We start from the raw sequence: 72,089 nt of genomic DNA on the forward strand, positions 1-72,089 counted from the left end.
GGTTGTCCAGTCACTCACGCACAGACTAATCAAACTCAAAATGAGAGACTAACGAAGCTAATGCCACTTGGCTCGAGAGTGATAGAACACACACCTTCTAAGTTTCACTAGGTATCAGACATCTAGTAGGTTCATAGAACAACTCGGACAAATGCCAATGCTCGGCTACATCCATTTGTCGATGGGATAATAAAGGCACAACTCCCAGTCGAAAGGAAGAAACTCATCAATATTGAGTGCTATGATGGACTCTTAGACTCGAATGAGCACTTGGGTGCATTTGTTACACTGATGAACTTGTACACGAATGACGACATAATCATGTTTCGAGTACTCCTAACAACGTTGAAAAGAGTTGCACTTCAAGCAGACCCCACCACTAAACTGTAGTGGTGCCCGCTAAGATTCAGTAGGATGAACATGATTTCTTAGGGACTTCACGGAAAGGTTCTCATCAGTTTTACTCTAAATCAAAGACTTGAACCCACATGTAGCTATCACCTTAATGATTATGGCCCTAAAATCTGGTCCTTACTTGGATAGCCTATGCAAAAAAAACCACCAACGACCATGGACAAGTTAAGAGCAAAGGTTGCATGATTTATTCAGATGGAAAAGATGACTGAATTTAGAAAGCAAGTGTATGAAGAAGCATTAAGGAAACTAGTTGAGTGAAAACCCAAGACTAAGAGCAGTCGTAGCAAAGGAAAATGAAGGGTTGACAAACCATCCAAATCCAAATTCATCTATTACACTCCTTTGACAGAGAGCAGTGATGTGCCATCATTTTCTCCTATTTCTTAACCTTTTTTGCCCCATTTTAAATACTGATTAGTCTTAATTGTCAAATTTATTAGGCAGTTTTATTATTTGGGCCCATTCAGCTAATTTGATGTTTTTAATCTAATTTCAGGAATTAATGAAGCATTGGGCTTGAATCTAGAATTGGGCTTGGACTTGAAGAGGGCAGACTAATTTATTCTATAAAATTAGATCTTATCTTATCTAGATATTATTTAGATTTGATCTCATCTAGATATTATTTCATCTAGATCTTATCTTATCTTATCTTATCTTATCTAGATTTGATTTGATTTTACTTATGGGCTTGGATTTAAAACATATTTGTAAGCTTTGGGGCTGAAAAAAACTATATAACAGCACCAAGGTTCTAGTTTAGGGAGCCCCCTCTCTCCCTCGCGGGAGACTCTCTCTCTCTCCTCTCTCTCTTCTATTTTTCGTTTTTAGTTTTAGTCTCTCTTCTCTTTCTCTTTTATTTTCGTTTTTTTTCAATTCCAGTTCAGACTTTTAGTTTTATCAATAAAATTTCATTCTTTATTTGATTAATGGAAGGCTAAGTCCGCAGCGTTGTTTTCCCTTGAGGATCAAGCACAGTTCTCTTTGAGGTTCTATTATTACTGTTAAATTCTGTTTAGTTTTTCCTCTTCACTAATTACTTTGAATTTGTTGCTTTTAATTCATGCATGCTTAGTGCTTGATTAATTGTCTCTGCGCTTAATTTACGTTCATGCTTAATGATCGTTTATGAGTAATTGGTGTATGTGATGCTTAATCACATAATGAATGCCTCATGTTGAATTTCGCTTAGTAATTTAATTTAGGGTTGGATTAAGTGGTTAAACTGATAAAGGATAAACTCTCGTAACCTAGGATAAGAGACTTGCTTGTGAATCAAGGGGAAGCAACGTGTTTTAATTCTGATATTTTCTAATTCACATATATTCGCTGTTTAATTTACAAAAGCAAACAACCCCCCCCCCCATCGTTACTGTTATTGTTACTGCAAGTATATTATGAACATTTGGCTTGTCACTGCTCGTTGGGAAACGACCTAGGATCACTTCCTAGTTACTACATTTTAATGTTTATTTGATTCGGGTACGGCCTCGATCAAGCAGGAGTCGGGTGTTAGAAGAAGCATCCAATGTCAAACTGATACAATTTCTAATTCGGAACCAACCTCCACTAAGTGTAGACGATTCTAAATATTGTCGTTATCACTAAGTTGTTGGCTACAGCACTGAAGAATACACCACCCTCAAGAATTCTCCAAAAGGGGCACTTACAAAAGTTCATAAAAGGCAAGGAGCCTTCACGAGACCTAGAAAGAGAGAAGGGACGTAATAGAAGCCAAGACTATAGTAAAACTTGGGAACCGACAAAGAATCAGCTCCAAGACAAGACTACCCCCTTGAAACTCGATTTCAAGGTGTGATCAATATAATAGTCAAAGGATTCGTGGGAGGTGGAAGCTCAAACTCGGCGTGAAAGCATTATGTCTACAACCTTAAGTTTCTACTCGATCACAACAAAAAAGAATATTCTAAAGAGTCTCCCTCCAATAATGTTCATGGACGAAGATTTTGAGGGTAAAGAGAAATCCCATAATGATCCTATAGTGGTCAAAGTGGAAGTCGCCAACTTTTTGGTGTGCAAGGTCCTAATTGACTAGGGAAACTCAACTGATATTCTATACTAGTCTCCCTTCAAGTAGTTGGATATCCCAAAAAGCAAGATATAGCCATTCCCAAAACAACTTATAGGCTTATTAGGAAAGACAATTGACATGAGAGGATACATAGATCCACTTACCACATTCAAAGACGAGAATGAGTCAAAAACCATTAATGTCGGGTACATTCTAATCAATGCTCTTACTTCTTATAACATATTGATTGGTTGACTTGCACTCAATAAGTTGGGAGCAATCATTCAACCCCTCACTTGGCGATGAAGTTCCTGAATACAAGTGGAAAAGTTTTCACCGTAAAATCAAACCAAGAGACAACCCAAGAATGTTACACAGAAAGCCTTAAAATTACCAAGGGAAATAAGGTTGTAAAACCTAAAGTACATCAGCTACCATGGACTTCTTTAGTCAAAAACCAAGAAGAAGCAGAGCTCGATCTTAGAGAAGCATAGCCAATAGTTGAACCTACTGAAGAGGTAAAGCATTTCCAACTTGGGATAATGCAATCTCAACGCACCAAGCTAGGTTGTTAGATGAGCAAAGAAGTGGAAGAATCTATAGCCCAAGTCTTGATGAAGAATGTCAACCTCTTTGCTTGGTCGGTATCTAAAATGCCTAGTATCAACCTCGAGTTTCATTGTCAATGACGAGCTATCTGTCCTAAGACTAGACCGATCTCCCAACAAAAAAGAAAACCACACCTCAAGAAAGGAAAGGCAATCAAAGAGGAAGCAAAGAAACTCTGGAAAATATGATTCAATAGAGAAGTACAATACACCATGTGGTTAGGTAATGTAATGTCCCAGATTGCTAACATCTTGATGAATCACACTCTATGACACTTCACATGATGCCACTTCACTTAGCTTCATTGTTGGTCAACCCTCCACTGATTAGAACCCTCCGTAGGTAGCTCTTTTTGAGACCTCAACAATCTGCTCTAGTTGTTTCTTAGATCAATGACTGTCCTCACAAACCAACATGGAACTTTACATCATGTTTTGTCCTCACTCACACCTTTTCTAGAAAACTTCCTAAAAGGTTACCCATCCCATAATTGTTCCAAGTCAAGCACGCTTACTATGGAGTTCTTAAGTGATGAGCTACCAAAAAGTATATGCATCTTGTTGGTATAGGTAGTACCAATTAATTACTTTAATTCATTCTTAACTATACATTTTCATACCTACATAGCCTCTAGATCCCTCTCATTCTGGTGTGATTGATTTTGTGTAACCAACACCAATGGAGTTGTAATTTGAAACAACTTGGACTGTGTGAAATTTATATAGTGTGAGCTTGCACTGTGTTGATTTGCATTGTATGACACTACTCTATGTAAGTTTAGCACTATGTGAGATTAGCTTGAATTACACATTTCTCTAAGATAATTAGGACAAGGATCAAGATTAATTAGCTAGAGGATTGCAACTTTTGGTTAAAATGAAATTTCCATTTTTGGCCTAACTCTACTTTAGCCTTTTTAAGCAAAAGATTCAAAAGTTATTTTAGCCACAAATGGCCTTTCTTGCATAGCCAACCCAACCCTTAAGTCACCACATCAAATTGTGTCAACTCATTTTTAAACTTCCTAAAGCCTAATGATCCATAACTGGAAGAAAAGTTCTTAAATATCTAGTATATGACAAAACAAAGGAAAGGGAAATCAATATTTAGTATATTTAGTCTTTTCCTTTGTTCTAGCCATGGAGTTTAAAGGGGGGGGGGGAGAAAATGTTGAGTTCTTGAAGTGGAGTTCTTGCCTTAACCTTGATATTCTTGACCTCCAAGTGCTTGTTTCTTGCCTTATCTACAAGATACATGCTCAAAGTTTAAGGTATGGAGGATTCTATCCATTCTTGCTTGTTCATGGAGTATTCTTCATTTATATGTGTTGTAGGGCCATAAGAAGTTAGCTTTCCATAAATCAACACTTTTAGGCCCTTTTTCCTCTAGATTTTGTGTTAAGGTTGTTATAACTTGTAAATTGATGTTATTTTAGGTGTTTAATGTATGGAAGCATGCTTGATATGATTGGGGTTTATTTGGAAGCCATTGGAAGTGAAAAACTCACTTTTCAAAGTTTTGTAGTGTCATGGCACTTAAGCATGATGACCTGCATGGGAAAATAAGCTACTGGTTTTCAAGCATAAGTGTGGTTGGAACCAGGCTTAAGTGTGACAAAGCTTAAGCGTGGGTTGAACCTGACTTAAGAGTGATCAGCTTAAGCAAAGGTTGAGCCAGGTTTGAGAAAAATACAAAGTTGCATCTAGAATTGGCGCTTAAGTGTGAACTTTTGCAAAATGTGTTATAAATAACTTCAAAATGGATTTCAATTCGAATTCCCTTATTGTATAAGAACTGTGAGATGCATAAACAAGTTTTAATGTTACATTGGGAGAATTTACTTTTACTAAGAATTGATTAGTTAGGAATTGAAACAAATTGAGTATGAATTATTTCACTTTAACTACCATTATTAAATTATTATTGAAATGAGCCTTGAGATCATTATACTTGACCATGACTGAATAAGTCTACCCTAAAGGGAGTTCATTTAATTGCTACTATTGAATTGCTATTAATTGAATTGGACATTGGGAGGAATTGTGATCCTCAGGAAAATTATATGCTAGAAACCATGATTGGGTGTGTGCTTATATATTGATGTGGTGTTATTTGGTGCGATTAAGGATCACGAGATCCTTGAGGGAAGGGGGGACGGACTCAATGCATGAGTGCACTTGTAGAAACTAGAACTCAACTCTATTATTAATAAAGATCCATCGTGATGAACAATGAATAATGACTTAACAAGAGTGTGAATTTAAGAAATAATTGGACTTAGTAAACCTTAGATACCTTTGCACATTGGAGTACATTCTTACGAAGTGGACTTAGAATAAGTCTTAAGACCTTTTCTTAGAGGACATTAATCTGAAAATTCCCCTACATAATCTTGAGACAATGAAGGACTGCAAAAAACTTAATAAAATGTGGGATGGGACATGGATTCAATTCATGGAATGTGTGAAATGCATTGGGGCATGTGCTTGTGGTTTGCGATGTGCTTGAAACAATTTAATGCCTTGGTTGGAGGAAAAGAAGGAGAAGTCATTTTTTCCTTAACGGTGTAAGAATCATGGTAGATATGTTATACTCTTGACATTGCACAACAAGATGGCATACATTGCAAGGGATGCAAGCCAAATCATGGATGTCAGTTGGAGAAGTAAACATGAAAGTAGTCACGTGGGAAGTTCTGCTTGTGTTAAGTGTGAATGATGAGAGGTAGGGTTGGAATAATCACTTTGTGTGGTGATTTTTGATCATTTTTGTTAAGGATTTGAAGGTGAGGCCTCTAGCTCATTTTTTGTTCTCCAACCATCACCAAGTACCTACGATTGAAGAATCCCACATAGGAAAGTAAAGACAAATCCTAGTGTGGAAAGTTGTTGAGGAGTCAATCCTCAGAGATTAGATGAACACACAAAGTAGTAGTTGAGGGATGGATCACTGACTTGTTGTTTCTTGGGGGTGTGGCTCCGAATTTGTGGTCATGCTTCCACAATGCCGACTTGGCAACCCCAACAAATGCAAGTCATAATCATGTTGATGAGAACCTTGTCATTGTTTCATGACAAGGGATGTACTCCTAATAGTCATTCAACTTAAATTGTATAAGACCATTGAGTTCTTGAAGTTCCAATGGCAACAAGCTCGTGATGTGATAAATTAAGAATTAGTTGGAAACGTAAATAGGATTCCGAGTGAGATTATGAGAAGACAACCTCACAGCTTTTCCATTACAAAGAAAACCCAACCTCACAGTGGTTAATATGTATGTTTGAGACCGTAGGGTCATTTTGTGGTTTTAGAGGAGATAGGTAACTCACTCCATACACACTTTGTTTTTCAGAGAAGGTTGAACGACTTGACATCAACGACAAGAATTGCATGGAAAAGCTGCGATGAGCAGTAAAGAGGTTGTTGTACTGATTCAAGAAGAAGAAGGATCCATTGAGGATGCCTAGAGAGTTTGAAGTGGGTATATAAGGGTTAGGTTTTCTTTGAGTCTTAGCCATTTTCTTATGCGTAAAAGGGTATATTAGGTTTTAATTTTATGTTGTTACCATTTTTTTGTATGAGACTTAGATGTATCAAGTACCTAATTTTAGGAATGAAAACATGTATTATAATTGTATAGTGTAGTTGTTTAACAAGGTATTATCAAGAATGTACAAATGAACTTTTATTGTTTTGTATTGGTGTAATAGAAATCAAGTATTTTAAAAATTAAATTTTTTCTTATTGAAAGATATGATATTGATGGATACCTTATTTTACATATAATGGGTATTATCACAATATGACTTATCATTTTTTTTAATAGATCCCAAGTGATGACATTTTAAAGCAAAGGCAAAAAAGTTATTCGTGACTTAGGGAAAGGATAGTTGGACAATGTGTCTTAAGTTAATTCTTTTATTCCATAATTTTGAAAATAAATTAAGAAAAATCATAATAGTAACTATGGGTGTTACATTAATGGCCCACACTCTATGACACTTCACATGGTGACACTTTACTCAACTTCCATGTTGGTCAGAACCCTACACCTTCCTGAGACCTCAATAATCTACCCTAGCTGCTTCCAGGATCAATGATTGTCCCCATAAACCAACATGGTACTTTTTAGCGTGCTTTGTTCTCATCCACACGCTTTCTGGGAAACTTCTCAAAAGGTCACCCATCCCATAACAACTCCAAGTAAAACACGTTTAACTGTAAAGTTCTTAAGAGATAGACTGCCGAAAAGTGGAAGCATCTTGCTGGTCTAGGTAATACCAATTAATTCCTTTAACTTATCATCAACTATACAATGTCATACCTGCACAACCTTTAGATCTCTCTCATTTGAGTGTGATTCGATTGAGGTTTTACATGCCCACCAATTTCTACTTGGTCTGTTCTCGAACCACACCGTACTAGGAGAGAGGTCTGCTCTGATACTATTTCTAACATTTTGATTGTCAACGTCTTGGTGACTCACACACTATGACACTTTACACGACGAAACTTCACTCAACATCCTTGTTGGTCTGAATCCTCCACCGCTTAGAACCCTTTGTAGGTAGTGCTTTTCGAGACCTCGAAAATCTGCTTTGGCTGCTTATAAGATCAATAGTTGTCCCCACAAACCAAAACGACACTTTTTAGCGTGCTTTGTCCTTACTCACACGCTTTCTTGGAAACTTCTAGAATGATCCAATCCTACCCCGCAAGGGCATCGGATAGAAGACTCCAAGAAGATTGGGCCAGAGATGCAAGAGAAGGCCTTAGGGTTCTCATGAGCCTTAGGGTGGATTTCGGACCCATGGGCTAAGTATGAGCCCGCTTATCTTTGTACATATTAGATTAAGGTTTCATTATTTTTGGGCCTTGTATTTAGGGCTCCATAATGTAGGTAAGGTACCCTAGAAATATAGGATTTTTCAGCCCTTGTATTTTAGGGCACCTAGACTAGTTTTTGTATTAGGGGTAGTTTTGTAATTTCACATGCACTAAGTGAATATTTGATGTGTGTGGTTGGACATAAATTTAATTGAATTGGTAGAAGCCCAATCCAATTAAATTTTAGAGGGGGAGGTGAGCAATTGCTTACTACACCCCATTGCCACATCATATAGTCACACTTTGTGCATGTCCTTCATGCTTTACATGTCTCATGACACCTAAGCATACTTAGTGGAGAATCTTGGAATTGATCTTGGATTAGTGGGCTGAACCATAACTAAAATTCACTAATCATAATTAGTAAAATTTTGGCTCCACAAATTCAATTTCAAATTCAAGTGAAATTTGAATTGAAATTCAAATTTCCCTCCAATTTTGTGTGACACTTAGGCTATAAATAGAGGTCATGTGTGTGAATTTTTTAAAAACTTTGATCATTTGAATATTAAACTTCAGATTTCAAAGCTCATTTAGAGCACAAAATTTCGTGCTCTTCTCTCCCTCTCCCATCATTCATCTCCTTCTTCCTCCAAGCTCTTATCCATGGCCCCCTATGGTGGTGAGCTTCTTCTAGACTCATCTTCTCCTTGAAGTAGCGTCTCCTCTCTCTCTTTCTATCTCCATTCCGCTGCCATTCATCTTCCAAGAAGCAAAGGAATCCATTGATGAAGAAGATCCTAGGCCTACAAGCTCCAATGGAGCTTACATCATAGAAGGTCACCCATCCCATAACTTCTCTAATTCAAGCACACTTAACTATGGAGTTCTTAACTGATAGGCTACCGAACATTAGATGCATCTTGTTGGTATCAACTGTAGCAATTAACTCCTTTAAGTCATCCTTAACTATACAATCTCATACCTACATAGCCTTTGGATCCCTCTCACAAGAACCAGATCGAATCACACCTAAATGATCTTGAAAGAAGTCCAAAGACTTATGGACCGGTTGATAACGTTTGTCAAATCGATCAAAAACAAATAAAACTAGGGAAATCTATAGTATAAGATTAACCTAGTCAACTCAGAGATACAATTCATTTTGGTTCCTACTTCAATTCACTTATAAATAGCAGGGGAATTTTAACAAATAGTTTGTAGGCGAATGTAAAGGAATGCGAAAACACAAAAACAAAGATGGAGAAACAAAACAAAGCAAAACAGAATACCAATCAAGTTTAATAGCATCAATCCAATTCACCAAACCAATGCAAATAAAATTATCACAGTGACTACGAATGGTGTTCCGAGTGTGAAAGTTTAGTCAAATGCATTAGAGATAGTTCAATCAAATCAATCTCTAAATTGTTTGAGATAAAAAAAATTAGGTTGGAAAATCATCCAAAAAATTCGTGATTAAATTTTGAAATTAGGAAATGAATCCATAACCTAATCCATTTTCAATCCTAAGCCTAATCATAATCACAAAAATTGAAAATAGGATTGAAGAAAAAGATGAACATTCATAAAGATTAAAAATACTCAACCAAAACTCAAATTCGGCCTTGCTTGGAATGGATCCATGGATTGATTAAGTGTTTGGCCTTCCATGATCATTACCAATGGAAAAACCATGAAATTTGTGCAAGAGAAAGGAAGAATAGAAGTGAAAAGAGGAAGAAGAATGAACGGTTGGGAGAAAAAGAGAGAAAAAAGTTTGATCCTAAAACTTGCAAAACAAATAACTAAATCTATTTTTTTACAAAATGAAGTAACTAATTAAATAACTTCCACTAATATATAGAGTTAATACTCAAAAGGAAGGGATGGGCCTTGATTAGGCCCATCTAATCTACCTAATTAAACTAATTACAGAAAATAGAGCCTAAACCCGTAGCCCAATTATTCAAGTGCAGAGGTTCTGACTTCCAATCTCAATTTGATCCTCAAAATGGCAGAATTGGCTCAAGATTATTTGTGACAAAATTGAAGATCTTTTTCTTAGATTTCCAAGGACTACTAACACGCTCCATTTGGAGTTTTTTAATGTCATATAGACCCTACACAAGGAAGATATGTCAAGTAAGCACAAAAATCCAAAAATAAGCCACAATTATCAATTGAGCTCAATCATTTGCCTAAGACCAAAACTAAGTTAAGGTGGGAAAATAGGAGTCAAAGAGATGTCAATTGAGCTAAGAAGAATAGAAAAATACTAAACTACAAGTGCTCAATCACCGATTAGCAACATTTTTATCGGTTCTTGCCCAGAGTAGTTAAGGGTGAATCCAGGAATGAATCAAAAGGGGCAAGGCCCCTGCTTGCCCCCCCCCCCCCCCCCTTAAATCCATCCCTTAGAGCAATTGGCATGGCCAAACCTTTCTTTAAGTTGCTCAACAAGCAAGAAGGGTCCGAGTGGAATGAGAAATGTGAAGCCAATTTCACAAGGCTCAAAGAGTTCCTCGCTTCACCACCAATCCTCACAAACCTCAACCTAGAAAAGAGTTGATTTTATACTCGGTGATATCAAAACACACCATTAGTTCAGTGATTATTCAATAGGAAGGCAAGACTCAAGCTCTTATTTACTACGTCAATCGATTCCTAAATGGAGCAAAGACTCAGTACCAAATTATTGAGAAATTGTGTTGGATTGAGTGGCCGCAGAATAATTAAGAAGGGGGGGTTGAATTAATTATTCCTAAACCTTTACTAATTAAAAATTACTCTTCTAAGGCTTTTACTAAATTGTTAAGAGAATGAGGAGTAGAAGAGAAACTTAACAGAAAGTAAAAGCAGAAATTAAATGCACAGCGGAAAGTAAAAGAGTAGGGAAGAAGGAAACAAACACACAAGAGTTTTTATACTAGTTTGGCAACACCCGTGCCTACATCCAGTCCCCAAGCGACCTGCGGTCCTTGAGATTTCTTTCAACCTTGTAAAAATCCTTTTACAAGCAAAGATCCACAAGGGATGTACCCTCCCTTGTTCTCTTTGAACCTAGTGGATGTACCCTCCACTAGAACTGATCCACAAGAGATGTACCCTCTCTTGTTCTCACTCAAACCCAAGTAGATGTACCCTCTACTTGTACCACAAAGGATGTACCCTCTCTTGTTCTCTTGTTCTCACTCAAACCTAGTTGGAACGTTGTAAATTCAGTTTGAAAACTTTTTCAAACTTATTTTGCTACTGGTAATCGATTACAACAATATGGTAATCGATTACCAGAGAGTAAAAACTCTTTGGTAAAAGGTTTTGTCAAAAACTCATGTGCTATTCAAAGTTTTGAAAAACTTTTTAATACTTATCTTGATTGAGTCTTCTCTTTATTCTTGAATCTTGAGTCTTGAATCTTGATCTTGATTCTTGAGATATTGAACCTTGAATCTTGATTCTTGACTCTAAACTTTCTTCTTGAGTCTTGAATTCTTCTTGATTTACTTGAGTTGTTCTTTGATTGATCTTTGATTCACTTGAGTTGTTCTTTGATTGATCTTTGAGCTTTTTGTCATCACCTTTGTCATCATCTTTTGTTATCATCATTGTTATCATCAAAACACCTTTGAATCACCTTTGATTCACCATGAAGCTTTGCTTCTACAAATTGGCCCTATCTCTAGTCATTTCTGCTAGACAACTAGCGGTCATACTGTCAAAGTCACCAAATAGTGGTTTGAAATGATAATCCTATTTGAGAAGTCTTGAAGAAACCAGAACTTGTAGGTCAAATGATAGCTTGGTTAGTTGAGCTGTCAAAATTCAAAATCAAGTACAAGCCAAGGGGATCAATAGAAGCACAATGCCTAACCGACTTTGTTATAAAGTTGATAGCCACTACAGAAATGGAGTCATTGTGGTGGACCTTATTGGTTGATAAATCTTTGGCAAGCATACTGAAGTATCGTGCAAACAATATAAAATAGAAAGTCTGAGTATCGTATCCACAGGACTTGCTTGTATCAAGCTATTCATGCAAATTCAAATTCTAGGAAAAGGAGATTTTGTTTTAAATGTAAAAGTGCAAAAAATAAAGTTGGTTCTAAACTTAAAACAAAAAAATTAAAGGTAAGCAAAAACACAAATAGTTGGTAAGCAAGAGGAGCTAAATGCAAAATAAATGGAGTTTTAGGGATTTGGCAACACTAAACTAAAAATCTTAGTAATCACAAAGATTTTCTTTATCCAATGTTTATTCTAATGTTACCTTAACCTACTATAGTGCTCTAACCATGATCTCTTATGTGAGAGAGCCTAAGTTGTTTAACTCAACTCCTAATCCCTTAGCAAGTCAAGCTAAACCACTTGTATCCAAGAACAAGGGTTTATCAAGGCTAACAAGTGTTATTTCATCCCTAGACATAACACCATTGGAATATACTTTCAAATCGTAGTTAAAAACCATTTCCCAATGACATTTTAAACTATGAAACATGTATATATGGATGATCACTAATGATACCAACAAACATCACTCCATTCCTAGATTAGACATTCACTAGATGCTCTTTTCAAAATTCAATTTTCAAGCATTTCCGAATGACAATAAAAATAAAGAAATAAAGCTAGGGTGATCAATCCATAAAAACAAGTAATAAAAATGGAAAGAAGCAATAACATAGGAAATAACATTGAATAATATAAAGATTAATTACATGAGAGTAGCTTAGCACACCAATCCCCAACAATGGATGAACTAGCTTATCATTGTCATGAGAGGCCTCAAAAATACAAAATGGAAGGGAGAAAATGAAGGGAAGTGGAGGTAAATGGGAGCTTCAGTCGCCGCACACAACTTTAGGTTTTTACCACCTTTTTGCTCTCAATGAAAGCCTTCATAGTTGACCTAAGATTTGCAAAGGAAGTCAGAGCCAAACACCTAAAGTGTTAGAGTGACTCCAAACTCGTCACTAGGCAGCTTAACGATGACTTTTAGACTAAGGATCCCCAGATGGCGAGGTACTTCCACATGGCCACCCAAATTAAAGTGTCATTTACCAAGTTGGAGCTAAAGCATGTCATAAGAGAAAACAATGAGAGAGTTGACTTGCTATATAAGCTAGCCAACACAAAGAGGAAAGGTCAACGCCAAACTGTCATCCAGGAAACAATTTTGATAGCAAGTCTTGACAAGATGGTGCCTAACTTCTCTCAATCAAGAATGGATGACTGAAATATGGAATTTCCTAGAGAAAGACGGTCACTCTTAGAAGACACTGCAATGACAAGGAAGCTGAAGAGAAATGCATGTTACTATGTCATTAAGGGAAGAGACCTATACAAAAAAGTCTTTACAACCCCTCCGTTTAAGTGCCTAACTCAGGAGAAGGCCAAGTATGTGTTGAATGAGTTGCATAGAGCAATATGTTGAATAAACTCTGGATTGAGATCAATGGCCACCTGAGTACTTAGGGTCAAATACTACTTGCCAATGATGAGGAAGGACTGCACTAAGTATGTGAAGAATGCCAGAAGTTTGGTAACATATCTCACTTACCACCAGAAGAATTGCATAACATAGTAGCACCATGGCCTTTTGCCACTTGGGGAGCAAACATACATGGACCTTTTCCACAAGCAAAAGGACAAGTAAGTTTCTCCTTGTCAGCATTGATCAATTCACAAAATGGATCGAGGTCGAGCCTATAGCAACAATTTTTGTTACCAATGTCTTGAAATTCATCTGGAAAAACATAGCCTTCTGATTCGAAATCCCAAATACTCTAACCTTTGACAACGAAAAAAAAATTCATTGATAAAGGAGTGGGTGAATTCCTCCAAAACATGGGAATCAAATACTGAGTAACTTTGGTAGAACACCCATAGAGTAACAGATAGACCTAAGCAACCAACAAGGTTATACTCGGAGAACTAAAGAAGTGAGTTGAAAAAGCTAAATGTAATTGGACTGAAGAGTTCCCAGCCATCTTATGGGCTTACCATTTCACTCCATAGTCAATAATAGATGAGGCATCCTTCTAAATCGCATATCGATCAAATGCTATGATATTAGTGGAAGTAGAAGAGCCCTTCCTTTGAAGGACAAATTTTGTGGGAAGGGAGAATAAGAAAATTCTTAGGCAGTCACTCGACCTAGCCGAAGAAACCCTTAACGAGGTCCATATTAGAGCTTAAACATACCAAAGAAAGGTTGAGAAAAGAAACAACAGTCGAGTCAAACCAAGGAACTTTGAAGTAGGCGATTTGATATGGAGAAAATGCAAAGAAGTCTAGAAGGATGCTAAGGAAGGAAAACTTATTGGTAACTCGGAAGATCCTTTCAAAGTCACCGAGTCACTAAAAAATGGAGCCTACCCACTAAAGTACGTATCCGGCAAGGCGATTCTTTGAACTTGGAATGCCATTCACCTCAAATTCTATTACAACTAAACTTGTAAGTGGTGATCTACTCTTTTTTCTACTCTGACATTTTTCCCCAATAGGTTTTCTTGTTAAGAGAGGTTTTAATGAGGCACAACCAAATTCTATATAGTTGAAAGTCTTTGCTTTATTATCATATTGTTGGCTTATTAGATTCGAGTAGATTGATAGGTTTCTCAAACTAAATAATTTAGGACAATCATAAACCAAATACATTATTCGGCTAGCCATAGACCAATTATCGTTTGGCTAAATATAGATCGAAAAGTAACTAAGTTATTTGGCTAAGCATAAGACCAAATAAACTAAGTCATTCAAATAAAAATAGACTAAAAAACTTAGTTATTTGGCTAAGAATAGACAAAAGAAACTAAGTTATTCGAAAAAAGAAGATAAGACTAATTTACTTAGCTAATTTAGGACCAAAGAAACTAAAAGTTATTCAGCTAACGAAGAAATTAACTTTGGCTTGCAAAGCACACTCAAAACAATGAAATTGAACGAGTAAATTCTCTAATCAAAGAAAATTGAAAGCAACAAAATTGAGTAAGACACTTGAAATAAAAAGTGTTGACATTCATTAATGGAAATGGGGGTACCCTATTAGATAGGCCAGGATTGAGCCTTTACAAAAAGAAAATGAAATACCGAGTTAAACTTCAGTCAACTTGGTTAACACTTCATTCACGGTAATTTCAATTTCATTAACCAATTCCCTTGGACGATTAACGTCCTTGTCGATGTTAAAGAGGGAAAAGGTCAGTGTCTTTCAAAATGAACTTAACCTGATAAAGAGCTTTCTCCTCATGAGTCTTATGGATCTCAACTTCTAATAAGTTGAGATCAATCTTCAGAGCTTCCTTAGCCATGGCAGCATTGACTTTGAAGAGAGCGAATTCCTGATTGAGGTGCTCGACCTCATCTTGGAGAGCCTTGGTCGAGTCTTTTGCCTTTTTCAGATCAGATTTTAAGGCCTTCTTTCGAGATTCAACTTCTTGTAACATAGTCTATGTATCTTCAAGAGACTTATGAGATTCCTCAGTTGATTGCATAAGGGTTTCAGTAGTGTTGTTGGGTTCAACTAACTCCATCTCAGCCTTTGTAAGATCTTCTTGAGCTTTCTGGGACTCGTGAAAGGCCTTCTCATACTCGTCCGACCAAAACTCGACAATCCCCCAAGTCCTTGCTTGAAAATGAGCAATGGCATCCTTGGAGGCCTTAGGACCATCCTCCCTTAGCATATCGTGGTCGACCTAGTGATGAGCACACGAGGATTGAAGTTATTTTCTTAAAGAGAAAACTCCTTCTCCTTCATGGAAAGGAATGTCAGATGGCTCTTAACATGAGAAGGAGTAGCAACCGACAATGTAGCCACCATCTTTAGTTTCTTTCATGCAATGTCTTCTTGGTTTGAAGGACTCAACTCCTTCCTTTTACTCAGACCAGAGTTAACGGGTAGAGGAGGAGAATCCAAATAAAAAACCACTTGGGCATTTTTGGCCTCTTGCAACTTTGTCTTGGCCTTCTCGGTTTGAGCCCTCTTGATAGACTAGTAATCATATTTCTTCTTGATACCTGAAAAATAAATAAGTATAAGTAAAAAAAAAACTTGGCAAAACATGAAAGCAAAAAAGATCGAGTAAAAGAGACTCACACTCCCAATCTGCCCTTGGAGTCTCAGAAAAAGGAAGTTCTACAAGTGTCTTACAATGTAGAGCTCGAGGAAACTTGTAAAGGACAATCATATTCTCCTAGTTGGAAGGAGACATGTTTACTGCAGGAAAAGAAATGTGTTTATTTGGTGTAGGGGTCCATTAGAAAGGGAAATGAGTAGCCCCTTGTCAAGTAAAATTTATTGACATCGACTCCTTCCCAGGACAAACTCAAAAAAAAATGACCCTTAAAGTCTTTGTAAGAAGAAATATAAGGGCCAATGACAACTCTCCCGAAAATACTGGTGAGAAGGACCCAACCCTTATTATTCTACTTAACATTATAATGATGAAGGAATTTAAGGGTAGACGATGTCATGAAGAACTCGTTGCATAGAATCCTAAAGGCACACATGGTCGCCTAGGCATTCAAGGGCAACTAGGTAGGGGCGACATTCAACTCTTGTAGAACGTCGACTTCAAATTTATCAAAAGGAATAGTAAGATGAAGAGTAAAGAAAAGAGCTTCATACATATACAAGAAATGAGTCTCGGCAGGAAAGGCACACATGAAACGCTCTCACTGGCAAGACATGATTCAACGAACATCACATTCTCCCGATCAACATGACAGAACTTGACACCTTAAAGAAAATTGGTGATTGAGTCATAAGTGTGGAAGCTAGTGGAGTAAGCTTCGACTTCACCATGGACCAAGAGCAGTCTGGAAGAGTTATGGGAGGATACCCTTTCTTAGTTTTTGATGTTTTTTAAGGGGAAAAGAAGAGGGTTGATTGACACTACAAAGGACCAAGACCTGCACGACTATGGTCTTCGAATCAATGTCGACAACACCCTGAAATGGAATGGGCAGAGGTGACTTGGCCTCTCCCTCCCTAACATTAGGATGAATCGTATTACCATTGGCGATAGTGGCATTGCCAATGGGGACACTAGACACGTTGTCGTTGTCATTGGCGTGAACTTTCGACGAGACATCTCCATTAGAATGATTAGAATCCCTACCAAAATGAGACATAGAAGAGATAGGCAGATGATGTACCTAGATTGATGGAAATGACTAGAGAATAGAAAGGAAGAATGTCAAAAGGGAAAGGCTGACCAAATAAAACAAAGACAACCAAAGAAGAAAAGCTTGCGCTAGGGAGAAGAAAAACATAAAGAAGATGAAGAAATAGGGGAAATATTATCCCCTTTATATAGGCTTTTAAAAGCCTCTCAAAGTCAAAAGATGCATTTGGTTGGACCCTCATATCACTTCTCCCCTTCATGAAACGACGGTTGAGGAGAGGCGTAACCTTTGGTTGTCTTGAGAGTATTTCAAATTTTGTCGTACTCATTGCGAGTTTTCCTTGAAAACGTGTGACATCACTTAATGTGTCTGAGCAAAGGACTGTTGATAAGACACCCCTTCGAGACCTCGACTACTCGAATTCAATATAAGACAACTATTAGTTTCTTTTCATTTAGACTAGGACAAGCATCCAACTAAAAAGGGAAACGAATACTACTCGTCTTGACAACCATTAAACCAAATCGTATAAAAAGGGACTTAACTTATAGATGACCAACATAAAAAATTGGTTACAAATTTTACAAAGCTCCTATAACCAGCTTCAGAGCTTAGGGGACATGTGTACTACTCGAACTTGGAAAGCCTCCATACTCAGTGGTCGACTGAGTAGTCTACTCAGTATCTAGAGAACTTTGCAGGATTAATTAATGTTAGAAGGAAACTCTATCTTTCACTAAAAAGATAAGATATATCCTAAAATCAAAAGTTATTTATCATTATGAGAAAAGATAAGATGAGATCATATTTTTTTTCTTAATTATACTATCAAACAAGGGAGATTGAGATCAGAGATCCAATCTTCACCTGTATAAAATGAGTAACCAAAGTTCAGACAAATGAACTTTAATTCAATCCATTCTTGATACATGCTATTTATTTGTTTGTCTCTAGGTTAAGTGTTAGAATATCTTTGCCCATATATCCAACCATTGTAGAGGAAGGAATTCACGGATGAACAAACGTATTTCTTCAAAAGAAAAAAAAAAATCTTCCTTAAAAAGTAAACGCATCACTTTTTTTTTTAGTAACTTTCTAAGTCGAGTGGACAAGTACAAAAGATGAACCTCAATCGTTGGTGGCGCGTGCATTAAGCACCTGGAAGTGGAACCACAAATACCGTGAATGAAGTATGCAAGCAAGTGACGGAAACACAGTATGCGGTGAATGCCACTCAAGCATAACACAGCATACGAACCAATATTTGGCAAAGTGCAGGGTGTGACACATAAGAAACAACAATGAACAACAAATTAATTTAATAAAATTAAAATAATGATATGGTTAGCCATTTCTGTATTTGAATTATTTAATGATATTGCCCGCTATTTTTTTTCCAGAATCATATAACTAAATTACATTTTTAAATGCTTAATTATAATAATTAAGATCATAGATCATAATAGTTCGGAAAATTAGTAAAAATAACGAGTTTATTTAAACTAGATTATTTAATTAAACCTTTAACATATAACTTCCGTTACTTTCCTTAGAAAAAACTATTACCACTACTTTCTTTAATTACTTTTTCTTTCTAAAATAAAAAATAAAAATAGAGGCAGGAAATGTTTCTTTTTCAACTAGTTAAAAATAATGGAAATCCCAACTAAAATAACACCCTATTCATATTAGATAGGATCTTAGAATTCATTAGAAGCAAACATTTTTTTTAGATCAAGCAAACGAAATTCATATACAAGAAATTTGGTAAAAATAATTAATGTTCAAGTACAATTACTTTTAAAACTAATTATAGGACTATTTTTAAAACACCTATATTGACATTAATTTAATGAAATCAATTTATCTTCTTAATCAAAATATAGGGTAATTGTTGGGGAAAAATAGTAACTTAAAAAGTTAAAAGAATTATAATTTTGTAAAAAAAAAAAACATAATGCTAAAAACACTATTATTTTATAGTGGAGGGAATATTACTTATGATTTTATTGTTTCTAACTTTTTTAACTAACAGATGAGTGTATTAAAAGGAAGTGTGTTATAAAATAGGTATAAATATGTTTTTAATCGGCGTAAGTTAATGTTTTTTTATTATTTTTAGTCTCTATAAGTTAATTTTTTAATTTTAGTCCTTGTAAGTTTTGATTTTTTTTAATTTTGATTCCTGTAAAATATTTTATTTATTTTTAGTCATATAAGTTTATGTTTTTTCAATTTTGATCCTATAAGGTAAACTTATAAGAATTATAAATAAAAAAAATTAAAATCTTAAAGGGACTAAAATTGAAAAAAATACAAATTTATAGAGATTGTAAATGAAAAAAAATTACAAAAACTAAAATTAAAAAAATAAACTTACAGGGATTAAAAATAAACATAAAAATTGTTAACCTACTAAAAGAAAAAATATATTTAAGCCAAAAAGTATCTTATGAGCACTTTTTTCTCAATATTTCATCTCTTTTGTAATTTAGATGTGTATTTATCCACTGTTATCACAATTAGCTAATTTTTCTTAATAATCTTAAACTACCATTCTTTTATTTATTTTTTATGTTTATTTGATTTTATTAATATCTCTATCAATTTATTATTTTATTAAAATATATTTTTAATAGTTAGAAATATTTTTATATTATAATTTAAATCATTCATTGTAAATCTAAAATATAATTTATATATTAAAATATATTTATTTATTATAAATTTTAATTATAATATAATTTATATTGTTTAATAGAAAATATAATTACATAGAATTAACTATTTGTTTTTTACAATAGGAAAACTAAAATACTTATGTAGAAATTATATAGAATAAACGGCCATTTTCAACACGTTTAACGATTTTTTAAATATTAATTTAATCATCAAATACGGTAATAATTTTGATTAGAACTAATAACTTTAAGCTTTAACATGTTTTATTGACAAAAAAAGACGTGTGAATGGTAACGGAATATAATAATAACTTTTATTTAAAAAAATTAGAAGTAAAATCTAAAACAAAAATATGTAAAGAAAAATATCTCTATCACTTACATGTCTTTCCGTCCAAAAAAAAATCAATTACATGTCTTAAACAATTACAACAAAACATGTTGTTCTTACCAAAATCCAAAATCTAAAATCTGAACATGTCAGAGTTGACACGGCGAATGTGGAGTCCCAGACCTTACACGTCGGTTTGGAAGGATGCCTTTGTCAAGAGGATAGGAGGGTGGACCTGCAAAACAAAGGACTCCGACGCTCAAATAAGAATATGAGTTCGGAGAATAAAGCAAGCATATGCTTAAGTAAAACTCATATGGGAGAAAGAGAGAGAGACACATGTTTGTTGCTCGTGTGTTGAGTGTGTGATGGGATGTGTAGTGGGGTTCGATGGAACCTGTATTTATAGTAGTTAGGCATGACTATTGGTCCTTGTTTGTAGGGTTTGTTATAGTCTTTCCAGATAATTTTTGGCTTGTAGATAATAGTTGGGAGCTTACAGATAATGTTAGAGATAAATATTTGCTTATAGATAAAAGGTAGAAGATAATCGTACCTTGTAGATAATGTGTGACCTTATAGATAATTAATCACCTGCCAGTGATAAAGTTATTCAAATTCATTTGAATATTATTAGGTTAGAGATAACATGTTTGTTGGGGAGCCCGACTGCTAAGGGACGAGCGTCCGCGCTCCTATAGCAAGGCTAACATGGAGGGTTGACACGTGTCTCAAAGTGCTATGTAGGATGCCATGGGTATTTTGTGGTTCCTGGACAGTACATAAGCCCCCTAAGCTCTGAGTCAACTTGTGAGCGAAAAAGGTTGCCTAGTGCTAAAGGAGTTTGTCCCATGTCGATGGAGTTTGTCTGATATTTGGGGTAGTAGTCTTGACAAGCAAAGGGTGACAGGTTTGTCGAGCCCCCAAGTTTGGACGAGTGTTGTCTGGTGTTGGGTGTGGTAATCTCAATGAGTGTAAGAGAGTTGTAGGTTGATGTGGCTTGTCAAGTCCCCAGAGCTTGGATAAGTGTTGTCGGGCTGATTCTGTCAAGTTGTTCGTGGTGGACATGTCTTTGGCGCGTTAGGTAAGGTAAGCCGTCGGATTTGACAATTCTACCCTTTTTCTGACCATTAGAGAGTGCATTGAAGGCAGGACGTAACGTCTATCTACTGTTGCAAGTGTAACGACCCGCCTCGTCGCTACGATATCCACACTCTAATATACGCTAATTTCAATTTTTATAAAAAGAACTCCTTTAATTTTGCTTATGAAAATCGAAGTAATTTTGTCACAACATGCACTCATCCAATAACACGCCATTACTTAAGTGAATATACATAATTATATAGAAACAGTAACTCGGTACACGTCATACACAAACGAAAATTAAATTTGTTCATAAGTATAATTAAAATCCAAGTTTTACATTTTTGATTCAATAAAATAAAACTTCAAAACCAACTACGAAGGAGTTGATTACAAAACACAACTCTCTCCCAAAATAATGCCAACGTCATCACGTCGGCTCGGCGGCTCCTCACCAGAATCTTACTCCCTGCACCCTGCCACTGTCATTCTGCTCCCACGAACAAGGTTCGTGATCATCACAGGTATCAACCACACGATAAAAAATTGCAAGGATAAGTTCATTATAAAAAGAACCAATACCAATTCCAAATAACCACAAATAGCAAGGAACATAGGCAAACATGATGAGCATACACGACATCCATTATTCAACACTCATATCCAACAATTATTCATCATCCACATCCAACAATTACTCATCATCCATCCATGGACCCAATCAAGACTGCACAGAATGATGCATGCACCTGACTCAACACTCAGATGCAATGTGGTACGTACCAACAACAACCAAACCTCAGGAGATAGCCTAAGCATGTCCACACGACTCTCACTTAGGGAACTGTGCTGAGTTTGTCGAGACCACCCGATTGTGCACGTAACAGCCCCCCTCCCATAGGTGATCAGCCTGGGAGCCCAAAGGTATTCCCTACCAGGTGACAAGCCCCCTAGTGCAAAGTACACTTGGTCACAGTTACTCTATTTCCTATGTCGTATGAGCTATGATCACGGCCAAAAGTAAGTGCCAAAGACCATGGACCAATTAAAGCGCCTAAGCATCCCTTCAGAAATGCTTAGATTCTCTAACCATGCTAGTTACCCACACCTGGGCCATCCAACAAGGTCAGTGCACTCTACCCCCCATGACATACACTCCATACGACATATGAACGTGGTCAAAAGCTAGTGCCAAAGACCCTGGAAGGTCAGTGCACAGTGCCCCCCATGAACATACACAACATCCAACGTATGAACGTGGCCAAAAGCTAGTGCCAAAGACCCTGGAAGGTCAGTGCACAGTGCCCCCCACGAACATACACAACATGCACATGCCAATGCATTTCCAACATCAATCAACATTCCATTTCCATGTCTCAACATAAATATCATCTTGTCTCAATGACGTTATCAACAACAACAACAACCTCGTTTTATATTCACATATTCATCAATAGTAACAAAAATTCATATTGACATGGTCTTTATTAACAGCGTCATCTCAAATCAATATCATCATAATTATCATCCTCATCACATATCAATTAAAATCCTCAATAGTGACATTAACAACAAATCGCATTTCGCATATATATATATATTTCTTTCATGCCTAAGATTCATACTCACAGGTCTTCAAACAACACAAATCAAACAAACACAACAATATCATTCATCACAATACATATATATATCGCATCCCATTCGTCAAAACATAATTTCTCCTGAAAAAACCAACATGCATATCAATAACAATTTTATCACATCCCATTAGTTAAAAACATAATTTTCTTGAAAGAAAAAAAAATCAGCATTCAACAAGGACAGACAGATATCCTCATAGCTAGGTTCCCTGACCCTAACTATGGTGTTAAAATGGTAAATTTTATAATAAACTCCCCTCACCTATCGTGAGCTACCCCGCGGGTTCCTCGTCGCATCACTTGAAGATTCCTTTTCGTCCATGCTCGTCATTCCATGCAAGCCTCTACCATGCCAAAACGAAGGAGACTTAATATGGATTTCAAAAAACAAAGCTAACACCAATGCTCTGGGTCAAACACCCACGTTACTTCATGAAAGAGCTGAGAGCATTTCGGGTTTTACAAAGGGATATCATTTGGAAATTTTGACCACGCCAATGTGACCGGGGTTCAGTGTAGGTTACGAAAATAACATGCATTTCATGAAAAGATAACGTTTACCAAGTCTCTTTCTCTAGGGTTTTTCAAAGGAAATGTAAAACATGCAATGATGGTTCCAAAGTCAGAAAAGATACAAAGACAAGTTAAAACTAACAAGAAACAAGCGTAGAACCATGGTTACCTTGAAGGAAAATGAAAGGTCAGACTAGGGTTTCGTTCTCTACCGAAACCGCGAGCCAAGTTGGAAGATTCCGCTTCGGTCGAAGGGTTCCTCTCAGTGTGGGGTTGCAACGGAGAACAACGGCGGTTTGTGGTGGCTAACGGTGGCTGTGGGTGATGGAGAAAGTGTTTGGGACGTTAGAAATGACTTTGGGAGAAAGAAAGAAGAAGAAATGGTGTTTTTCCTAAGCTACACGAAAGCAAAGGCTAAAAACGCTCAAGTGAGAAATGATCTCAGACATGGAAACGTCGCGCACACTCCAGACATCTTATCGAAGATCCCAATGGTCAGATCATGGAAAAATGTCTTGTGAAGCTGCAAAACAAATTTCGAGAAGATCCAACGGTTAATGAAGGCTGGGCAGCATTTTTACCGAGGCAGCTCATGTAGCTTCCTCAAGAAGCTTCATTAAGAGGCTTCCTCAAGAAGCTTCCTCGTGGCTTCTTTAAGAAGCTTTCTCAAGAGGCTTCTTTGAGAAGCTAGATACTTATCTACCCACACCCTTTATTAACTAAATTAACCTCCTTGAAAATAATTACGGATAAAAATAACGCAACAAATATAATCAAACATCAAACATAATTACTAATAATATATAAATATATATCAGGGTGTTACAGCAAGCGTGTGCGGCACACACACACTACTCTTGCATACGTGTCACTCACGAAGTGGGCATGTAATAGAGTCACGGTTCGTGCGTGAGAGGGGGAGCGTCACAGTGAGAAATTTTAGGGCACCACTTCAGCTCCTGCCGGTTATCGAAGAGTTTGCCTCCCCTTTAAATGGAGTGGACGCTTGATTTCGAGTCACTATTCATTGTCTTCTTGCTTCCTTGCTTAAGGTACTCCCATCTTTCAGAATGTCTTCCCTTTTGTTTGATTCTGCCATTGGTATGGGTGGCAGTGGCAGTGACTCTAGGAGCTCGATTGAGCAACCCATCATAGATCGGGAGGTCATCTCGATAGGTGGTTCCTCGTCAAAGGATACTCGTCGAGGTGCCTCTGACAGCGAGTCCTCCTCTTCAGAAAGGGTGCGGGCCTCGCTTCGTACTAGTAGGGGTGCTTCTCGCCCTCGCGGAAGGGTGCGACCTTCTACTACTATTAGGGAGCTAGTCCTGGTCACTGTGATCCTCCCCCTTTCTTCTTTTGGGGGTGTGAAGAGAGGTAGCAACATTGGAGATATGAGGATGTCTCCCTGCGTGCGACATAACTAGAGTGTTAGGTCGTTGTCATCCACCTTGGTTGTCGCTGGCTGTAAGTGGTTGAGAGACAATGTTTTGAAGTACAAGTCTTCTCTCACCTCGGCAGCGAGTGTCATTGTGCTCCAACGCCAAGTGAAGCTAGGAAACCTTGAGGACTCCTACAAATTGGTCGTTCAGGCTTGCAGGAGTGATGACTTCCCAATCTTGAGGGCGACACCTGGTCCTCTGCCCTTTTTTTATATATATAGATGTTTTTTTGAGGTCCCGAGTCTCATTTTACCCTGACTGTTTTTCAGTGTACTCTGCTGGAGCACTTGAATGTGTCCCCTTCCCAACTCCACCCAAACATTTAGGCGATGGTGCTAGCCTTTGAAATTCTGTGCCTTTTCTTCAACATCCTGCTTAGTGTGTCGGTCTTCTTATTCTACTTTCAAATGAAACATAATGGCAAGATTGAATGGGTCTTCTTGAATAACGTGTCCAAAAAAATGTTTGAGTTTGATTCAAACATCTTTCGCCGTTTTAAGGAGTGTTTCTTTAAAGTCTTGATTATTGGTGTCGTGGCTGATGGTATGCCACTGATGTTCAACAGGGACAAGGAGCCTTGCTTCTCTTTCTACTAGCAGTCTAATTCCACTAGGTTCAAGTTGTATGATGAGGATTTGCTAACCCTTGTGGAGAGGATCGTCAAAGCGATTTTGGAGCAGCTATCGGCCTCACTGGACGCAAGGATTTGCTACACCCCATTGCCACATCATATAGTCACACTTTGTGCATGTCCTTCATGCTTTACATGCCTTATGATATCTAAGCACACTTAGTGGAGAATCTTGGACTTGATCTTGGATTAGTGGGATGAACCATAACTAAAATTCACTAATCATAATTAGTGAAATTTTGGCTCCAAAATTTGGCTCCACAAATTCAATTTCAAATCCAAGTGAAATTTGAATAGAAATTCAAATTTCCCTCCAATTTTGTGTGACACTTAGGCTATAAATAGAGGTCATGTGTGTGCATTTTTTTCAACTTTGATGATTTGAAAATTAAACTTCAGATTTCAGAGCTCTCTTAGAGCACAAAAATTCATGCTCTTCTCTCCCTTTCCCTTCATTCATCTCCTTCTTCCTCCAAGCTCTTATCCATGACCTCCTATGGTGGTGAGCTTCTTCTAGACTCATCTTCTCCTTGAAGTGGCGTCTCCTCTCTCTCTTCCTTCTCCATTCCGCTGCCATTCATCTTCCAAGAAGCAAAGGAATCCATTGATGAAGAAGATCCTAAGCCTACAAGCTCCAATGGAGCTTACATCACCTATTTGTTGGGGAACCGGTCTATTGAGGACCAAGCGTCCGCACTCCTATAGCAGAGTTGACGTCAAAGGTTGACACGTGTCTCAAAGTGTCATGTTGGATGCCACGTCTATTTTGTCTGTCCTGGACAATACACATGTATTATTATTATAAGCTAAAGGCACAATAATATTTAAAATTGTTGCAAAGATAATTATGAGTTTAGATGTTTTTTTTTTTAATTTTCATAATTTGGTATGTTAAGCTTATTTAAATTTAAATAGCAATATTTAAGAAGAATAGAGGAACAAAATATGATATAATTTTTATGATTAAGGAAGTAAGGAGTATTAGATAAAAAAATATTTAAAGCTTTTAATTTTTTTTTTACATTTTAAACCTTTTTATCTAATTTTTTTAGATTATTATAATTGAGTATTTGGCCACCTTACGACACGAGCTGACGATAGTCCTGCACCACTTGTGTCTGCATTTCAAAAGGCATCCCTTTCTTTTAAGAGGATTCGTGACATGCGAAGTCTTGGTAAGGTTCTTTGCTTTGCATCGAATTAAACCACATGCTCTATTGCTTGTGTGGGTCCATACCAATTCCTTCAAGTTTCATTCTTGCTAACATACTCCCTAGACGGGATACATAACACGTTAGCTACAATATTGCATGCGTCGATACACACAACACTTAGTATCCATTGTTTACGACTAGGACTACTCGGGTATCTAATCTCATTCACTCCCCTAACTATCGTCTCTCAATGTCAGTGTCAATCAACATAGTACTTTATTGTTGGTGTTCTTTTTTATATCTATGCATTTCACTGTCCCACTGGAAATTCCCTTTGCCTTTATCGTACTTCAACTTGGTAGTTTCCACCATCTATCTAGGGTAAGTTCTATTAGCCTATTAGGTAGGGATATATTTAATTGAAAGTCTTCAAATAATTCAATAGTAAGAAATAATTTAATTAGGCCTAATTGCATATTTTACCCCAACTTTTTAATGATTGGAGAATTTTATTATCAAAAAATTAATTTGATGCATTTTACCTCAATTTTAAAGAAATTTGTGAATTTTATCCTCTATCATTTTACTCATAATATAATTACACTTTTTAGTCCCATTTTTTTTTTATTTTTTTGACTAATTTTGCACCCAACTTTTAATTGTTTTTTAGAAAATTTTACTTCTAGTTTTTTTTATAAAAAATTTTGGCAAATTTTACTCTCAACGTTTGTGCTTATTAATAAATAAATGAAAGAAAGTATAATTCACAAGTTTTTTAAAAGTTGGGGGTAAAATACATTAAATTAATTTGTTGGGGGTAAAATTCACAAAAATTAAAAAATTAGGAGAAATATATAATATATACAACTATATTCAATACTTGAAAGGAAAATTTTATCACCGATAATAACATTGTGAGTCTCAAATAGATTTGCCTCCAATGGAAATGTTTGGAAAACTCTTTTAAGAATTTTCAATTAAATCTCTATATTTGATGAAATTCTAACATATGTTTGAAAATGGTGAATGAAGAAAGGAATTAGGAGAGAGAAGGTATCTAATGTAACCGAGCAAACGTGGGAACTCGGCATTGTGGAAGTGAGGATCTCCAAAAAAAAACCTACCCTTTCTTTTGACCACTCTCTATCTCTAAAGCCTCACTCTTGACGAGTTTTTACTCTTTTGCTACCACGCTTTCTCTCACTACACTCTCACTCTCTCTCTCTTTCCAAATCACCCTTGCTTTCTTCCTTTCCCTTTCTATCCCTTCTTCTCAGATACACACACCACTGCGGAAGCACCAAAATAAGAATAAGAAACCCTAATTGCACACTCTTCAGGTGCGTGTCTCACTCTCTTTTTCTTTACCCAACTAAGTCCACTCCCCCCCCTCTCGTACGGGGGTTGGTTTTGTTATGCGCGATGATGACGTGGATCTGCTTGTTCTGTTGCAGGGAAAATTGAGGAAGAAAATTTCGATTTCTTTCCTCTTTTATTTGGTTTTTGTTTTTGTTTCTGTTTCGAGAAAACTTTGATTTTGAGGAATTAAGGGTTGGGATTTATGTCCTTCAATCAATCAAAGTCCGATAAGAGCGACGCTGTGTACCGAAAATCCGGGCGATCCGGCAGCTTCAATCAGCAGCGCGGTCCCTTCGGCGGTGCGTACGGTAAGGGCGGCGGCGGCGGTGCCGGACCTTCTCCGTCGCTCTCCTCTAGCCGGAGGTGAGTTTTAAGGGTTTGCTAATTCATATTTTTTCCGTCTTTTTCTTTCATTTTTGTTGAACTATTGCGTGTTTTTATGAATAGTAGGGGGATATGGGGTTGTGATTTTTATTTGAGCTTTTTTTCTTGTGTGGTATTGGTTTGTGTTGTTTTCAGTGTGGGGTGGTGTGGATTTTGAAACTTGGTTTGTTTCGTGGTGACCTAGGGTTATATGATTTGCGTGTTTTTTTAGCGATTCTTATTGATTCTTATTGTTGCTTGTGTTAGTTTTAACAAGAAGTCTAATAATAATGCACAAGGTGGGCAATCTAGGGTAAACCCTACTCCGGTGAATTCGACCGAGTCTAATAGTACTTATGCAGCCCGGACTGTACCAAACGGTTCCTATGTACAGCCGCAGATTCATGGTAAGCTTGATGAAGATGTATCATATATGTGTTTTTAAAAATTGGTTTTTGAGTGCGTGGTTATGTTGTTGAGTGGAATTATTTGCATTCCATTTTGCAATGGAAGAATGAGCAGATTTTATGTATGTGTTTGACTGTTTTGGTAAAATGTGATAGTCTTTTATGGACACCATTCACCTATTTGTGCTGTACAATATAGGAGGATCGGATGCACCAATTACAAATGCAACTGCCAAGTCATCTGAACTGTTGGCTGCACAGAGGAGCTCCAGAGCTGTTCCAAAAGCTCCTACTTCTCAACCTCCCTCCATGAGTCCTGATCCAGCAGCTCCTACAACCCCTGCTAAGGGTATGTCACTCTTCTAGGTTTTTAATGCTGTCCATAAAGTGCAGAATAAGTTCTATCATTTCTGAATTGTAGTTTGGGGTCATAGTGAAGTGACATGTTATGAAATAACTTTTTATCCATTACAGCTGACCTGTGAGATTGATCTGTATGTTGTTTTATGCCCCAGCAGATGCATCTAAGGCATTCCCTTTCCAGTTTGGATCTATTAGTCCTGGCTTTATGAATGGGATGGCAGTAAGTTTCTTAGCTGCTAATTTCTTACCATCCACCTGAAGTTAATTTTTGTGCATTACATAATGCCTGGAATTATATGGGGGTTAATCATGTTTTGTTATTACATGCAGATTCCTGCTCGCACAAGCTCTGCTCCTCCTAATATAGATGAACAGAGGCGTGATCAAGTATGCAGATTATTCTCTGCTCCTTCCTCCTTGTTATATGTACACCAATATAGATATAGATTTACTGTCACTGCCTAATAGGTTAGAAGGAAAGATGGTGTAATTGGTGATCACTGATTTCAACTCCTCTATTGTCTTGGAAAGTTCATTAGGATTCCTTTTACAAAAAATAGAATCTGACAACGGGTCATCGGGTGCTTTTATGTTTTTGTACTCAGTCTAGAAGTTGTTTTCTTCACTTGTTTACATACTAATTCCAGTATTTGTTTGGTGTCTAATTTCAAACTTGCAGGCTCGACATGATTCTCTTAGACCTGTACCCTCAATGCCAACACCTCCTGTTCCAAAGCAGCATCTGGTGAAGAAGGATACAGGTGTTGCTGACCAATCTAATGCTGGGGAGATTCATACTGGGATTAGGGCAAAAAAGGATACTCAAATGTCACCATTACCCCCAGCAAGCCAGATGCAGAAGCCTTCTGTCATTTCTTTATCTGGAATGTCAATGCCTATGCCATATCACCACCAGTCACAGGCATCTGTACACTTTGGTGGTCCTAATCCACAGATTCAGTCATCGGCACCTCTTCAGATGCCATTACCAATGCCTTTACCGATTGGAAGTGGAGCACAAGTGCAACAACAGGTTTTTGTTCCAAGCCTTCAACCTCATCCTATCCATCCTCAGGGAATCATGCATCAGGGCCAAAGCATGGGTTTCACTCCTCAAATTGGCCCTCAGTTGACCCATCAGTTAGGCAACATGGCTATTGGAATTAGCCCACAATATCCACCACAGCAAGGAGGAAAATTTGCTGCTCGTAAAACTACTCCTGTCAAGATAACTCACCCTGAGACACATGAAGAGCTAAGACTTGATAAAAGGACAGATGCATATTCAGATGGTGGGTCATCTGGTTCAAGGCATCATTCTGGCATGCCTTCTCAATCTCAGCCTGCCCAGCAATTTGCTGCTTCCCATCCTATTAATTACTATCCATCCAGTTCTTACAGTACCAATTCTCTCTTTTATCCAACTACCAGTTCTCTTCCATTAACAAGTAGCCAGATAACTCCTAACTCTCAGCCATCCAGATTTAATTATGCAGTGAACCATGGTCCACAAAATGCAAGTTTTATAAATTCATCATCTCATAGTTCTCTGCCTGTCAATAAAGCTGGCACTTCTATTCCTGGCAATGCTGAATCTCCTAATCCAGAAATTTTCCAGGATGTACATAATACAATCTTGTCTGCTCCTTCAGGAGTAACTTCTGTGTCTATTAAGCCAACTGGTGGATCTGGTGTTGTTGTGGACTCATCATTTTCCAATTCCAGTACTCAAAAGAGTGGATCTTCTAGTTCTTCATTAACATCTAGTGATGCTTTCGAAACAACTGAAATCACTTCACAACAGTCTAAGGTGTCCAGTGATTCATCAGTTTTGAGTTCATTACCAAGTTTATCTGCTGCATCTACCATGAAGCCTACATCAGCTTCCTTGTTACTTCCTGCATCTGCTGTGAGTGAAGATTCCATTTCAGTTCTGCCTAATAATGAAGGCGGAAAGAAGGAATCTCTTAGTAGGTCAAATTCTTTGAAGGATAACCAGAAGAAAATACAGAAGAAAGGCCAATCACAGCATCAGGTACTTAAGTTAATATTTGTTAAACCATGTTTTTCCAAATTTGATTTTGGCTTGCTTCAATTACTGTGAAAATTTTTCTACTATTTTTTCTCACAGGTTGCTGTGCAATCTCCTTCTGTGGTTAATGTGCCTTTCCAAGCTGTTGACGGTGATATCCCTGATGAAGTTTCTGAAACTGTAGGAACTAAAACAAACCATTCTGCGGCAATTACCAGTGAAGATCTCTCCGCTGCTGCTTCAGACACGTTATCAGCTACCATTGAGAGCCTAACTTGTGCTGTTGAAATGAAAACTAATGATTCTACACAAGTTTCTGCTTGTGCTTCAGCTGAAGGACCTGTTACACAAGTGATGGATAATTTGAACAATCATAAGATTGCTGAGCTAGATGAATTGTCACACCAGGATAAACCCTTACAGCCAAATATTTTGGAAATGGGTGGTAAAACAGAAAATTTGTCTCTTCAAGGAAGTAAACAAAGTGTTAGTGATGGTGGAACAGAATTAAAACAACCTAAGAAAGGTACTGTGAAGTTAAGCACTGAGTTTGTAACCTTGAAAACCAAAGAATCTACCAGTTGTAGTGCAGAATGTGACACAACGGCTGATAATAACGGCATGTCTGTCTCTACCAAATTGGATTCCAAAGATGTTTGTTTAAATAGAAATGATAGTGTAGTTAGTAATGAAGCGGTTTCTTCAAATTCTGGCACATCAGATCAGCAGTCTGCTGATCTCCTAGAAGCAACTTCAAAACAGTGCAAGGATGATAGTGCAGAGAATGCTGGCAGTGTTTCAGTGTCTCTTCCAGCATCAGGTACCAAGGACAGACCAATTTCAGAGTCTAGTAAGGTGAAACCTACATCAAAGGGGAAAAAGAAACGAAAAGAGATTCTTCAGAAGGCCGATGCTGCTGGGTCAACATCTGATCTTTATAATGCATATAAGGGACCTGAGGAAAAGAAAGAAACTATTATAAGTTCAGAGAAAACAGAAAGTGGTTCTACTTCTGGAAATTTAGAGCGGTTGCCAACTGATACTGCTCAGCCAGATGCTGTAGCAAATGAGCAATCTAAGCAGAGTAAAGCTGAACTTGATGATTGGGAGGATGCTGCTGACATGTCTACACCTAAACTAGAAGTTTCAGATGAAACTGAACAGGTTAGTGATGGAAGTGCAATTACTGCCAAAAAGTACTCTCGAGATTTCCTTTTGAAATTTGCAGAGCAGTGCACTGATCTTCCTGAAGGGTTTGAAATCACAGCAGACATAGATGAGGCCTTGATGAGTGTTAATGTTAGTTCCCATGTAATTGAACGTGATTCTCATTCTACTGGAAGAATTATTGATAGGTCAGGTGGGATGTCTCGTCGTGGGAGTGGTGTTATTGAGGAAGACAAATGGAGTAAAGTTTCTAATGCATTTCATTCTGGTATGCGTTTGGATGGTGTAGGAGGTAATGCCGGATTTCGACCTGGTCAAGGAGGCAATTTTGGTGTTTTAAGGAATCCACGCACACAGACACCTCTGCAGTATGCTGGAGGGATTCTTTCTGGTCCAATGCAATCCATGGTAAATCAGGGAGGAATGCAAAGAAATAGCCCTGATGGAGAAAGGTGGCAGCGTGCTACTAGCTTCCAGCAGAGGGGTTTAATTCCATCTCCTTCTACTCCTCAAACTCCTTTACAGATGATGCACAAAGCTGAGAAGAAGTATGAGGTGGGTAAAGTGACAGATGAGGAACAGGCAAAGCAGAGGCAATTGAAGGGTATATTAAACAAGTTAACTCCTCAGAATTTTGAGAAACTTTTTGATCAGGTTAGAGCAGTTAATATTGACAATGTTGTCACTCTCAATGGTGTCATCTCACAAATCTTTGAGAAGGCCTTGATGGAGCCTACCTTCTGTGAAATGTATGCCAATTTCTGTTTTCATCTAGCAGCTGCGTTACCTGATCTCAGTCAAGACAATGAAAAGATAACTTTTAAGAGATTATTGTTAAACAAGTGCCAGGAAGAATTTGAGAGGGGTGAAAGAGAGCAAGAAGAAGCTAATAAGGTTGATGAGGGTGAGGTCAAGCTGTCTAATGGGGAAAGAGAAGAGAAACGTACCAAGGCAAGAAGACGTATGTTGGGTAATATCAGATTGATTGGAGAACTATATAAGAAGAAAATGTTGACAGAAAGGATAATGCATGAATGCATCAAGAAGTTATTGGGTCAGTATCAGGATCCGGATGAAGAAGATATTGAAGCTTTGTGCAAGCTGATGAGTACTATTGGGGAGATGATTGACCATCCCAAAGCCAAGGAACATATGGATGCGTATTTTGAAATGATGAGATCATTATCAAACAACATGAATTTATCTTCTAGGGTGAGGTTCATGTTGAAGGATGTCATTGATTTGAGAAAGAATAAATGGCAACAAAGAAGAAAAGTTGAAGGTCCAAAGAAGATTGAGGAGGTGCACAGAGATGCTTCTCAAGAGAGGCTGGCCCAAGCTAGTAGGCTGGGTCGTGGTCCAGGCAACAATCCACCTAGAAGAATCCCTATGGATTTTGGTCCAAGAGGGTCATCTATGTTATCTCCCAATGCTCAGATGGGTGGACTGCGTGGATTGCCTACTCAAGTTCGCGGGTATGGTTCTCAGGATGCTCGCATGGAAGACAGGCAAACTTATGAGGCTAGGACATTGTCAGTTCCCTTGCCTCAGAGACCTTTAGGTGATGAATCCATAACCTTGGGACCACAGGGTGGCCTTGCCAGAGGAATGTCCATTAGAGGTCCACCTGCAGTTTCAAGTTCAACTGGTCTTAATGGTTATAATAATTTGTCGGAGCGCACTTCATACAGCTCTAGGGAGGACCCTGCATCAAGATATACTCCAGATAGATTTGCTGGTTCGACTGCTTATGATCAATCTAGTGTTCAAGATCGTAATATGAATTATGGCAACAGGGACTTAAGAAATGCAAATAGGATTCTTGATAAACCTGTTGTAACTTCACCTGCCAGAGCACAAGGGACAGCAGCCTCCCAGAATATTTCTGCAGAGCGACTGCAGGACATGTCCATGGCAGCAATCAGAGAATACTATAGGTACTGCTTTCTCTTCATGATGTTTTTATCTCCTTTGTTTCAGCTTGTTAGGCCAATTGTGCTTTTTTTTTTTCCAGAAACATGATTTATAGTTTCGTATGTATCAATTTTTTTAACCCCCCTAATTTACTGAATTTCTCCAAATTCTTTGTTGGCAAATTCTTTATTTGTTCTCACTTAAAAACACCCGTTTCACTAGGATATTACTATGAGGTAAAGGATTTTATTCTGTTGGTTCATATTGTGTCTTGTATTGTTCTGTTTCAATAAATGTATTGCTTTCAAAGCATATTACATTACTGATCCTAAAAGGGCTAGAATTGTGATATTTATATATTTGTAAACAATGAAATGATATGCTGGAGTTCAACGTACAGGATGCTGGAGTTCAAAGCATTAGTAAATGTGAAGGAAATATGTATATAGTATGGATGTGATGTGTATACACCCATTTTTAATAGCTATATAAACATAAACATAAATTTACAATTGGATGAGATGGGTATAAATTAACATTTGAAGTAAGTAATGTATTCTAGTTGAGAAAAAGAGGGCCTAACATGTATGAGAGGTAATCTTGTTTGTTGAATTTTATGTCATCTCATTTTCTTTGTTTAGGGTAGGTTTGGTTGAGTGGAAGAGAATGGAAAGGAAATGAATAGAGAAGCAATATTTGAATTAAAGTAGAGAGAAAGAGGTGTGGGACCCACGCTAAATAGTGAAAATTTCTCCTGAATACATCTCCTCTTCTTAGCAACCAAACCACCCCTTAGATCTGTCATAGTTGATTTAGCTGCTTATTTTCTTCCTCAAGCTCAAGTTCCTTAAAGCTGTCTTTCCTGTATACATTAGTTTGTTTTTGTTTGGACTTTTGCTAGGCCTATGGGTGTGTGGGATGTGTTGCTTTTTGAATTTTCTATCATACTGTTTCACTCAATCCTTACTTTTATGATTGTATGTGATTACTTTTTTTATGGTTGCAGACATTCAGTATGTGTTTAACTGGCTTCTGTTTACTGTTTTATGAAAATGTTCTGATCATTTGATTTGTTTCTCACTGTTTGGCCTGATTATTTTTTCTAACTCTATAATTTGATATAAAAAATGGCATGTGAAGATCTTAACATCCCTTCATTACTTTATTTCCACATGGTGCAACGTGAAGACCAAACCATGGGGTTTACTTTTCATTCCTAAAACTAAATAATCTTTTTATGGTTTTGAACCATGGCTTTTATGATTGTACATGATTACTTTTTTTTATGGCTGCAGACTTGCAGTGTGTTTAACACGGGAATCTGTTTCCTGTTTTAGGAAAATTTCTGATTATTATATTTATTTCTCACTGTTTGGCCTGGTTATTTTTCCCAACCCTATGATTTGATAAAAAATGGCATGTTAATATCTTAACATCCCTTCATTACTTTTTTAGTTTTTTATCCACATGGTGCATAGTGATGGCCAAACCATGGAATTTTCTTTTGTTTCTCCCTTCTTTTATTTCTATTCCTTAGAGGATTCAAACTGCATTTGTTGCTATTGCTTCAATCACTTTAAATTGTTATTTTGCTGCAACATCTGGTAAATGTTGAAAATGTTTCATGATATAGTTATTAGAATTTTATTGAAATTGTTATTCAAACCTGGGATTTAATGTTTAAGCTTGTAAGCATGGTTATTAGAATCTTATGATTCATAATTTGAATCCTAGGATTTAGTCATCTATCGATCTGTATCACAAGATGAATTTCAAATGCTGTATATTACAATACATGAATGAATCTGTGCGATTTTGTGTTAGGCTGTATGGTTGAGGGATCCATTTCTTTGTTGTTTGTTTGGGCCGTATGGGTATAATTTTCTTATGAAGGGTTTCATGGGCTATTGTCTGTTGCTGGTTGTTGGATCCCATGGTTAATCCTTATTTTTATCATTCTTTAGGATTTAAATAGCTGTTAACCTTTGGTGAACACATCTTTGTATGTTTGGATTCGGTACTCCTGTTCCAATCATAATATATCTTTTATTTGGCTGATAAAAAAATCTGTGCGATTTTGTCTTATGAATCACACGATTCAGTGATCTGTTGTTTTTTCTTCTTTGTTTTTTACTTAACCCAATTCTCATAGAAAAGCTGTTAAATGAAAAGAAATTGATGGAACATATCTGAACTTATCCTATTTGATTATTCACTACTTTATTTATCACCCACATATGCAATGCTTGCACTCTATTTGGCTATTCCATTGCTTCATTCCATTAGTCTAAAATAAAGGCTACAGATTTAGATATAACTAATAATTTGTTTATATAGAACTTATGGTTAAGTTATTTTATTTATTTCTATTTTAAATTTTTACATTGAACACTACATATCAATTATATGATATATTTGAAGTAATTTTTAATTGTTTTGAGTCTTACAATTCGATACAAATTATGTTTCATGATTAAAAAATTAGCTTGGCAATTCACGATTTGAATCTCTGTTTGATAACCTTGCTTTTTAAGTAGTCACAAAGAAACTTGATTTCTAATTTTTGTAGTGCTACGATGATGATATTTTTTCAAGTTATTTTGTCTTGTTACATATTTTTCTGACAGTTGCTATTCAATCCAGTGCTAGAGATGTGAATGAAGTTGTTCTATGCATCAAAGATCTGAACTACCCAGGCTTTCATCCTTCCATGGTTTCTCTCTGGGTCACAGACTCGTTTGAGAGAAAGGACACCGAGAGAAATCTTTTGGCCCAACTGCTTGTCAAGCTTGTGAAATCTCAGGATGGACCATTGGGTCAAGCCCAGCTCATCAAAGGGTGAGATTTATTTGATAGTATGATGAAAAATTGCAAGAATCTATTATTCCGAAAATTAAAAATATAAATTGTTACTTGTCCCTTTTTTCTTGGCTAGGTTTGAATCTGTTCTCAGCACTTTGGAAGATGCGGTTAATGATGCCCCCAAAGCACCAGAGTTTCTTGGCCGCATTTTTGCCAAAGCTATAACAGAGCATGTAGTCTCTTTGAAAGAGATTGGGCGGTTAATACATGAGGGTGGAGAGGAACCGGGGAGCCTCTTAGAAGCTGGACTTGCAGCTGATGTTCTTGGAAGCACCTTGGAGGTAATAAAAATGGAGAAGGGTGATGCTGTTTTGAGTGAGATCTGCACGAGCTCCAACTTGCGGTTGGAGACCTTCCGGCCGCTGGAACCTCTTACATCAAGGAAGTTAGAGAAATTTATTTTAGGGGGATAGAGAAGATGCTCATAGCGGAAAATATTTATTTATGTCTAGTGCTAATAGGGGATACTCAAATTTGCAGAAATGGTTTTCTCCATGGGGGGTGGGTGGGGGAGATTTTTATGTACGGATTTCTGTCTAAAATATTTTTTCTGCCACTGCAATTATAAAAGGTTCAGTTAAAGCGTCTGAAAATTTTAGGCTGAGTTATATATATCATGTCTGTCATGAGGGGGTTTACTTTTTCAGCAGTTTTGTATTATTCAAACTGTCCATGAAAATATACTGGCAATGTGTATAGGCTCCTCTAGTTTAGTAAAAAAATGTGTTGTAAATGGGACATGTAGGGTGGGTTTGATTTAATGAATGAAATAGGTGTGAAAGTAAACTTAGATGAAAAGAAATGAAATATTTAAATTAAAGGAGATTGTAGAGGTGTGAGATTTACACCAATTTTTGAAACTTTTATTTCACCGTAATCCATCATAATGTTACATACTAAATTGTTTTAAAATATACTAGTTGACGATGAAATTTTTGTAAGTGTTTATTCACTAGTTTTCAGCGAAGGGAGTGTGTATGAGTAGCTCTGTTAACGAAATTGGAAAATGTTTTTTTTTTTACTATTATAATCACCAAATTCAAATATGTATTCCATATGCCTTGATAGATATTTTTTAGTTTTTATGTCCTTAGAATTTTTAAAAATATATTTTCAATTTTTATATTGTGGATTAATTAGTATAATTAATGTTAGCAAGGCGCATGCATTTTTATAAATTGATGAGAAAAATTTCAATTATATTTCTGGATTAAAGATTTACGTGGCATGTTATAAAATTAAATACTACTCATTTGATTTCTATATTTGGATAATTTCTACGTGTTGAAACTATTCATTTTAGTTCTTACAAATGCATTTTTTAATTCGTTTTAGACTTTTAATCACTACAATCCAAAGTTTTAAGGATTAAAATGAATTAAAAAATTATGTATATAAGAACTAAAACAATATATGAATATGAGAACTAAAACCTAAAATTTATGTATATATATGGATTAAATGAGTAATTAAAAAAATATCTAAATTTAAATTAAAGGTCTTATTTATTAATGCATTTAAGGAATCAATAAATTCTCTCCAAGAAAAAAAAGGAATTAACAATTTTATTATTATTCAAATTGCATTGAAAATCACAATGTTTATCTTATTTATCTCTTTTGATTCTTTAACTTATCTCTTAATGCAAATGACACTTGTTAATATTTCCTTAAAATTAACAAATAAATATCTGCATTATTTTGAAATATGTGTGAGATCAATATCAATTTATTATAGAAATGCTTGTGATGCGTAATAAATGTCTGCGTTATTTTAAAAATATATGCATATCTATATTTAAATTTCTGATTATATATATATATATATATATATATATATATATATATATATATATATATATATATATATAAATTTTTGATAACATTTCTATGGAACCATATGATGACAAAGATACTAGAGGATGAATCCAATATGTCTCGCCTTTTACTTTCTTTCTCTCGCATTTCTTTTAGATCAAACTCATCTTCGTCCTCTTCTTCAATGAATTCACCCAAAACCAATAACTTACTCAATGAACAAGACAATCAGACCCACCAGGTCGCCCCAAAACACAATCTCTTCGATGAGGAAGTCCGATTCGAAGACATAAATCAAAATATGGATGACTGGAATATCCTAGAAATCCCTCAGGATATGTTGTACATTCCTGAAACAATTAAAGATAAACATAATTTTGATTATATAATCAAAACTGTAGAAAATAATATTCTTCTAGGACAAGATATAAGGGAAGAATTTCATCTACTTTCACAAAATTCAATTTATGAACATAGCCGTAAATACAAGTATTTACATATCGGTTGTGTCCAAGTAGTCATCAAGCCCTTAATTGATCTGGGCATAGATGCTGCAGTTTTAATGTGCCTTATAGATATTAGGCATAATAAATTTGAAGATTCCTTAATTGGAACAGTAGAAACAAGCTTAGGACAAGGTCTAGTATACTTCAACTGTTATCCAAACAAAACGGTGAGTCTGATGGATAGAAACATTCTTGACTCTCTGTTTTTAAATATCCACTTTCATGGCCTTGACATGAAAGAAGGAAAGAAGGATCAATTCCAACAGCTTTGATCTATAGGATTCAGTACAAAGTAATGAATACTTGTGCATCTAGAGTCCTGTTAAAACCTCAAAGAGGAGAAACAACTTTGTTTATCACTGATATGACAAAGGTTAACGTTTCTCTCCCGAGAAAAATAAAATGGGATGAAGTAACTCTTCCCGAGACATGGGTTATGGATAAGGCCACACTGTCTGTTCCCCGACCTGCTCCAACCATAGAGCAAATTAAGCAGGATAATTCCGACAAGATAGAAATAACCTTCAATAGGAGAAATTCTTTTTCTTCAAGAATAGAAGCCTCTAGGTCTGAATATGAGTTAGCTAGAAGGTCTTTTTTGGTTAGAACTCGTTCAATTCCAGTAGGACTAACCAGATCTGAGTCACACAACCAGTTCCCTACTGTAAACCTCCAAGGATTAAATACTACTTCTAGTATACCTAGAACGACTTACAACCAAGAATAGGAGGACGACCAAAAGTCGATCCAATCCCCAACTTATTCTTCTATGGAACCTTATGATGTTATCTGACAACTTTAGCATTGATAAGGAAACCCTTAGGAAAGACTTTTATTCTCCAGAGAATGAACTTCAAAGGAGATGGTTTTTCCAACATTACAAGGGTACAAACAGAAAACAGATCCAAGATAAGTTCTATGAATTTGTCGAAAGAGTCAAAATTAATATCCTTTTCTTTGATTGGTTTCATGCTTATACCATCAAAAAGGATATAGATTACCCTTGGAAACAAGACATCATAGGTAATCCAACAACAAATGTCATAACAAACTGGCAAATGAAGGACGGTGAGTTAATCCAATCGGAATTACCTCCCGCAACACAATATCAACTACCAAATGTCAAAGATAGTAACAATAAACCTGTTATGGTAGTTCCATTCAAGACAAAAGATGTCAATGAGGAAGTAACCTCCAAAGACATTAAGAGTCTAATGGAACAAGCAAATTATACCAATAAATATTTACAAGTTTTAGGAGAAACCATTAAAACTAAGGTAGTTCCTAAACAAAAATCAGTTGAGGAAGCTTCGCCGAGCATTCCCATTGAAAAACCATTGTTTAAACCTTTCAAAGTTAGTGATAAAGCTAAACGAAAAATTAGGGAACTAAGAAAAACTAAATCCTTAATTGAAGGAGAAGGAGACAATCATAGTGAATTACTAAACAAAATTGGTAGTTTACTTAAGGTCATTCTAGAAACTCCCCAAACTTCGAAAAATACATCCAAAATGGTAACAAGAAGTACCTCCAAATTAATTAATGTTATTAATGAAGATAGTGACCAAAACTCAGAAAATACAACTGAGATAGAATCAGTATCAGAAAAGAATATAAATCCAATTAATTCCAAACACTGGAAAACACCCTCTAAATTATATTATCAACGTCCAACTGCCCCTGACCTTCTATTAGAAGAAAGAGGTGAAATTTTTTTTAAGAGTTTTAGTGCAAACAACATCTATGAATGGAACATAGATGCACAAATGGAGTATAACATCATGAATACACTCCAACATATGACCATGGTAGCTACAACCTACCAAACCTCCCATGAATGTTCAGAGGAAACCATTATAGATATTTTAGTGGAAGGATTTTCCGGACAATTAAAAGGTTGGTGGGATAATTATCTCACGAATGAAGAAAAATAAAAAATTTACAGCGCAGTTAAGACAGATCTCAATGGAAAAGTCATTACTAATGACGAAGATAAGGAGATTCCTGACGCTATTAATACATTAATTTTTACAATAGCTCAACACTTCATTGGAGACCCATCTATGTGGAAAGATAGGTCTGTAGAATTGTTGTCAAACCTTAAGTGTAGAACCTTAGAAGACTTTAGGTGGTATAGAGATACTTTCTTGACTAGGGTTTACACTAGAGAAGATAGTCAACAACCTTTTTGGAAAGAAAAATTTCTAGCCGGTCTTCCCAGATCATTAGGAGACAAGGTTAGAGATAAAATTCGTAGTCAATCTGCCAATGGAGACATTCCATATGAAAGCATAAGCTACGATCAGTTAATTTCTTATGTCCAAAAGGTAGCCTTAAAAATTTGTCAGGATGACAAAATTCAGAGGCAATTAGCCAAAGAAAAGGCTTAAAACAAGAAAGATTTAGGTTCTTTCTGCAAACAATTTGGTCTACCGGCCTGTCCAAAACAAAAGAAAAAACAATCATCTAGGAGAGAAATCCATGAGAATAAATCAATCAATAAAAAGAGATTTCCAAGAAGGAGATACTCACACAAACTCTCAACCAGTAAAGAAATGGAAAATCCTAAACAAAAAATAAAATAAAAAATAACATGTTACAATTGTGGAAAACAAAGCCACATTAGTAAATATTGTAGACTAAAAAAGAAGTTAAGAAACCTTAACTTAGAACCAGCAATTGAAGAGCAAATAAACAATTTGCTTATAGAAACCTCAGAGGAAGAAACAAAAACTTCATCCTCTGTGCTCTCCGATGAAAACCTAAACCTAATCCAACAAGATAACCAACTATCATCAACAGATGATGATGGACAAATCAATACTCTAACGAGAGAACAAGATCTCTTGTTTGAAGCAATCAATTCTATACTTGACCCCCAGGAAAAGAAGGTTTTTCTGGAAAAACTCAAGAAAACATTAGAGATAAAACCTAGACAAAAGGATTTTATTACAAATAATAAATTTGATGTAAGCAACATATTCAAGAGATTAGAATACTCTTCAGCCAAACCAACAACAATCAAGGATCTCCAAACAGAGATAAACAATTTAAAAAGGGAAGTGAAAGAACTTCGTCAACAACAAGAAATTCATCAGATCATTCTTTCTCAACTTGAGGAAGATAGTGATTCTGAAAGTGTCAACAACAGTGAGGAAAACTAACCGGATAATCTAGAAGATGATATGTTTATGGGATTAATCAACAAGATTAAAATCCAAAAATTTTACATAAACATAAAAATAATCATTAATGATTTTGTTTTAGATACAATGGCCCTATTTGACACAGGGGCTGATTCAAACTGTATTTTAGAAGGATTAATTCCTACAAAATTCTTTGAAAAAACCTCAGAAAAATTAAGCACAACAAATGGCTCAAAATTAGAGATTAATTTTAAGTTATCAAATGCAATCATGGAAAACCAAGGTCTTAGGATTAACACAAACTTTCTTCTGGTTAAAATCCTTAAGAACGAAGTGATCCTAGGAACTCCCTTCATTAGAGCCTTGTTTCACATTCAAATATCTAATGAAGGAATAACTACAAATTATTTAGGAAGAAAAATTATATTTAATTTCTCTACTAAACCAATTTCCAGAAATATAAATCATATAGAAAATAAGATTAACCAAATTAACTTCTTAAAAGAAGAAGTATCTTTTAATAATATTCAGATACAACTGGGAAAACCCCAAGTAAAAGAAAAATTTCAATCTTTATTAAGTCATATCAAATCAACTGTCTATTCTAATTTGCCTCATGCATTTTGGGATAGAAAGAAACATATTGTTGATCTCCCTTATGAGAAAGACTTTAGGGAAAAACAAATTCCCACAAAAGCCAGACCAATTCAAATGAACGAAGAACTCCTTCAATACTACCAAAAGGAAATCAAGGATTTGCTTGATAAAGGCCTAATCCGGAAAAGCAAAAGCCCATGGTCTTGTGCGGCTTTTTATGTCAATAAAAAATCTGAGCTTGAGCGTGGAACACCCCGCTTAGTCATAAATTACAAACCACAGAATCAAGCATTACAATGGATTAGGTATCCTATTCCAAACAAAAAAGATTTACTTAACAGATTAAATTCTGCAAAAATATTTTGAAAATTTGATATGAAATCTGGATTTCGGCAAATCCAAATCCAAGAATCAGACAGATACAAAACAACATTTACTGTACCTTTCGGGCAATATGAATGGAATGTGATGCCATTCGGACTGAAGAATGCCCCTTCAGAATTTCAAAAAATTATGAACGATATTTTTAATCCCTATTCAAAATTTGTCATTGTCTACATAGATGATGTTTTAATCTTTTCCCAAAATATTGACCAACATTTCAAACATCTCCAGACTTTCATCCATATCATCAAACAAAATGGTTTGGCAGTCTCCAAATCAAAAATCAAACTTTTCCAAACTCGAATTCGATTCCTTGGTCATAATATATATCAAGGTGCAATCATTCCAATAGAATTTGCTAACAAATTTCCCAACCAAATCTTAGACAAAACCCAGTTACAAAGATTTCTAGGTTGTCTAAATTAAGTAGGAGAATTTGTCCCCTATTTAAACAATATTGTCAAGCCATTGCATGATAGGCTGAAGAAAAATCTTCCTCCTTGGTCTGATCTCCATACCCAAACAGTTAAAGAGATCAAACTCAAAGTCCAATCTATAAAATATCTGTATCTTCCTATTCCATAGGCATTTAAAATTGTCGAAACCGATGCATCAGACATAGGTTATGGTGGCATCCTCAAACAAAGAGTACATGATCAAGATTATGTCATTGCATATACATCAAAACATTGGAATCCTGCACAATTAAAATATTCAACTGTTAAAAAAGATTTTTTAGCAATTGTTTTGTGCATTTCCAAATTCCAATCAGATTTATTAAATCAAAATTTTTAAATCAGGGTTGATTGCAAGTCAGCCAAAGATATTTTACAAAAGGATGTTAAAAACCTTGCCTCAAAACAAATTTTTGCAAGATGGCAAGCAATTTTAAGTGTCTTTGATTTTGACATAGAATATATCAAGGGCACCTCAAACTCTCTACCTGACTACCTTACCCGTGAATTCTTACAGAAAAGCGGTAATGCCTCCTAAGGCATCAGGAGCCTCCCTGAGAGGAGGTCGAAGTACAGGAAAAGGATCTAGGCTGGCTCTACCAGAGTTGTCCACTAAAAAATCATCCTCAACTTCTTCTAGGTCACCAACCCAGGCTGGGTCATCCACCCAGAAAACTAATTTTGAAGGGTCATCGACCCAAATTATCTCAGTCAAACCTGAGTCATCCACTCAGGAATCCCCCAAACCGGCAACTGCCAAACAAACATCGGTCGACTATGCCTGGCCAATTGAAACCCTTTCATTTGGCCATTTTCAGGTTTTTGAGAGGAGGTGCTCTGAAAGAACAACTTTTGTAAGCGCTTCTTTCAAGTTTTAATAAATTTTTATTTCTCATCCGTCTCCCCTCTCCCTCTTTTACCGATCCTGTGCGGCTCTGCTACCGCTTCGGTTTCTTTGTTTATGAAAACTTGGAATTTGTAAGCTGGTCTCCGGTGTACCCTTGATACTTGCTTTTGAAAATTTATATTTCGATTTCCATTTATCATACTACATTCTTACTTCCTATTTGTCCGTTTGATCCCTCTCCGCTGATCTCTGGGTTCTGCAGACCTATCTTTCCACAAAGATGGGTCTCCAATGAAGTGTTGAGCTATTGTCAAAATTAATGTATTAACAGTGTCAGGAATCTCTTTATCTTCGTCATTAGTAATGACTTTTCCATTGAGATCTGTGTTAACTGCACTGTAAATTTTTGATTTTTCTTCATTCGTGAGATAATTATCCCACCAACCCTTTAATTGTCCGGAAAGTCCTGTCACTAAAATATCTATAATGGTTTCTTTCGAACATTCATGGGAGGTTTGGTAGGCTGTAGCTACCATGGTCATATGTTGGAGTGTATTCATGATGTTATACTCCATTTGTGCATCTATGTTCCATTCATAGATGTTGTTTGCACTAAAACTCTTAAAATTGTTTTCACCTCTTTCTTCTAATAGAAGGTCAGGGGCAGTTGGACGTTGATAATATAATTTAGAGGGTGTTTTCCAGTGTTTGGAATTAATTGGATTTATATTCTTTTCTGATACTGATCCTATCTCAATTGCATTTTCTGAGTTTTGGTTACTATCTTCATTAATAACATTAATTTATTTGGAGGTACTTCTTGTTACCATTTTGGATGTATTTTCAGAAGTTTGGGGAGTTTCTGGAATGATCTTAAGTAAACTACCAATTTTGTTTAGTAATTCACTATGGTTGTCTCCTACTCCTTCAATTAAGGATTTAGTTTTTCTTAGTTCCCTAATTTTTCGTTTAGCTTTATCACTAACTTTGAAAGGTTTAAACATTGGTTTTTCAATGGGAATGCTCGACGAAGCTTCCTCAACTGATTTTTATTTAGGAACTACCTTAGTTTTAATGGTTTCTCTTAAAACTTGTAAATATTTATTGGTATAATTTGCCTGTTCCATTAGGCTCTTAATGTCTTTCGAGGTTACTTCCTCATTGACATCTATTGTCTTGAATGGAACTGCCATGACATGTTTATTGTTACTGTCTTTGACATTTGGTAGTTGATATTGTGTTGCGGGAGGTAATTTCGATTGGATTAACTCACCGTCCTTCATTTGCCAGTTTGTTATGACATTTGTTGTTGGATCACCTATGATGTCTTGTTTCCAAGGGTAATCTATATCCTTTCTGATGGTATAAGCATGAAACCAATCAAAGAAAAGGATATTAATTTTGACTCTTTCGACAAATTCATAGAACTTATCTTGGATCTGCTTTCTGTTTGTACCCTTGTAATGTTGGAAAAACCATGTCCTTTGAAGTTCATTCTCTGGAGAATAAAAGTCTTTCCTAAGGGTTTCCTTATCAATGCTAAAGTTGTCAGATACCATCATAAGGTTTCCTTACTGCCCTTTCTCATCCACGGGACTTACTGCTATAGTATTATTCAACTAAAATATCAAACTGCTGTGCTTCCAGAAAATACTGTTCAAACATATACTGTTTAGATAAAAATTACTGTACACAGTTCAGATCCATGAGTTCAGTTAACATATGCCCTTACGGACACTATTCCTACTTCCCCATCAGGCTCTGATACCAGAGATCAGCGGAGAGGGATCAAATGGACAAATAGGAAGTAAGAATGCAGTATGATAAATGGAAATCGAAATATAAATTTTCAAAAACAAGTATCAAGGCGAGACATATATTATCTTGAGTAAGTTATTGGTTTTGGGTGAATTCATTGAAGAAGAGGATGAAGATGAGTTTGATCTAAAAGAAATGCGAGAGAAAGAACGTAAAAGGCGAGACATATTGGATTCATCCTCTAGTATCTTTGCTGTCATATGGTTCCATAGAAATGTTTCCATAAGGTTATATGTTACTGAATTTCTTGGATCTGAAAAATAAAGAATTTTTTTTTTTACAGACAATATAGTTTGAACACTACTCCTACAACCACCAGTATATTATGTCTTTAAAAATTTGTCAGGATGACAAAATTCAGAGGCAATTAGCCAAAGAAAAGGCTCAAACAAAGAAATATTTAGGTTCTTTATGCGAACATTTTGGTCTACCGGCCTGTCCAAAACAAAAGAAAAAACAATCCTCTAGGAGAGAAATCCATGAGAGTAAACCAGTCAATAAAAAGAGATTTCCAAGAAGGAGATACTCACACAAACCTTCAACTAGTAAAGAAATGGAAAATCCTAGACAAAAAATAAAATAAAAAATAACATGTTACAATTGTGGAAAACAAGGCCACATTAGTAAATATTGTAGACTAAAAAAGAAGTTAAGAAACCTTAACTTAGAAGCAGCAATTGAAGAGCAAATAAACAATTTGCTTATAGAAACCTCGGAGGAAGAAACAAAAACTTCATCCTCTGTGCTCTCCGATGAAAACCTAAACCTAATCCAACAAGATGACCAACTATCATCAACAGATGATGATGGGCAAATAAACACTCTAACGAGAGAACAAGATCTCTTGTTTGAAGCAATCAATTCTATACCTGACCCCCAGGAAAAGAAGGTTTTTCTGGAAAAACTCAAGAAAACATTAGAGATAAAACCTAGACAAAAGGATTTTATTACAAATAATAAATTTGATGTAAGCAACATATTCAAGAGATTAGAAAACTCTTCAGCCAAACCAACAACAATCCAAGATCTCCAAACAGAGATAAACAATTTAAAAAGGGAAGTGAAAGAACTTCGTCAACAACAAGAAATTCATCAGATCATTCTTTCTCAACTTGAGGAAGATAGTGATTCTGAAAGTGTCAACAACAGTGAGGAAAACCAACCAGATAATCTAGAAGATGATATCTTTTAGAAGAAATTTGGATCATCCAATGAAGAAGTTATTTGTTATAAAGTATGTCTGGTAGATAAGGGCTACAATCAATAGGAAAAAGTGGACTACAACGAGATATTCTCTCTAGTAGTTTGACACACTTCCATACGTGCTTTGTTAGCCTTAGTGGCAACTTTGGACATGGAGTTAGAGCAACTCGATGTCAAAACTACCTTTCACCATAGAAGACTGGAGGAAGACATTTTGATGCCACAACCTGAAGGTTTTGAGGTGGAAGGAATGGAAAATTCTATCTATAGATTGAAGAGGTCTCTTTATGGGTTGAAGCAATCACCAAGGCAATTGTACAAGAGATTCAATGAGTTCATCATCTCTCATGGATACATCAGAAGTCCCTATAACTCATGTGTTTATCTTAACAAGGTGGAAGATGATTCTCACATCTATCTACCACTCTATGTGGACGACATGCTCATTGATTGAGAATTTGTAGTTTAATACTTTTCTATTCTTCTTAGCTCAATTGACATATATTTGACCCTTATCTTCTCACCTTAACTCAGTTTTGGTCTTTGGCAAATGATTGAGTTTAATTGAGAATTGTAGCTAATTTTCAGATTTTGTGCTTACTTAACCAATCTGCATTGTGTAGAGCATAGTGGACACTAAAGAACTCTTAATGGAGCATGTGAGTAATCCTTGGATCCAACCTATTCTAATATTTACAAAGAAGAGTGGATCCAACCTTGACCCATGGGCTAAAAAATCTACCCTAAGGTTCATGAGAACCCTAGGGCCTTCTTTAGTAGCTCTAGCCCAAGCCTCTTGGAGTCTTCTATCCAATACCCTTGGGGGGTAGGATTGCATCATCCCCTCCACCTTGGAAAGAATTTGACCTCAAATCCCGAGGTTCTTCATACTTTGGGCTCCTTCCCTCGACACCTGTAAAAAGAATAAAAACATATGTATTAGTGGTGTTGGGTATGTTAGAGTAGGGTAAGGTCTGAAAACCCTTTTCATGGACATCTTGCCATGAGGGAACATGGTTCCTCACCAACTCAATGAATGGTGCTACAAGTATAGAAAAATATGGGACAAACCTTTTGTAAAAGTCTGTTAAGTCATGGCAGCCCCAGATTTCCCTTATACTTGGTGGAGTGGGCCAATCAGGAATGACATTTATTCTCTTAGGGTCCGTGGGAACCCCTTGATCACTATTTAAAAAATTAAGGAAAGTAATGCAATAAAGCGTACCTTTTTCTGTATTTTTATGTTGATTATTCCTACAAAAAAATACGACAAACCTAAGGTGTCCCATATGAGCACCTAAGTTTGTATTAAAACCAAAAATAAGAACAAACCTACCTAATGAGTCCCTATGTACACACACCATGAAGATGTTAGGTGTATGAGTGATTTTACAAAAGAGGGTTGCACCACTTAAAACATTCATCATACCACCTATTTTAGGGACTTGGTGCCTAATGATACCTATTTTGGGCACCAACAAAGCACAAGGATTTAAGCTCTTGCGAACCAAACCCTCATCCAACAACTTCTTTAATTGAGGAATAAACTCAAGCCCAAGAGGTGTGGCAATGCTAGCAAGTGTCTTTTTACAAAAGAGAAAATGTGGAGGTTGTCTAAGAGGAAAAGTTTCTTTAATGTTTGTCTTTATTGTAAAATGAGTTTCCTTCTTAGCTAACCTCTTGGAGGAGACACCTACCTTCTTACACTTCTCTTTAACCACTAATGGTTGTCCTTCTTCTTGGGGGTAGATTTCTTCACTAGATTCTTCCCCTTTTGCTTCTTCACTTTCACTAGAGGAAGGTGAAGTAGTAGCCTTATCTTGGCTACTATAAATGTCTTGGCCCCTCAAAATCATGGTTTTTGTGGTGGGGCATTGAGAAATAATGTGTCCTCTTCCAAGACATTTAAAGCACTTTATAGAGCTAGTTTTCTCTTGCATACTAGCCTTAGGGGCTTGCTTTTCTATTGTATTCCCCTTACCATCTTTGGGCTTAGAAGGTGTCACCCCTAAGATGCCTTGACCTTGGTATTTCTTTGGATAAGAGTGAGAGCCATAAGATTTTGACGTAGACTTCTTTTTAAGTTGTTGCTCTACCCTTATTTCCCAAACTAAGTTAGCCTTTACATTGTCCTTCCCACGAAAGTATGGGAGGTTAAAGTTAGCCTCTTGAGGCTTTCTTTCCCTTTCTCTTCTGTGGGAGTGAGGTCTAAGATGTGACCTATGCCTTCCTTCGTAATAGTCACGAAGTTCTTCACTGAGGCTCTTGCAAGAGTTATGACTACTATAGGAGGCATGTTTTTCTCTTTTCATTTCTTTCATTATTTTTCTTCTTTCTTCCTCTCTTATTTTCTTTCTTTCATCTTGACTTATTTCTTCCACTCTTTTTTTTACTTTTTCTTTTCTCTCTTGTTTTTCTTTCCATAATTTGAGGGAACTCAACTCATCTAAGATTCTAGATAAAGGGTCTTTATGACTAGTACCCTCGCCATTAACACTAGATGAATGATGACTCATGTTGGTTCCTAAGTTGTGGTTCTTTCTTGTTGGAGGTTTGAAAACAAAAGGTAAAAGAAACTATGGTTGAAACTAGCCAAGATAAACACTAAAAGAGGTGTGAAAGATAAGGTAAAAAAAACTATTTGGTAAAAGGAAAGTTATCTAGGCGGTTTGACAATGGAAGGTAAAGGAAATAAGCTATGAAAGTAAGCAAGAAATGTAAACTAGGTGAATCCTAAGAGTGTGGATGACCACATTCAGGGTTCCAAACAAAACACTCACTATCCTAAGGAAAAATTGCCTAAAATTATTACGCACAAATGGAAGTTTGGTAACCTATTGGAGGCTCCCAACACACTTCCAATGAAAGGCCTTTTTGTTACAAAACTTGAAAGCAATGAAGGTAAGCAAATTGCAAATTAAAAAATTACAAAACGGTTCTCAATTTTGGTGGTTGTTCTCTCTTTGGTGATTCACTCAATTTGGAATGCTTCTTAGTCCAATAGCTCTTAAGGTGGTTGGCCCCTTTCTTCTTGGCTCAAATTCTTCAAGGGATGGCACCAATCCTCCTTCCAATTCCCTATATGGCAACCCACAAACAAGGAAACAAAGAGACAAACAATAACCAAAGACCAAAAAAAATGAAATGAAAGCTAAACCAATGGATTTTTAACAAGACAATTTTTCAAGGATTATTCAACAATTAAAGCAATGAAAAGGACATAGAAGTAAGCTAGGACTCAAAGAGAAACTTAGAATGGCTCTAGAGTATAGTAAAAAAACTAAAAAAAAAGGACTCAACAAACCTGTAGCTTTGGAACTTGTTTTCACACTAATTTTCAATTGAAATTTAGGAACTAAGATTGGCATAAAATAGGCACCAATTATAGAATAAATTTTGAGCCAAAACAACAAGCACACTTCCCTTTCACCTTTTTTTTTTTTTTCTGGATACTGTTTTTTTCTGCCAACTTGTGTGATTTTTATTATTTTTTACTTTTACCCAAATCACTTGGTTATTTTTGTATAACTTTTCTACAGATGTATAGAAAATTCAGTAAAAATTTCAGCTCAAAATTCGAAGTAACCAATTCTCAGTAATTTTTACAAGTTTGTATGTCCAAGCTGCCAGCACCAGCGATTTTTTTAAGCATGCTATATTGATTGCCTTGGGCTTACTTTCAACCTTCCTATGCATGTTGAACTCACTAGGATTGTTTAACACAGTTTTATGAGTTCAATATTCACTTAGGATCAACATTTCAGCCAGCAATTCAATCACCAAAACTTAAATTCACAATAGACACAATCATAAGAAAACCTAAAAGTTCAAGAAAAGGTTTACAATCAAAGACTCTCTAAGAATTTTGCATGAACATGTTAAGGACTAATTAACATGAAAGATTTGACTCAAATCAAATAATAGGATAAAAGAATTTCATACACTCATGAACAAATGAGTTAGACAAAGAAACAAGAAAAATAAAATTCAGCACAACATAAGAAATCTTATGTGACAAGTTTCATGACTAGACATGACTTCTATGACAAAACTACAATAGGTGAACAAGTCACTCTAGATTTTTGAGTTTTTCTTCTACTTTAATATTTTTGTAAGAATTTTATGGTTTAGGTTTCAGCCACAAAAAATAACAAGACAAAACTGAAAGAAACCTAAACTCAACACAATTCATGGTTCAAGAACAAGAACAAGAAATTTGAACCATAGAAAATCAAATCTAGCTTCTATAGCAAGTTTAATCGGTGGAAACTCTAAAGAATCATGTTAAAAACATTTAGCACAAGACATGTGAGGAGATACATGGAGAAAAATGAAGAAACAACAATGGAAGAGAAGGTAAAGCAAAAAAATTAATGGAGGTTTAAGGAGCACCTACTTGAAGCTCTTGTGCTCTGATTACCACTTGATGGAAGCTTGCTTGTGGAGCTTCTATGGAGGCTGGATCTTTGAGCTTTAATGAGGTCCTTTAATGGTGATTTTCCACCATGGAGATGCAGCGGAAGACAAAGGAGAAGAGGTAAGAGGCGGCGCCATCCACTAGGGAATAAGCCATGGAAGAAGGAGCTTCACCACCAAGATGAGCCTTGGATAAAAAGCTTGGAGAGGATGCTTCAATGGAGGAAAAGAAAGAGGGAGAGAAAGAGAGAGGGGGGAGCACGAAATTGAAGGAAGAAAAAGGGAGAGAAGTTGAACTTTGAGTTGTGTCTCACAAGACTCTCATTCATCAAAGTTACAACAAGTGTTACACATGCTTCTATTTATAGACTAGGTAGCTTCCTTGAGAAGCTTTCTTAAGAAAACTTCCTTGAGAAGCTTCTTTGAGAAAACTTCCTTGAGAAGCTAGAGCTTAGCTACACACACCCATCTAAAAACTAAGCTCACCTCATTGACAAAATACATGAAAATACAAAAAAAAGTCCCTACTACAAAGACTACTCAAAATGCCCTGAAATACAAAGCTTAAAACCCTATACTACTAGAATGGCCAAAATACAAGGCCCAAAAGAAGGAAAAAACTATTCTAATATTTACAAAGAAGAGTGGATCCAACCTTGACCCATGGGCTAAAAAATCTACCCTAAGTTCATTAGAACCCTAGGGCCTTCTTTAGTAGCTCTAGCCCAAGCCTCTTGGAGTCTTCTATCCAATACCCTTGGGGGGTAGGATTGCATCAGTTGTTGTGCAAGCTTTCTCTTTTCTCTCTTTTTATCTCAACTATTTTTCATTCTTCTTCGTCATTTCACTTTTTTTCTTCCATTTTATTGCAAAAATTTTGTGGATTTTCCATTGGTGATGATCATGGAAGGCTAAACACTTCATCGATCCAAGCATCCACTCCAAGCAAGGCTGAATTTGAGTTTTAGTTTAGTATTTCTAATCTTTGTGAATGTTCATCTTTCTCTTTAATCCTATTTTCGATTTTCATGATTATGATTATGGTTAGGATTGAAAAAGGATTGGGTTATGGATTCATTTCCTAATTTTGAAATTTAATAACAGATTGTTTGGATGATTTTCCAACCTAATTTGCAATCTCAAACAATTTAGGGATTGATTCGATTGAACTATTTCTAATGCATTTGACTGAACTCTCACATTGGGCATCATTCATAGTAACTGTAATGATTCAATTTGCATTGGTTTGGTGAATTGGATTGATTCCATTAAACTTGATTTGTATTCTATTTTTGTTCTATTCTATTTCTTCATCTCTATTTTTGTGTTTTCGTGTTCCTTTGTTGTTGCTTACAAACCATTTGATAAAATTCCCCCTTGCTATTTATAAGTGAATAAACGTAGGAACCAAATTGAATCATATTTCTGAGTTCGACCTAGGTTAATCTTGTGCTACAAAATTTCCTAGTTTTATTTGTTTTTGAACGATTCGACAATGGGTATCACTCATAGCATCTCAAAATTTGTTAGCAAGTCAAAAGCTGAAGTGACTACTTAATAGTGAATTTGAGAAGAAGGACATGTGAGTTACTGAAAAGATTTTGGGCATAGGGATCAAGAGGGATCGAGTCCAAAAGTAGCTCTTTCTGTGTTAGAAGGAATACATTCAGAAAGTGTTGAATCATTTTAGGACAACATCCACAAAACTAGTATGTACTCCTTTGACAATGTTCATTCGTCTATCTGAACTCAATACTACTCAGTTAGAAATAGAGAAGGAATACATGTCTTGTGTTCCTTATGCAAGTGTTATAAGTAGTCTCATGTATGCTATGGTATGAACTAGATCGGACCTAGCACAAGCAATTAGTGTTGTGAGTAATCCCGGGAAGGAACATTGACAAGTTGTGAAACATATACCAAGCACCTTAAGGGTAAAAATGATATTGGACCTATCTACCATGGAGACATGTCCTGTGCTCTTGCTGGTTAGTTAGATTTTGACTATGCTACAGATTTGGATGCAAGAAGATTTGTGACTGGGTACACATTCATGATTGACAACTCTTTTGTCAATTGAAAGACAATACTTCAGCCCATAGTGACTTTATCCACTATAGAGATAAAGTACAAGGCTTTGGTAGAAGTAGCAAAAGAAGTAATATGGTAGAAGGGTGTGATTAAACAATCTTGGGTTTCCATAGGAAAAAGGCTATCATTTTCTGTGATAGTCTAAGAGCAATCTATTTATCCAAGGATCATGTCCATCGTGAGAGGACTAAGCGCATTAACATCATACACCACTTCATTCGTTTTGAGAAGAGGGTCGAAGTCTAAAAAATTAATACCACATCCACTCCCATCATTTCAAAGACAAATAAGTCTTGCTAGATTTCCATGCCTTGGATCTGCAATTTGACATTCTTGCAAACTCCTTCACACCTGATTTTTCGTCCATCCCCTACTTCCACAGTATATGGTTTAGTAGGTGTGATTGGTATTTGCTGTTGTTTCACTATTGCAGCAGAAATGAAATTATGAGAGGCCCCACAGTCTACCAATATAATGACTCTGTTTGTGGCAATATTGTCCCAAAGTCTAATGGATATTTTTGAAGTCAATCCTGACATGCTATATAGGGACACAACTGAATACTCTGTAGTTGTTTCTCATTTATTGCTCCTTCTTTTTCATCTTCTTCATCTTGTCCTTCTCCCAAAATAAGGACTTGGAATTGTTTATTGGGGCATATATGACAAGGGCCAAATTTCCCATCACAGCGGTAACAGTCCTTTTTCTGCCCTTTCTTGGAACTTCACATCTGACAGCCTCCTAAAAGGCCTACCTCTGTATGCCCCAGTGGACTTCACACTATTTGATTCCGAGCTAGAACTCGTCTCTCTTGTTTTTGTCGTGGTGCCTTTGTTTCTTGGATCCCACGTTACAGTTCTTGTGGAACTATAACTTCTAGTTAGACCACCTCTATTACCTCCAACATTACCTTTTTCTATTAGTGAATTTTTCTCTTCTATCCGTTGCGCATAGTCCATCAATTCAGGGAGGGTGTTTACTGGATGCAACTTTAACTCTGCCCTCACCACTTCTTTCAGTCCATTCAAAAATATGCCTTTCAAATACTCAGGTTTTGTTCCTCTCAATGGACCTGCATACAATTCGAACTTCTCGCGATATTCTTCTACTGTTCCTTCATGTTTCAGACTGAGTAGTAACTCATAAGGGCTTTGGTTCATTGAAGGCTGAAACCACTGAATCACAACATTCTTGAAATCTGTCCAATTAGTGTTTTTCGCGCAAAATTCCCACCATTGGTACCAGGTTAGTGCCTTTCCTTCCATTGCGACCATGGCTGCCTGGATTCGATCTTCTTCCTCTACACCTTTAATCTCAAAATAGCGTTCCACCTTATTTGTCCAACCAAATGCATCTCCTTCGTCAAAAATTGGAATCTTAAGTTTCCGCCACTTTACCTCTCGATCGCGATTTTGCTGTTCTGCATGGTCACGATTGCTGTTGCCCTGATCGGTGCTCGACAAGATCCGCACTGCTGCCATTAGCTCTGCCATTTGCGCCTTCAGCTCCATTCGCTCGATGCGTTCCTCTTCAAACAATCGCTTGAAACTTGCGACGTCCTCACATGTGTTGATCATGCCTTCGAACCCTCGTTGCAGAAATTCCACACGCGCAACCATGTTTCCTCGCATTGAAACCATGAATAGCTTCACGAGTCAGGATGAAAATTTTGCTCTGATACCAGTGACGGTACCAGCCCAATCTCTTGTTTTATTACTCTTGCAGTACAAATGCACCACTAGGGATTGGAGCCTAGCCTCCTTAACCAACCACCGTGATTATTCTTCCCCATAATTCTAGTGACTGCTAACTAACTAACTGCCTTTAACTGACTTGAACAGTTACAAGGATAACTAACTAACTGCCTTTAACTAACTTGAATAGTTACAAGGCTAACTACTAACAGTTACAAAGCTAACTACTAACTGTAACTGATCTTAGTCAGCTACCTAATACAGGTTCTGGCTACTGCTCTAACTTCCTCTTATACTTGCCATGTGTCCTTCCTTCATACACTTGCGTAATCGGTAACCTAACAGTATACTTCCTAAGCAGAGCGTCAAAATCGACATCGAGAGCGTCGATTGCAGCCATGTGAGAAGAACTTGATCTTGTTGCTCCCACACCTCGTACGCCAGATTTTCTTTTCAATTTCGATCTTGACATCTGCGAGGAACCATGGTGGGATCACAGGATTTGCAATGAAACATTGAAACCAGTGTGATTTGATCACCGGTTCAATCTGCTGTCGTCATAACAGAAAATTGGAGTCATCAAGCTTTTCACTGATCAAATTGGGAAAAGCATAAGAGGAAGAAAGGGATGCGGAAGAGGAGGGAAAAAATGTTTGAATCTGCCATTGTTGATCACTTTGGTCAAACTAGGCTTTGGATACCATGATAGAAAAGATAATAGATAAATGAACAAGGGGAGAAAATTAGTTTCATTAACCGAAAGATTCAATGCTTACAGTTCTACATTTATAGACTAGTTAGTTAGGACAACTAACTAACTCTGACTGGGTAACTAACTCTAACTAACTAAACAAACTTAACTTGGGTAAACTAACTACTCAGGACTGCAATTGAATAACTGCAGATCCTTTACAACACTCCAATACTGATGGAGCAGTCTGCTGATTGTTTGATATATAGACATGTTTTATGATATAATTTTATATATGTAGCCCAATCCACCTAGTGAGAAACAGTCTGCTGGTTGTTTAGTTCTTATTCTAAATTTCACATTGCCTGAATGTTTCCTTTTGGTTATGCTAGATATAAAAATAAATGCTAAACTCAAGGCATTGCATAGATTAAATGGTCGTAAATCTCTCATAAGTATACGTTGAATTTCGTTGCTGTACTTATTGTTGGCAGCTTGAGATTGTTGCATTTGTTGTGATATAATAGTATTAACTGCACTTAAATTCATTCATGCATTGGATCTTTGGCTATCTTCCTGTGTGTTTGCATTGACATATATGTGCTAGGTAACTCATGTCAAATATTGTTTTTTAAATTATTTTTTGTTGTTTACTCATTGTTTGATACTTCTGCTTGAAATGTTTTGACTGCTAAATATAGTTTTGCATGTTTTGATGATTAGATTTTCCTTCTTATATAATATAAACATAGACAGCCTATATTCTCTGGGAGAATTCTTTTATGATCCAGGGTTGTTGGGTAATTCCTTCTCCTTGTTTTAACAGAGGGAAGCACGATTGGAACGAAATAAAAACCGGTCCTTATTCTCATGAAATCTTAGCAGGGATTTACTCATTGTATCATAGTAAAAAAAGTTAAGAGTTCACCAGGATCAATGGTTCATCTATCGTAGCACTGAGGTTATGAAGTTTTCTGAAGCTGTAACAAGATGATGTTCCAATAAATGTGTACAATGGTATTCTACACTTTGTTCCTTTTTGTCTCAATTCTTAGTTTATGTTCCTTTTCCTTTCTTTTTTTGGTGCTGCAGTTGTTCTACAGGGCCACTAGAACAAGATGCATTTTAGTGTGTCAACTCGTCTGTTACATTTAGCAAGAAAATTTAATTAAAATTATTGAGTACAATGTTATTAGTGGCGGTTGGTAGCAAGCCAACAATGGACTATGGCAGAAACATGGTAGATATGAAAAAACTTACGTCCAATATATGGTATTGCCTGTGACTTTGTAACATCTATACTCTAGAGAATGCTGGAGTGGATTGTCTTGAGTCTTGCACATTGCGAAAACGTGATAAGAACTTCGGGCTGCTTGGAATGGATGTTGCTTTAGAGAACAATGAATCATCTATAGGCATGTAGATTGGCACATCAATTATTTTGATACTGAAAGCTACTAATAAAGTTCTACTCATGAGAAGGTTCATTGTACATCATTAACAAAACAAAAATAATGTTATTCCACTAGAGCAATTTTTCTTCCTACACTTTTTTAAGCTTCCGGAACAACTAATTTGGAATGAAAAATTACATTCCAAAGATTTAATTTATATGCCGGATTAGGTGCAGGAAGCAATTAGGGAGATGGATGATATAATCGCCTTCCCGAGAGAATGGGTTACATGAATCACACAACATTTTGGACTCAATTAAAAACCATGAGGTCCATTTTAATTATTTATTTTGATGTCCTTGATCTTCATCTATCCTCCTTTTCATAGGGATAAAGTCCATACGATTTATTTTTGTCACCAGTGACTCCAATGGCTTTTTGCTTGTTTAAATCATTTTAATTGATTCTTCATTTTGTTTCTTTTATAAATGTCACTTCAATATCTCTTTATGACCATTAATAACTGAAACTTTGTACCATTAGTCACACACACATATTTATTGGATGAGAATTCGAACCTTATGTTCTTAACATTGAAGGACAAAGTATCTAGCGTGCCTAAGGCAAACATCTTAGATATATTGATTTTTTAAATCAAAGACCAATATTGATTTTTTTTTCATTTTTTATCCTTTTACAACTTTGTCCGTATGTCCCCCTCTCCCACCAGGCAACCACACCCTCTTGCGAGGAAGGTGACGATTCCAATCACTATCACTGTTGCCATATCTCCGACAAGATTTTTGACCAACAACCCCACCACCCAAACACGAGAAAGTGATTTTCAGTGACCATTCCATCTATCCTCCCCTTTTCTTTTTCCCCCTCTCCTTATACCACAACCACATATGGTGGCCACGCCGCCGTCACCATGCACCACCACCCACACATAAATTTGAACATAGAAAACGAGGCTAGATTACCGATCTATAAAATATTCAAGAATGCAAAATGAAAACAAGTTTTCAATCAATACTTTGATTTAACTCAAATCTTTAGTCTCAAATCTATACAATAATGTGTACATCGTTTAGATCTAGGAAATCAATATAAAAATACACAAAAAAATGTAGATGCGAAACTCGGGGTTAGTGGCAACGCGGGCAACACTAAGATATATGAAATCCGTTGTCTCTACGATTAGGAAGCCATTGTCAACGATGAGTCATCAATTGCCTCATCATCGCCCAAGGAAAGAAGAGTTCCTTCCACCGCTAGCAACTACGAATGGTGTCGTCAAAGGTCTTATCTGCCTTAAACGACGATGTCATCGCATCGTGAACAAGCCATACAAGGGTATTCTCCGCTGTTTGCTCCCTTTTTGTTAGCCTCTAATCCCTCCCACAATTCCTTTGAAAATGCAAAGATATGGAGGTTGTGAAGCCAGTTGCCAAGCTCCTTCACCATCCTTTGACCACGGTTAAAACGTTAGTTCTGACACCAGTTTAGGCAGAGAGATAAGGATTAGATGAAAGGGGACACTTGAGATTTGAAGAAGATGGGAGAATAAGGAGAGGAAAGAGAAAAATAGAAGGGTACATATAGAAAAGTAGAAAAAGCTTAGGCATCGTGCACAAGGAGTTTGGGTGTGTGGCAACCTAAACTTCGTCGTGAAGAGTTCACTTACCATAACATACACAGAACCACCAAGCATGATCTTGAGCAAACACTACAATTTTTTTAAATTATTTTTTGAAGAGGATAAAGACAATATTTTATTCTAAGTTAGTGATTGCTGCTATCCGCAACCTTGACCTGGTGCCTTGGCACCTTCGCAATCAATGTGAGAATTGCCTAAGTAATATTTGGAATATGGGATTTATTGCTACCCATATATATAGGAAAGGTAATAGTTGTGCTGATAGACTAGCAAATTATGAGATTTCTAATCTTGATTTTGTTTGGTGGAATTCGTTACCTAATTTTATTAGACATGAATTCTGTCATAATAAACTAAGATTGCCAAATTATAGATTCAATTGATTGTGATTCGTCATATTGGATTCCTATATACCCACTTTTGCGGTACTTCATTATGTGCATCCCAATTAAATTAAATGGAATGATAGTTTCTCATACAGAATCTGTACAATAATTTTTTTTCATCGAATCACACATCGTAGTATACTAGACTTTCTAGTTCCTTTAGAGGTTTATTTGCATGGGTTTGGTCTGGTCCCCTTGTTATCTTTTTTTTTTTCACGTTTCATTCTTGAATAAATTTGGGTTTGTGGGTAAAGGATCCATACCTTCTTTGGTGCCAATTGTTTGCACTCTAGGATACTACTTGCTTGTGTGGATACAAAATCTACCGGCAAGTACACCGGGTCGTCAAGTAAATAATTAAAACGGTGTGAACTGAGTATCGAACTCAGGGAACTTGTTCATTTGGTAAAGGTTTGTTCAATAAGCAGGCATTTGCAAACAGAAATCATGATTGTGAATGAAAGTAAAAGTATGTTCTATTCTAATTACAAAGCAATAAACATGAGCAAGTAAGTGTGAAAACAGATATCTAAAGGCGTTGGGTCCTCTTACTGAGCAAATTGATGCAATTAAGGATGTTTCTCTAATTAAAGATGTTTTTGTGTTCTATGTTGAAGGCTCAAGTACTAAACACCGATGTCTCATGAGTTTAGCCTAATTCTAATTAAACTTCGTTCGCAGATGTCTCTTGTTGAACTTAGCTTAATTGAACAGCTTTATGATCAAATCATAATGAAAACTAAATTACCGTACTTCGTGTCCAGACATACGGTAACCTAATCCTGCTCTATCAAGGTCTAAGGAGACAATACATCTTTTAATGCTAAAGCCCCTAACAGTACACACATATGGGTGATCAAGCCATAAGCATGCAATAATAAAGTACTGATAGAAACAATGAACACATAAAATAACCTTAATTAAATAGGGAAAGAGTTTACATCAATTACTCAGCAAGAATCCCCAACTGAGGATTTAGCCTTCCATAACAAGGAAGCTCCTTTTACAATGAAGAAGAGGAATTAAGAGAAATTGCTTGCTTACAAAGGAGTGAGGATGTCTCCTCCACCTTTAGGAATATCACAATCACTCAAAAACTCACAAATCTTTCTAAAAGATCCAAACTTGGCTTCTTTGCTATGTTCTTTGCCTTTGTGTATTTCACTCTTCAAGCTCTTACGGCTATTCAACGCTCTCTCTCTTTTTTCTACTATTCCATGCTTAAAAAGGGCTCACTGACCTCGACGTCGCGCTTAGCGCCATTCTCGCGCTTAGTGTGAGTAAGTGAATTTTAGCTCAGCGCCAAACTCGCGCTAAGCCTGGAAGGTGACAAACGACTCACTGGGCGAGCTGATGACGCGCTGAGCGCGTGCCTGCGTGACAGATTCCCTTCCAGATTACTCCTATCCGCTAAGCGCGTTAATGCCTCACTTTGTGGATGACACTGACTAAGCGCATTGAGCTCGCTTAGCGAGACATCAACTTTAGCACTTCTTCAAAATAACTCCTTTTTGCCTGAAATTGAAGAGAAATTGATATTAATTCCATACACAAGGCTTCAACTGATCACAGATAAAAACAAAGAAAAATTTATTTATAATCCTATTAAAAGAACCATAAATTGGGGAAAATATATACAGTTTTGCTTGTCCTCAAGCAAAGAAAGAACAACTCACTTGTCCTTAAGTGACAAAATCACAGTGGTTATTCACAAGGTGTTTGCTCCAAAGAATTCAATCACAGCTTCTCACAAGACATGCAACTTTTCAAAGATGTGAACATGATTATTAAGGAACACAACTAAAATAAGCTAGTAAGAGCAACAGATATCAAGGAAGGATCATTAACCAAAGCCTCAAAGCTACTGTTTCACTCAAACACAAGTGTTTAGGCTTATTCAACAATCAACAACTAACACAAGTCTCAATCTTTGCAATTCATCTCATGCCATACAGTTATAAACACACAACTGAATCCGAAGGACTTTTCTAGGCTTGTAACGAGGTTGGGCTGCAATCAATTCATGGTTTTTCTAGGATGCAAAAGCTTAGGTTCTAAGAGAGCATTCATCCATAGATCAACCTTTTTCTTTTTATTCCAGCTCTATTACTTGCCTTTCCACACTTAGCTTTTCTTTTCTTAAATAGCAGCACACACTTTTATTTTATACTTACAGTTTTTTTTGAAACACTTGCTGCTTATTAGATGACTGTGTGTGTTGCTCTTTTCTTACCATTACAAACTTTCACCCCATAATTCCCCCAAATTTGGGCAAATTTGCTTTGAACCAAAATTTCCTTTTTATGAATGATGCTCTCCTACAACCTAAGACAAGGTAGAAGGAGATAAACTGTACAGGCTCAAGGTTCAATCAAACAATCATACTTTCAGCTCAAAATGGGTGCAAGGGATAAATCAATCTTGCACAAGGTAAGCTTTTTAGCTAAGTGGCTATCTTCAATCAAAACATGGCCTTCATCATCTTCAATTTCACGCATTCATTCCATACTCAGAGATTCATGCAAAAATCATTACTCAATGTTAGTCGTTCTCTCACAATTAAAGATCACACTCTCACTAGGTTGCGGCTAATGCGTTCCTTCACAATCAACCTGACAAACCGACTAACATTTTCAGTCATGATCCTAATTCTATGTTCTTTCTCTTCTAATGACTGCATGCTCATTCAAGGCATATGATCTACGCATTTCAATTCACTCACATCATACAATTGATCAATTCAAACCAATCACAAACACTGAATTCCAAAATCAAGTATCAACCACTGGATAATATAAATGCACTATTCAATCAAGCTTTGTACAAGATATCAACCAAAATAAAAACTATAAACTAAAATTTAAAAGTTGAAACATAAACATAAATCTAAAGACTGAAACATAAACATAAATCTAAATTATAAAATGTACTAAGGACATGATAATAATAAAACTGTTCAAAAAGTAGGGAAATAAAAATCCTGATCCTGTTAATGATCCTGTGCAGAGTCCATGGCATGCTCATTCAGGTCCAGTGCAGTAGTGCCTGATGGTGAATCCTGAGAAAGGGGCAGATTTGGCACTGGTGCAGATGGCTCAAGCTGAGGAGATGACAAGTCCAACGCTGAAGTGGTAGACTCTGGTGGAGGCTGTGGAGTCACCTGTGGGGGAACTGCTGCAACATCCTCCTGTGGAATGGCTGGACTAGTCTTAACAATGAAAGGCTCCGATGGAATGGGCTTTGAGGCCTCTAGAATGTCATCCTCCTGGTTCGGCTGAGGCTCCTGGGCTACGGAGGCCTCACCCCTTCCCAAAGGAGAAGGCTGGACTCCTAGCCGGGCAACCTTTTGCAGAAACTCCTCCATGCTCATAACTGGTCGCTGCTAGACCACATCCTGCAAGCTCTCATAATCAGGAGCTGACCCTGGTGCAGGCTCTGCAACATAGACATGAAAGGCTCTGAGCTATGAGCGGAGGGACCTGGAAGAATTGGGGCTGCTGGCGCTGAAGGGAGAGCAGAAGTAGAGAGAGCAGAAGTAGGGGGAGCAGGGACAACTGAAGGAGATGGGGCCTCAGATCTTCTAGGCCTGGATTTTCGGGTCCTTGGAAAAGTGACCGAAGGGTCATCCAGGTTCCAGCAATTCTTCTTAATATAGGCCAAATTAATGGCTGGCCAAATTTATTTACAATCCTAGAAAAAGAACTATAAATTGGGGGAAATATATACATTTTGTAAAAGTTTTCTATACAAAAGTTAGTCGTATAAGATGACTAACACCAACCTAGTTGGGATCCTTGAAGTTAAAATGATATCTAGCTTACCTAGTTTTAGTTAAAAGAAAAAATAAAGATAATATTTTTTCTCACATAAGGCAAACCATTAGTTACATTCTTTATAGAAAATGGTTTGATTCTAAATTTATAACCTTGTAAGTTAATTTGTGCTTATATAATAGTTTAAGGATGAGACGTTCATAAAATTTGTGTAATCTCCAATGAAAATATTGATAGAATAACATAACACATATTAGAGACACTGAGTTCAAACCATTAGGGTTATCCTAATGGTTGGAGGTTAGGATAAATGTATAACACCCTAATTGTGCTACTAAGTTTTTCTACTAAATTTTAACTCAAAGGAAAAATCTTATTTAATTTATTTATGAAAATATGAGTTAATTTTTCGCAATATAACTATATATCAAAGACATACATTTACATACGAATAAGTTCAACAAGTCATATATTGGATAAAAACACTAGATGAGACAACATCTACCTCATGTTTATCTGGATATAGATACAAGCTAAGATCATAGAAATATCTCAAAAGAAAAGTTAGGTGAAATGTGTGAAACCATCAATAGTGTACCTACTACCTATTGTAATACATCCAAAATGGGGAAGGGGATATACATCACACACTCCCTATGCTAGTCATACACTAATCCCAAAAATACACATTGTGAGACTTCTAAAGGAAACTCCCTCTACCATCGAACTCTAGAGACAAAAGAGACATGGTATTATCCAAATCAATGCTGTAAAAATGTCTTCCTTAGTAGGTTCCCTTGTACTATCATCTGTCGACACGCCAAGTGATGCCAGACCAAAGACTAGAAAAGGAAGTTTATATTTAGATTTGAAGTCTTTCATGTGAAGATGATGCATCCTCTCTAGATACATATGTGATGAGTATGCCTCCCGTATGTTGACCACTTCTTGAGTGACATCTTAATAAGTTTGATCATTGAAGAACGTGCAAATAGAGTATAATTGAAGACTAACCAAGTACGGTTCTTGAATCTCATCCATATGCTCCCATGAACGCGTCATTCAAGATCATCACAGGCACAAAATCACATGTGCAACAATGCAAGGATAAAATACAGAAAATAAGACATATATACACATATATTGTGGGAATGTAGCTAATCATATGACATTTAACATAGTAGATAAATAATACAATAAAGGATATATCAATCATTCATGCACATTTATCATAAATCAAATATAAGAGATCAATCCAACATATACATCACGTCATATATGAAATGTCATGCGATGCTAGACAACTCATGTGACACAACAATGACTTTTGCAAAGCGACATGAGGACCTTTCCTACTCACAATGCAATGAGTACTCCATTGAGATTCACACAATCAAGTGATGAAGCCAGATAATCCCTTAATCATAATAAAATCAACAACAACCTAATTAGGCAATAACACTAGCACGTTCAAAAAACTATTTGGGGGATCCCGTGCAAAACCAATTTTAAGAGCAATATAGTGGTCCTATCAGGAAAAAAGAATGTAGGTAGTGGCTTACTGTGGCACAAGATCTGCAGTAATCCTGGCCTAAAATGCAGAGCTGCCCGTCCATCCATCCTCGAGGAAGTCTATTCTCCACCAACATGTCCCACACTAGGTATAGGGTCCCACAAAGCAACCCCAAACTTACATGTGTACTCACCGATACAAATGAAACTCTTAGAGCACAACTCATACTGCAACAAGACAACCAAAGTTGCCGACTCATGTAGTATGCAACAACACATCACGATCAACAACGTCAAAAGTCACAATACAAATAACTCTTATTAAGTCAACAAGGTACAACACTTATTCTCGTTCCATCAACAACTACAACTGGATCCTATCCAGAGTGATCCCAAATTGAGGAAAGCAGAGGTTCTCCTAGAGCAACCCCTTAACACAAAGTTTTCATTGAGCAACTTTGTCAGCAACAAATCGAGCCACTACTTAATTAATAAATAATTCACCTTAATTATATTATATTAGTTAGTATTTTCAAAATGATTGAAATATAATTTGAAATAAAGTAAATTTCCAAAAAGTCAAAGAAAGTCAACTTCTACTTAAGCAAGAAAAGATCTCAACTTATGTTCATAAATATAATATCTTAATAATTATAAAAACATAGAATATTTTCAAAAATTCATTTGTCTCTTTCTATAAGATCCTTTTCTAAATTCTAGATGCATTAATTATTTTTTCCCCTACATACTCTTACTTAATTATTCTCTTTCCAAACATTAACGAGAAACAATTAAGTGGACGGAGAGTTAAGAAAAAGGTAATTTTGGAATGATAGTACAATTAATTGATAGATTTAATATGATTAACTAAATTAACTACTTTTCTTAAGGGACGTGAATTAGTTGAAAGTCTCTTATAATCAAGGATGGAGAGAGTATTAATCTTTGAAAATCAGATTTAAACTCACTAATTTGATTTAGAAAATCGCCAAAGTCCATTTTCAAAAGTTATAGAAATAATTCAATTAATTTCTTTAAGGTAGCTTGAAAAACTTAGGGTTTTGCTGTTCTGTTTTTGAGGTCCGAAAAAGATAATTATTTGAGTGACCAAAATATTTTAGTTTCATACATGCCATATATCATTTTAAATCTTATTGTGTCTATTTTTCAAAACAATAACTCATTTATCAATTAGAAATCTAAAAAAAATAAATAAAATAAAGAAGACAAAGAGGTCAGATTGTCCCTACTTGAGGACCAACCCACTCATCTCTTAGTTTTAGCCCACAAAAGTACTTATTCTTGAGAAACTCTTTTTACCACATTTTAGAGGATTCTTTCCTATTTCTAAAAAGTTCATCATTGTAAAAATCCAAAGTGTAGATCCTTTGTTATGGTTCAAGTATTAAACAAGTTCAAAAGCACTTTTCTATTAGAATCTGGTACATATTACATAAGTTTCAAATCTAGAAAATCATAGAAAATCGGGTTCCAAATGGAATTTAACATGTGATATGTACTTCTAAATCTTGAGAAGTATTTTTTTTAATGGTTTAAACTCAAAGATCAGAAGGTTCATGGCTAGTTATAGATTTACAAAAAGGTTTGTACTTGTTGGAAGAAGGAGTGGACAACATTGAAAAAAGTGACTGGATGACACTGTTTGTATCGTCTGTCTAGCCTTTTGTGTTGGAATCTATCTTTTGTCCAGTGGTGTGTACAGTCTAGTCTACCTATTCATTGTCTAATATTTTTAGCTAGTCTATTTAGATGGTTCATTAACAGTGTTATGTGTTGTAATTGTTTTATCCAATTGTAACTATTTTTTGGTTATTCTGTTATCTGCATGCTCCTATAAGATGAGTTAGTTAGAAGGTGATAAACCACTTTCTGAGTGTATTTTGTGTGAGTTTTTGTGCCATTTTGCATGCATTTTCTTGGCAGAACTCACGATTGGACCCGAGTTTTGTATTGCAGAAGTGTAGTCACTCAATTGAGTAAAAGAGTTGGAAATTGGACAATTTTATGAAGATTTGAAGACTCTGCACTTTATCACGGTTGTGGTACATTTACCATGAATATGTTAATAATCCTCCAAAATAGCGTTAGGATCCGATAATGGTCGTGGTAATATCATCACAACCATGATCAATTCATGAGGGTTGTGCTCAATCAACAGGACCATAGCCAATCAATAATGGCCTAAAGCTTCAATGTCAGTTCCAACCATGACCTTGGTGCATTCACCATAACCATAGTGTGCCTTTTTGTGCATATGTCTTTAATAAGCTATATATAGGTCTCTAGGCTTTGTTAAATTTATTCTTCACTTTTATTCTTATCTTTTTACGAATTTGAGAGAACCTTGAGGGCTTTTGAGAGTTGAAGAGCGTGGGCAACACCGCTAGGACAAAATGTGATCATTTTTCTTACCTATTGGTATGTCTATGTTTATTTTATATATGATTGCTAGTGTTGCTCTAATCATGAGGTGCTAGTCCACATAGTCCAAGGGTTATGATGTAACTGTCCAATTGTACCATTCTCCATGTTCTTAATGGACTTCCTCATTACTTTATGTTAATTAATGTTGTTCCTTATCTCTATTGTTTATTTGGAATTGGCCATTCTAATACTTAATCAATTGCATAGTAGTAATCATCTACATGTAATTGGTAGATCTAAGTAGAGAATATTTTACACCAAATTGCATGACCAAACTATTTGGGTAATTTCTGATAGTTTAGTTAGTCTTTAATTAATCATCCCTAGAATTGATTTTGTCCTTTGACTTAAATTGATAAATGCATGATCATTGGGTATTGATTTAAGCCAAAGAGCATCTTCTAAACTTGATCATAGGCTTTAGTTGATTTTGGGAATCAGTAAGTAATCGGGGAAGAAATTTCATTAGGATTGGGATTAGGGGGAAATTGGTACTAGTGAGTCATAAACCTTGCTCATTCTTATCATCACTAAAAACCCATTTTTACATTGTTTATTTGTTTTCTTTTAAAAACTAAAAGCACAAAAAATATTCAAATAATATTTTAAATCACATATACTATTAATTTAATAAACTTGATTAATTGAGAATACAACTGGTTCTTTGGGTTTGATATCTAGACTTTCGAGTTCATTGTTACTATTGCATAGGGTACACTTACCCTTGTGCAAGCCTAACATATTTTATGCATAAGTAGGGTTCAAGTAAGTGAGTTAGAGAGAGAACTTCTGAACCCAATTTCATTGTAACTGTTATTTGTATTATTTACAATACAATTTCCATTGTTGTGTTATCTCTTTTCTCCTTCTATCATCTATTTTCCCTATTTGTTTGCATATTTCTGAGTCTTAAACCCAACAATTGGTATTAGAGCTCCGGTTCAGATTAGTTCCACATTTGTTTCGTGGTAGGTCTAGGTCATCAAAGATCAACCATTTTGTTTTTGTTTGTGTTGCATTTTCTAGATTTCATCAAAATGATGCTCGTATACAATCAAGATTGAGAAATTCACAGGGAAGAATAGCTTCAACCTTTGGCGCATCAAGATGTGTACCTTATTGATGGAACAAGGAATTTGGGCATCTCTTTTTGGTAAACCGTCGAAGGTTGATGAGTCAATCCTTGAGTTGAAAGATAAAAAAAGCTCTTGTTGATTCTCTTGTTTCTATCTGATGAAGTTCTTTATGATGTTTCTAATGAGAAAACCGCTTTTGCATTATGGCTCAAGCTGGAGAAACTCTTCATGACGAAATCAATCTTCAACAAGTTGCTTCTGAAATGACATTTGTTTGGCTTCTAATGAGAGAAGGTATGCCACTGAAAGAATATCTTGATGAGTTAAACTTTTTTCTTATGGAGATATATGACATTGATGTAAAGATAGAAGATGAAAATCTAGCAATGATTCTGTTGGACAAGTGGCCTCAGTATTGTTGGGTCAAGTGGCCTCGGAATAATTAAGAAGGGGGGGGGGGTGAATTAATTATTAATATGTCTTGACTAATTAAAATTTATCCTTCTTAATATTACTAGATTCAATTAGGCTTTACTACTAAGTTATAAGAAGGTAAAGAACAGAAACAATAACTTAGACAAAAGTAAAGCGGAAATAAAAAGTGCACAGCGGAAAAGTAAAGAGTGTAGGGAAGAAGAAAGCAAACACAAGATTTATACTGGTTCGGCCATAACCCGTGCCTACGTCCAGTCCCCAAGCAACCCATGGTTCTTGAGATTTCCAATAACCTTGTAAAATCCTTTACAAGCAAAGATCCACGAGAGATGTACCCTCCCTTGTTCTCTCTGAACAACCAAGTAGATGTACCCTCTACTTGAAGCGAACCACAAAGGATGTACCCTCCCTTGTGTTCACTGTTACAACCAAGAAGCTACACGCTTCTTACATAGAATTCTCAGACGGTTAGTTCTTTGAATTCAGTGTTTGGGCAAAGAATTCTTAGACGGTTAGTTCTTTGAATTCTTTGTTTGGGGAATCAAAAGAATTCTCAGATGGTTAGTTCTTTAAATTCATTTGGCAAGAGGGAGAAGGAAAGAATCAAAATAATTCTCAGATGGTTAGTTCTTTGAATTCTTTTGGCAGGAGGGAGAAGGAATGAAGAAGAAGAGTAAAAAATAGAAGGATAGAATAAGCACAAGTTTTTGCCCAATGAACTTTTCTTGACAAAGCAAGTATTGAACAAAAACTCTTAGAAAGATGTTAAGAATAATTGAATGAAATCAGTTACTTGAAATTCGTGCCATCGTCTCATATTTATAGCCATTTGATGGCTCTTGAAGAAACAAGTTAAAAGTTGTGACTCTTGGAAATTTCTTCAAAACTAGTCACTTTAAAAGTTGTGACTCTCTTGAAAACTATTCACTTTAAAAGTTGTGACTCTTTTTGAAAAGTAGTCACTTTAAAAGTTGTGACTCTTTAAAAAATCTTCAGAGACTAGTCACTTTAAGAATTGTGACTTTTGGTAATTTAATTTTCAAAATAAGTCACTGGTAATCGATTACCATCATAGTGTAGTCGATTACACATCAACAGATGTGATTCTTCATGTTTAAATTTGGAAACCAACGTTTAGAAACACTGGTAATCGATTACATATATTGTGTAATCGATTACATAAGTTTGAAAATGTTTTATCACAAGTTGTGACTCTTGAAATTTGAAATCCAACGTTTAAAAACATTGGTAATCGATTACATGCTCATGGTAATCGATTACTGCTTTGTAAATCAGTTTGAAAGAAAGTTGGCTACTGGTAATCGATTACTGGCTTCTGGTAATCGATTACCAGAGAGTAAAACTCTTGGTAAAATATTTTTCTTTGAAAAATTCTTTTGGAAAAATTGTACTATTCAATCTTTTCTTTTGAAAAAATCTTTTTATACTTATCTTGATGTTTTTCTTGAAATTCTTGCATATCTTGAGTCTTCTCTTGATTCTTGATTGAACGACTCTGATTCTTGAAACTTGCTTGAGTCTTGATTCTTGACTTGAGTCTTTGGCATCATCAAAATAAACTTGGAAAGCATTGCTTCCACAAGTATCATAAGAAGGGGGGTTGAATTAAGATACAAAACTTTCCCCAATTAAAATTTTGACTCTCTTTTGGATTAACAATGCACCCTTAATATGAATTACTCAAAGAACAATTCAAAACAAACTTCTTTAAAGCAAAAGATAAACTGCAATAAATAAAATAAGTTTAAGCGAAGAGAGAAATGCAAACTCGATTTATACTGGTTCAGCCACTTCCCATGCCTACGTCCAGTCCTCAAGCAACCCACTTGAGATTTTCCACTATCTTTGTAAAAATCCTTTTTACAACTTCTGAACACCCAAGGAATCCCTTTCCCTTGTGTTTAGGAAACTCACAATTCAAGAGACAACCAGTCTCTTGATTACAAATGACTTTCTGAGAAGAACATAAAGATTTTTCTCCTTTAGAGTGGATAATACAATTTGAAGTTCCTGGATGAACTCTCAATAGATTTGCAAGTGTTTGCCTAAGAGTTGTTGAGAGAGCATTTGACAATGAAGTTCTCTTAGGATATCTCTCTCTTGCTTTTTGAAATCAGACACACATATATATAGGCCCTTCGTGCCTTTTCAAAATGGTTTGAAGAGATGTGTCTTTTCAAAAAGCTTTTTCTGAAATTTTTCACTGGTAATCGATTACAAACATCTGGTAATCGATTACACAATTATATTTTTGAAGGGTCATGACTTTTTGAATTTTAATTTCAAGAGTTCCATTGCTGATAATCGATTACAAACATCTGGTAATCGATTACAGGTTCAAAATTCAAATTCAAAACCCTTTTTAACAACTATTTTTCAAAATTGTCTTCTGGTAATCGATTACACTGCCTTGGATGTCTTGGAAATACTTTGTTTTGAAGCAAGGCTTGATCTTGAGTTAATCTAGAAGCAAGACTTTGTTTGTTGAAACAACCTTGTATTAATCTTAAAGCAATGCTTATCCTTTGAAGCAACCTTGTTTGATTTTTCTTTGGCATCATCAAAATCATGCATTCATACATTCACAGATTTTGTTAGCCTGCCTCCGTCCTTCCTATGAGAATTTTGTGAGTTCTCTCAATGTTTTGAAGGACTCCAATACAATTGAAGAAGTCAATTCCAATCGGTATTCTAGAGAGTTTCAACTGAAAACATTTGGGAATGGTGATGAAGCCACTACGTCCAGATTATTGGTGATTGATT

The 72,089-nt window shown here is 36.1% G+C and overlaps 1 protein-coding gene across 2 annotated transcripts; it reads left to right on the forward strand.

The window, feature by feature from the left end:
* The first annotated feature begins 27,590 nt into the window (after nucleotides 1-27,590).
* On the forward strand, nucleotides 27,591-37,697 carry LOC114414392 (eukaryotic translation initiation factor 4G-like). 2 transcript variants are annotated; one of them, XM_028378645.1, is made up of 10 exons: nucleotides 27,591-27,832; nucleotides 27,947-28,214; nucleotides 28,482-28,621; nucleotides 28,821-28,970; nucleotides 29,137-29,204; nucleotides 29,315-29,371; nucleotides 29,664-31,019; nucleotides 31,116-34,120; nucleotides 36,741-36,935; nucleotides 37,033-37,697. In XM_028378645.1, the coding sequence occupies exons 2-10, from the start codon at nucleotides 28,054-28,056 to the stop codon at nucleotides 37,370-37,372; spliced, it is 5,472 nt and encodes a 1,823-aa protein (XP_028234446.1). In that variant the 5' UTR covers nucleotides 27,591-27,832; nucleotides 27,947-28,053; the 3' UTR covers nucleotides 37,373-37,697. The 2 variants fall into 2 exon arrangements, with proteins under 2 accessions (XP_028234446.1, XP_028234455.1); XM_028378654.1 differs by having other exon boundaries at nucleotides 29,140-29,204.
* Nucleotides 37,698-72,089: the final 34,392 nt, after the last annotated feature.

This window comes from Glycine soja, chromosome 1, assembly GCF_004193775.1.
Source record: "Glycine soja cultivar W05 chromosome 1, ASM419377v2, whole genome shotgun sequence".
Lineage (NCBI taxonomy): Eukaryota > Viridiplantae > Streptophyta > Magnoliopsida > Fabales > Fabaceae > Glycine > Glycine soja.

Coding starts and splice junctions, on each gene's coding strand:
- LOC114414392 (XM_028378645.1), top strand. CDS start 28,054: ATGTCCTTCAATCAATCAAAGTCCGATAAGAGCGACGCTGTGTACCGA. Junction 28,622..28,820: donor TGTACAGCCGCAGATTCATG/GTAAGCTTGATG, acceptor TGTACAATATAG/GAGGATCGGATGCACCAATT. Junction 29,205..29,314: donor GCTTTATGAATGGGATGGCA/GTAAGTTTCTTA, acceptor TATTACATGCAG/ATTCCTGCTCGCACAAGCTC.